Source organism: Neltuma alba, unplaced genomic scaffold (assembly GCF_004799145.2).
Source record: "Neltuma alba isolate B1F8T4 unplaced genomic scaffold, ASM479914v2 tig00010227_pilon, whole genome shotgun sequence".
In the NCBI taxonomy this organism is placed as follows: domain Eukaryota; kingdom Viridiplantae; phylum Streptophyta; class Magnoliopsida; order Fabales; family Fabaceae; genus Neltuma; species Neltuma alba.
This window is the reverse complement of record NW_021635159.1, coordinates 1-68,435: the sequence shown is the minus strand read 5'-3', so window position 1 is coordinate 68,435 and position 68,435 is coordinate 1. Positions and strand designations below refer to the sequence as shown.

General features: G+C 35.7%; 9 protein-coding genes, 1 non-coding gene and 1 pseudogene across 14 annotated transcripts; 2 read left to right on the top strand and 9 right to left on the bottom strand.

Moving 5' to 3' along the window:
- Positions 1-2,243: 2,243 nt before the first annotated feature.
- Positions 2,244-4,553, bottom strand: LOC114754932 (L-ascorbate oxidase-like; annotated as a pseudogene).
- Positions 4,554-6,750: 2,197 nt separating this feature from the next.
- Positions 6,751-9,498, bottom strand: LOC114754933 (phosphoglycerate kinase, cytosolic). Its single transcript, XM_028943787.1, has 7 exons — positions 9,401-9,498; positions 9,085-9,287; positions 8,668-8,745; positions 8,305-8,565; positions 7,897-8,214; positions 7,463-7,621; positions 6,751-7,184 (listed from the first exon to the last, which is right to left on the bottom strand). The coding sequence occupies exons 2-7, from the start codon at positions 9,277-9,279 to the stop codon at positions 6,990-6,992; spliced, it is 1,206 nt and encodes a 401-aa protein (XP_028799620.1). The 5' UTR covers positions 9,280-9,287; positions 9,401-9,498; the 3' UTR covers positions 6,751-6,989.
- Positions 9,499-10,488: 990 nt separating this feature from the next.
- Positions 10,489-14,756, bottom strand: LOC114754934 (peroxisomal 2,4-dienoyl-CoA reductase-like). Of its 2 annotated transcripts, XM_028943788.1 has the most exons (5): positions 14,499-14,756; positions 13,341-13,500; positions 12,055-12,224; positions 11,043-11,265; positions 10,489-10,715 (listed from the first exon to the last, which is right to left on the bottom strand). In XM_028943788.1, exons 1-5 carry the CDS (start codon positions 14,688-14,690, stop codon positions 10,561-10,563), a joined length of 900 nt encoding a protein of 299 aa, XP_028799621.1. In that variant the 5' UTR covers positions 14,691-14,756; the 3' UTR covers positions 10,489-10,560. The 2 variants fall into 2 exon arrangements, with proteins under 2 accessions (XP_028799621.1, XP_028799622.1); XM_028943789.1 differs by lacking the exons at positions 13,341-13,500; positions 14,499-14,756 and adding an exon at positions 13,218-13,334.
- Positions 14,757-15,970: 1,214 nt separating this feature from the next.
- Positions 15,971-18,810, bottom strand: LOC114754928 (nuclear transcription factor Y subunit C-2-like). Of its 2 annotated transcripts, XM_028943781.1 has the most exons (3): positions 18,702-18,810; positions 17,307-17,431; positions 15,971-17,212 (listed from the first exon to the last, which is right to left on the bottom strand). In XM_028943781.1, the coding sequence occupies exon 3, from the start codon at positions 17,157-17,159 to the stop codon at positions 16,356-16,358; it is 804 nt and encodes a 267-aa protein (XP_028799614.1). In that variant the 5' UTR covers positions 17,160-17,212; positions 17,307-17,431; positions 18,702-18,810; the 3' UTR covers positions 15,971-16,355. The 2 variants fall into 2 exon arrangements, with proteins under 2 accessions (XP_028799614.1, XP_028799613.1); XM_028943780.1 differs by lacking the exon at positions 17,307-17,431.
- Positions 18,811-22,427: 3,617 nt separating this feature from the next.
- LOC114754930 (DELLA protein RGL1-like) lies at positions 22,428-24,794 on the top strand. Its single transcript, XM_028943785.1, has 2 exons — positions 22,428-22,558; positions 22,846-24,794. Exon 2 carries the CDS (start codon positions 22,871-22,873, stop codon positions 24,491-24,493), a length of 1,623 nt encoding a protein of 540 aa, XP_028799618.1. The 5' UTR covers positions 22,428-22,558; positions 22,846-22,870; the 3' UTR covers positions 24,494-24,794.
- A 543-nt stretch (positions 24,795-25,337) lies between these two features.
- Positions 25,338-32,632, bottom strand: LOC114754929 (uncharacterized). Of its 3 annotated transcripts, XM_028943784.1 has the most exons (10): positions 32,399-32,632; positions 31,522-31,600; positions 28,644-31,361; positions 28,480-28,557; positions 28,092-28,247; positions 27,759-27,922; positions 27,335-27,482; positions 27,135-27,257; positions 26,772-26,859; positions 25,338-25,854 (listed from the first exon to the last, which is right to left on the bottom strand). In XM_028943784.1, exons 3-10 carry the CDS (start codon positions 31,338-31,340, stop codon positions 25,661-25,663), a joined length of 3,648 nt encoding a protein of 1,215 aa, XP_028799617.1. In that variant the 5' UTR covers positions 31,341-31,361; positions 31,522-31,600; positions 32,399-32,632; the 3' UTR covers positions 25,338-25,660. The 3 variants fall into 3 exon arrangements, with proteins under 3 accessions (XP_028799617.1, XP_028799615.1, XP_028799616.1); XM_028943782.1 differs by having other exon boundaries at positions 28,644-31,600; XM_028943783.1 differs by having other exon boundaries at positions 28,092-28,244; positions 28,644-31,600.
- Positions 32,633-34,522: 1,890 nt separating this feature from the next.
- LOC114754936 (uncharacterized) lies at positions 34,523-43,750 on the bottom strand. Its single transcript, XM_028943790.1, has 9 exons — positions 43,471-43,750; positions 38,792-41,755; positions 38,633-38,713; positions 37,262-37,414; positions 36,981-37,144; positions 36,471-36,618; positions 36,271-36,393; positions 35,747-35,834; positions 34,523-35,028 (listed from the first exon to the last, which is right to left on the bottom strand). The coding sequence occupies exons 2-9, from the start codon at positions 41,537-41,539 to the stop codon at positions 34,835-34,837; spliced, it is 3,699 nt and encodes a 1,232-aa protein (XP_028799623.1). The 5' UTR covers positions 41,540-41,755; positions 43,471-43,750; the 3' UTR covers positions 34,523-34,834.
- A 1,964-nt stretch (positions 43,751-45,714) lies between these two features.
- Positions 45,715-48,226, bottom strand: LOC114754931 (aspartic proteinase CDR1-like). The gene is made up of 2 exons (XM_028943786.1): positions 47,727-48,226; positions 45,715-46,685 (listed from the first exon to the last, which is right to left on the bottom strand). Exons 1-2 carry the CDS (start codon positions 48,224-48,226, stop codon positions 45,902-45,904), a joined length of 1,284 nt encoding a protein of 427 aa, XP_028799619.1. The 3' UTR covers positions 45,715-45,901.
- Positions 48,227-49,453: 1,227 nt separating this feature from the next.
- On the top strand, positions 49,454-52,712 carry LOC114754937 (putative rRNA methylase YtqB). The gene is made up of 6 exons (XM_028943791.1): positions 49,454-49,722; positions 49,819-49,882; positions 50,540-50,732; positions 51,018-51,091; positions 51,405-51,560; positions 52,398-52,712. The coding sequence occupies exons 1-6, from the start codon at positions 49,524-49,526 to the stop codon at positions 52,519-52,521; spliced, it is 810 nt and encodes a 269-aa protein (XP_028799624.1). The 5' UTR covers positions 49,454-49,523; the 3' UTR covers positions 52,522-52,712.
- A 328-nt stretch (positions 52,713-53,040) lies between these two features.
- Positions 53,041-53,113, bottom strand: TRNAR-CCG (transfer RNA arginine (anticodon CCG)). The gene has a single exon. It is a non-coding gene; the product is annotated as a tRNA-Arg (tRNA).
- A 6,296-nt stretch (positions 53,114-59,409) lies between these two features.
- On the bottom strand, positions 59,410-66,102 carry LOC114754938 (thiosulfate/3-mercaptopyruvate sulfurtransferase 1, mitochondrial). Its single transcript, XM_028943792.1, has 12 exons — positions 65,895-66,102; positions 64,691-64,885; positions 63,968-64,027; positions 63,731-63,793; positions 62,616-62,740; positions 62,340-62,502; positions 62,088-62,147; positions 61,679-61,737; positions 61,069-61,150; positions 60,882-60,945; positions 60,691-60,758; positions 59,410-59,792 (listed from the first exon to the last, which is right to left on the bottom strand). The coding sequence occupies exons 1-12, from the start codon at positions 65,979-65,981 to the stop codon at positions 59,697-59,699; spliced, it is 1,122 nt and encodes a 373-aa protein (XP_028799625.1). The 5' UTR covers positions 65,982-66,102; the 3' UTR covers positions 59,410-59,696.
- Positions 66,103-68,435: the final 2,333 nt, after the last annotated feature.

The window sequence follows — 68,435 nt, the reverse complement described above, 5'->3', positions numbered from 1 at the left end:
CGTTGGTAGCCGCATAGTTTTTGAATCATGAATCATTTGACTGATATCAATTTTTTTTTTGTAATTGTTGTTAAATGTATTAAACTTTCAGACAACTTCCTCAAAAAGTTTCAATAAAATTTTTTTCGTAGTATTCATATAAATTTCTTTCTGAAAACATATCCTTGTTTTTATATATATATATATATATGAAATATTTATATTAAGTTTTTTATATTTACTATGTTGAGTTTTCTAATCTATCTGATCATGTGTCCTATATGTTAATATTTTAAAAATAAAACATGTGATTGGAAAACATAACATAATAAATATAAAATTTTGATGTAAGTATTATTTTTATATATATAGGTTTTTTGCCGACCTATATGTATATACATATTATATTCGGAAAATTTGGTCAAAGAGAAGGTATACAAAAAAACTGGTCAAAGAGTATATTAGGCACTTAATGCATTAATAGATACATGGCAACGAGAATTTAATGCATTAATGTCACCAAAAAAAAGATTTAATGCATTAATAATTTTTGGATGAGATTTAATGCATTAATAGTTTATGAAATGCAATGCATTAATTCCCCAGCTCCCAATGAGCCGTTTTCCATCATGCTTTTTAAAACTATACCAATCAGATATTTTAAAATTGAATTAATTTTTATCTTTAAGCAAATGGGTCTTTTCACTAAGAAAAGATAAAATATTTTTATTTGTGGATTATTAAGTAAATTGATTAAGCTTTCTTTCTGAAGGGAAAAAAAAGATTAACCTTTCTTTCTCTAACTATCTGCTTATTTGTATTATTAAATAAACACAACAAAAAGAGTAAAGTCTTGGAATATCGGCCAAAAGAAAAACAGAGAGTAAAGTCTTAGAATATATTTCTTTCTATGAACATATATGCGCATGCAATTATTATTAGAAGATCCAGAATAAATAAAATTATATCTTTTTATTTTTACAATGTCGATTCTAATACTAAGCACAAAAATAATTAGATTTCAAAATGGTTTTGAATCATTTCCATATTCAATTTTTTATTTGTTTCCTCCGAGTAGCATAACTATTAAGCATCAGTGATGATTAAAAAATAGAGACAAGAAATAAAGTTCAGATGACACCATAAATAAATGTTGAACGATTTAGATTGTTTCTAATTTCAAGTCAGACTCATTTAGACGTTTGTTGGATAAAAGATATAAATTGGATAATCACCTGTTACTAGATTGTATATTTAACATGAAATCTAAAGTAGTTAGTATTATTAATGTTCCATTAATAAGAAATTTTTTGGTAAATTTTATCTGATATATTGATGTTAGGTTTTTTTTTTGGGGACTGGATATTGATGTTTGGATTTGAAAGATATATAATTACATATATTCCCTCCGGTCGGGAAGGAAAAAAAAGGAGAAACTCACAAAAAAACCATTAAAATAAAAAATTGTATATAGAGATATTATAATATTAGTATAAGTTTTAATAGTATAGGTTTTAATAATAATTTTTGTGAATGAGTCTTTGTATACAATTTTTTAATTTTGGAGGTTTTTTTAATGATTTTTCTTTTTAAAAAAATAGGGGCAAGAAAAATAGGAAATTACACTCAGGTCTCACATAAGATAATTAATTTCAAAAAAGTCTCTAAAAATCCTCGAAACGATTCCTAAATCCTCAGGGACCTATGTGTAATTAATTATAATTATGAAATTACGTATTTACCCCATTAATTTTATTGCAACAATTTATTTACAACCTCAACAGTGGCTGTTGATAACCTGAGAAGAAGTGGTTAACAACCTCAGCAGTTCATGACAACTCACTCTGTGAGATGCCAAGGGCATTGCCGAGGTTGTTAACTACCTCTCCTCGGGTTGTCAATAGTCACTGTTGAAGTTGGAAATAAATTACAATGGGTTCAAATTAATGGGATAAATAAGTAATTTCACAATTATAATTAATTACACATAAGTACCTGAGGACTTAGGAATCATTTCGAGATTTCTAGGGACTTTTTAAAATTAATTATCTTCTGTGAGACCTAAGTATATTTTCCCAAGAAAAATTTATCATATATGTGGTGGGAGGCAGGCGGGAACATCAAAATCTACCGAAGATCACTAAGCAAATCTTCAATAGATTTGGTAATGTGGAACTGGAAAATGAAAGGCACAGTGTTTATTCAATGGTGAACAAAGGCTAAACTGATGTGAAAACTTGTTGTGAAATTTCATGTGATCTGGCACTGCAACTTCAGTCTGATTGGTAAAATTGAGATTCTAAGCCTAATGTTTAACAACACTTGAAGATCCCATAATTGTTTGATTCAGGAGCATGGAACTCAAGGCCTGTGGAATTCTTTGGTAGCCCCACAGCCCAAAATGGAAGAAGGCAAATTGCCCACCATATCCACACCTTCCTGGAACACTACCGCCATGCCCATATAGAAGTGAGATTCAATGTGACAATGGAAAATCCACACTCCAGGATTATCGGCCTGGAATCGCAGAGCCGTCCATCCATAAGGATGAAGGGGCACAGTGTTCTTCAATATTGGGTTCACCAAATTCAGCTTCTTACCATCACTTTCACTGTCAAACTTCCCCTCCCCAAACCCTAGAACCCAGAAGTTGTGCCCATGGAGATGCCATGGATGCGTCTCGCTGTTCATTGGGGTCAACGTGTTAGCATTCTGCAGAATCACATCCACGGTGGAATTGAAATCCAGCTTGTAAATTCCGTTCCCTGAAGTGGCATTCACATTCCGAGGTACGCTATAGATATCATAATTTGCAGAATCGTAGTTTTCTGGAGGTGATGTTTGATCATCAAAAGCATGGGTTAATTTATATTTTAGGGCAATTAGGTAGGGGGTGATAGGAAGAGTCAAAGAAACATTGTTTAAGGACCATTTTTTGTAGCCATCTATAGTGTTTTGGGTATTGAGAAGCACTATGACTCTATCTGCCTTGGGAGGTGGTGTTTGGATGAACCCATGCCTGGCTTTGATGGCAAGGCTTTGAGATAAGCGAGATGAAGTGTGATTCCAAACAGGGCCTGGTGGTGGAACTGTTATGGGCAGTCTTTTGGGATGGTTGGCGAAGTAGTTGAGGATTGCTAACCCTAACGGGGTTGAGGGTTTTCTGCTGACAACATTAGTGGTGATCCAATAGTTTCTTGATGGATTTTGATTGGCTTTCAGAAGCACTGAGTATGTCTCACCAGAGTATATGTATAGGTTCTCTACCTCAAAGGGTTCCACGTAGTGCCCATCAGCCTCCACAACAATCATTTTATGACCCTGCAAAACAAATCATACAATTTCTCAAACACCAACACAGTTAAAACACTACAATTGTGTAGGCATACCGAGTCTGGACACTTCAAATTTAGACACTCATGTTAAACAACATATGACATTTTGGGTCACTGATACCCAAGTTATAGTTATAGACTTGTATATGCAAGTTGGCTAAAGTACCTCAATTTGGAAACTGAGAGACGAGAGGGAAGTCAAGCTGCCAATCCGGAGTCTGTATGTTTTACTGGGGTTAACTGTTAGTACATATGGTGAGCATTCAGAATTTGTTGTACTGCACACTTTGTTTACTGAGCTAGAAGGACCCAGGAGAGAGCAATTGAACCTTCCTCTTCCATTTATCAACAATGACTGAAAGAACATAAAACAAAACACTTTGTAAAAACACACAATATATCTCACTTTGTTTTTGTACTATGGACATGCTCTGTTAGCATGTGATGCGGCTTGATTACCTGAGGCTCTCCAACAAAACAAAGGGTATAGAGGATAAGCCTATAGCCTCATCAGAAAGTGCTTTTGTGGTACCAGTCAGTGAGAAGGATGTTATAGTCGTGGTCATAGGTGAAGGGCTCTGATTCCCCTTCAGGGAGTGTTACAATAATGGTTCCAACTAGCCCAGCTTCCCTTTGCATGCCATAATGTGCATGGTATAAAAATGTCCCAGCCTGAATGTTTCACCACAAATAATTAGATGAAACTGCTTTTTAGCTACATTCTTATGGCTACTGGCCTTATAGCATCACAGAAGCCCACCTTGTCAACAACAAACTTGTAAATGAAGGTATCCCCAGGTAGAATGGGACATTGAGTAACCCCTTCTGTTCCATCGCTCCAAGGTGTTCCTCTCTGCCATCAAATATCAATAATGCAAAAATACAACATTACAATTTATGCCTCAGCAGTTAAGATTTGTCTGTGTGTATATTCAAAATAAAAGGGAGCGATGTGTATTTAACGCATTTAATGTGAAAAGATTATAATATAAACGGGAATGCTTTCATTAAACTTCCCAGTTTTAATATTCTCTTCCTGGAAATTATAGTCTATGGCATTACCTGTCGCATACCATGCCAATGAATTGCAGTATTCTCTGTTGGCAGGCTGTTCTTGACTTCAACCACGATTGTATCACCTTGCCGTGCCAAGATTGTTGGTCCAGGACTCCTTCCATTGATGGTTATACTCAGCTTCTTGAAGCAATCTGGAGATTTGTATTCATGCTTATCTCCCATTTGTAATGCCGAATTCTAGCATCCACTCTGGTCAAAAACATTAACAACATCAGTAGCAACAAACTTAGTGAGTTTCCTCTTTGCTTTGAAGACTCAGCCATTTTTGTTTGGCTGAGAAGTTGCTGGGTAAAGACTATAGATTGAAATGGCATTCTAACTCGAGTGTGTCTATATATATAGGAAGTTAGTCCAAGTGGAGTCAAAGTTAAGATTCTAGATGACAGAATGATACATTTGCACTGATTTGTACATAGACCATTTTTTTATTCAATGTATGGAGACCATTATTTATTGTGTTATGATACAGCAATCTTCACTTATTTGTTCTATGGATGCAAATTTGAAGCAGCTTATTTGTTAAGTAGATAGTAATATTAATTAAAACCAAAATACGAGTTTCATCTGTCACACATGAATATAATATAGGAAACCAGATTTGATTGTTGTGAGTCTCACATTGGGAGCCTCACAAGTGGAGTATGGTTTATAAGTTCAAAATGTTCTTTCGGTTGAGGCTAGTTTTTTAGAATGGTTTTTTTTTAGACTTGTGCTTGTAATATTGATCTTCTGTGGTCACTGGTTAATTACATAATGTATGACATATTATTGAAGAAAGAATAATACGAAAAATTAGAAAAATATATGTTCATTCTACATATGACTTATTTCCTTTCGGCTACATATTTTAAAAGGTCCGCATCATGGGTAACCTCACGGCAAGAAAAGGATGGCATTTTTGTTTTCTGGGAAAGTTATGGAAAGAAAATTAAAGCTGATGACTTTGTCCTTCAAAAGAGATGCCATGTCTGAAAACTTTGGTTGATCATTGAATTGATTGCTTTCGCCCTCACTTTCTACTCAGCTTACATGGGAACGCGAAAATGGTGTTACTTACAGAATCAAGGGATGACTGATCATTGATTTATGCTAAAGCAGAGAATCTGGAGAACGAATACTTTGCGGTTGCTGAATAAAAGAACAAATGTCCCTTCCTTGTGACATGGTGTAGATTCTATTTCACCAGCAACACTAAACACCCTTCATATTCAATTATGCCTTCTGCCGGGGAAGAATAAGCTACACAACTCCCCTTCCACGTCCCTTTTTTGTAGGGCCTATTTGAAATAGTTTGTAAGCAATTTTTTAACTGTGATTTATAGAATATAAGATCAGTAGTTGTAAGAAAAATTATTTTGATTTGCATCATTCTAAACGAGGCCTTAATCATTTACATTTGGTTAAAGTACATATTGATCCTGTAATTTGTACGGAGTTTCAATTTGGTTCCTTAACTTTACAAAACAAACATTTGGTCCTTGAGCTCTAAAATCATTAGGTTTTAATGATGACTTTTTGTAACAATCATAAATGTTTTGAAAATTAAACTTAATATGTTAGCATTTGAGAATATTTTATCAACATCTAAGATCCTAATGTATATTTTTTAAAAACATTTAGAGTTAAGAGACTAAAAGTATACTTTTTAAAGTTAAGGGCCAAATTGAAACGTCGTACAAAATTTAAAAACCAAATATATACTTTACCTTTTACTTTTCTAGGCTTTGGACCTTTTCTTTTGTCATTGGTCCATAATTTCTCTTTTTTTATAAAATTGAATGTAAAAATAAATTAAAAATATAAAAAATTATAATAATTTGATTTGATGTTCAACTGAGCATATTCCTCTATTGAGTTATATGTTCATAGTTAACGGCCGTAAGATTTTTTATCCTATTTTTTTAATACCTTTTAAATTTTGAGGTGCTTTATTATGGTAAATAGTCTAAATTCAGAATTTTGGGATCCAATTTTGTCATAGTTTAAGGAAGAAGAAAAGGATTGAAAGATGCGCCCAAAACGGTTGACCCGGACCAACTCAGTAGCAGTCCATGAAGAAGAGGATGGGTCAAAACTCGCATGCAAATGCGGGCCCAGCCCAGCCTCGTCTCAAAAGGATCCCGTGTCAATTTCGAGTAAAAGACTCCTAGTATTATCTGCGGATCACATCATATTGCTTACATTACTTGAGCGAATGCTTTAGTACAAGATTTTGTTGGTAACAAGTAGCATTTTTCACCAAACAATTTCCGATGTAAACTAGCAGGCCTGTACTGCCCTTAATTTCACCACAGCCGTCAGCCCAATTAACAACAGCAAAAAAATAAAATAAAATAAAAAAGGAAGGGGAGAATAGATATAGATAAACTAATGCAAAATTCATGCTTTGGACATAAGCATTTTTCAGCCTTCAGAAAGACCAAAAGCTTCAACATAAAGCCACAAAAACCTCTTTATTTTCAGGCCTACGCTGTATTAGCCGCCGCTTCAAGAGCATCATCTCTGTTATGACTAAATGGCAGTACTGGTTGAAACTCACCAATAAAAACAGCACAAAAATACACAAATCGCTGGCTCTTCCTCATTTTGACTTTATATTCAAGCATCATCAAGTGCAAGGACTCCAGGGAGTTGCTTCCCCTCAAGAAGCTCTAAGCTGGCACCACCACCAGTAGAGATGTGGCTCATCTTGTCGGCAAGCCCAACCTTCTCCACAGCAGCGACCGAGTCTCCTCCTCCAATGATGGTGGTCACCCCCTTCCCACTCAGCTCTGCCAGTTTCTTGGCTATAGCCTGCACAGAAAAGAGAACAGCCCACTATGATAATGCCCAGAGCAAAGAAAATTAATCCACATCATGGACTCCGTGATCAATACTTGTCCAGGGTGATTTAAGGGCTTCATGTAGCAAGTTAATATGTTTTTAATGGAGTCATATACACAAGGAAATAAGTTGGTTAAAAATTTAAGGGCTTCCTTTATTATAAATGTCGCAAACTTGCTCCTTCGATGTCATATGCCCGAGGAAATAAGTTGGTAAGAAAATGAAAGTGGAGTGTAACAGGTTAATACCTCTGTTCCTGCTGCAAACTTGTCAAACTCGAAAACACCCATTGGACCATTCCAAATGATGGTCTGAGTCGTATCCAAAGCATCACTGAATGTTTTAATGGCATCAGGCCCAATATCTAACCCCATCCATCCATCAGGGATGCTTGATGCTGGCACAACCTAGAAGCATTACCAAAACTTTTAGAATTTTTAAGCCACGCTACTTAGATCATAAAACTACTACAAATAGTCATTATAAAATTTCCTTCATTCACATGATGCCGCTTTCAAAAGAGTGCTAATAACATAAATCAGTCAATTATCCCATAGAAATGAAGTGTTCTGCAAGTTTGTACAAGCACACTAGTTATGTCCCCATACCTCAGTAATCAAATAAGCGCGTAAAGTAACAACAAAGATAATATCATCAAATATTTTCCATGAAAAGCTAGTACCTTGCTGTTAGCATCAGCAGCAAACTTGTCAGCTATGACCACATCAGTTGGAAGCAAAAGAGAGACCCCCTTTGCATTCGCCTTCTCAATAAGTGAAGTAGCAAGATCGAGCTTGTCTTCTTCCACTAGAGATGACCCAATTGAATGACCCTGGGCCTTGTAGAAGGTATAAATCATCCCGCCCCCAAGCAAGAGAACATTGACCTTCTCCAACAAAGATTCTATAACTCCAATCTTGGTCGATACCTTTGAGCCACCCACTATAGCTGCAAATGGTCTCTTGGGGTTTGCCACAGCTCCAACTAGATAATCAAGCTCCTGAAATAATAGAACAAGTTACAGATAAATCAAACTGTATAAGTCAGATAAATGATACAGCTAATAATTACCAGTTTACCACCTAGATACCTTCTGCATAAGGAATCCAGCTACAGACGGCTTCAAATATTTGGCAACTCCCTCTGTAGAAGCATGAGCTCTGTGGGCTGTGCCAAATGCATCATTGACATAGAGATCAGCAAGAGAAGCCAGCTTCCTTGCGAATTCAGGATCGTTCTTCTCTTCCTCCTTGTAAAACCTCACATTCTCAAGAAGCAAAACACCACCTTCCGAGGTTTGTGCAACAAATTTCTCAACTTCCTCCCCAATACAATCATTTGCCATCTTAACCTGTCATAAGGAGAAAATAACAGGGTGATTAAAAACGATAGCAGTCAAGAAAAATAAGTTCTTATGAATAATTTACTAAGCAGGAAAGTGAAGAAGGCATACCTCAACTCCCAGAAGTTCAGATAGCCTTGGCACGAGGGGCTTCAAACTGTATTTCGGCGTTACACCCTTCGGACGTCCCTGGAAATGGCATTTTTCAAGGTGAATAACATTGCAAGTTAACCAACACTAGTCATTCATAAAATAAGGATATCGATTGTAGACATTCAAAATTTATAAGGACAGCTCAACAGAAAATCTAAAGTTCGAATTTCTAAGGACAGACTCAGCAGAAGATCTAAGACCCTCGGATATAGATAGTTTCAGAAATGAAATAGCCGTGTGAATCGCCCCCAATGCTCCATAATACAAAACCAAACTAATACAAACAGGCGATATATAATGTAAAATACAAAAACCAAATTCAAATCAATCAAAAAAAAAAAATGCAATGCGTTTGAATGGGAAAGCATAGCATACCAGATGGCTGGAAAGAATGACCTTTGCACCATGATCCCTCAAGTACTTGATAGTGGGAACAGCAGCGCGGATTCTGGTGTCATCAGTAATGTTGGAGTTATCATCCAAAGGAACGTTCAGATCAACCCTGATAAACACCCTCTTCCCCTTCAAATCAGCCTCCTTCAAGGTACTCACACTTCTCTTAGTCGCCATAACAATACCTTCAAATCCAAATCCCCAGAAACCAAAATGATCAGAACAAAAAAGAATACAAAGGAAAAAACCAAACCAACTACCACGTAAAAGTTGAAAGATATTTGAGAGCGAAACTCACAATGGTGAACGAGAAGATGATATGATCAGAGATGCCAAAAATGCTGGTGGAATGAGATTTGCAGCGGACAGAAACGAAGCAATAACGGATGCGAAGATTCTGGAAGACTTACAGTGGGAAGAGCGAGAGTCTCTGGGTTTAGTGGGAAAGGTACGCGTCGCTATTGCAGAGTGCTGGCCACCCAATTGGCCGAGGAACTGCCTGTGGGCGCAGCAAATCTATGGACCGAAGTTGCTTCGCAATTCGCAAACCAACCTCGCAGCCCAATGTTCATTGGTCCAACTTTTGATTGTAGTCTACTTTTGGTACTTTAGATGCGCCCTTCCATTATATTTTATGGAAATAAAGAGAACTTTTAAGAAATTTTATCGAACAGTTTATAAAATATTAAATCTCAACAATTAATCTTTTATTTAATGATAGCCATAGAGAAGGAATGGAGAGAGGAAAAAAAATGAGAGGACGTGGGGGCAAAAATCAAAATTCTTCCGTTATGATAAGTTAATAGTGTATTTGGTAAATTTAATACTACCTCCGGTCTTTAATATAAAATCTCATTTGATTTTTATTTTAGTCCTAAATGCAAAACCCCAATTTACTTTGTCTCTCATATTTATTTATTTTTTTCAACATAATTCTTCTAATAATAGTAGTTCTTCTAGCCAATAAATTTGATTAGTAAGGATATTATAGGAAAGACAACATTCATTTATTACAAATAACTAACTCAATTATTTTTTTAATTTACTCAAATTAGTAAATTAGTTCTTATATTTAGGACAGTAGCTAGTAGTATATACATACATTTTCTTTTTAAAAGCAGGAAATCAAATACAGTTTCGCTTCTTTCATAGGGTATATTTTAATTTTAATTTTCTCCTTTTGAATCATAATTTCTATTTTATATTTTTCAAAATTGCATTTTACATTTTAGATTGGGGTGAGACCAAAGAGCCTCGTGCTCGTGTAGAGAGAGAGATTGATTTAGTTTATTAATTTATCAATTACTGTAAATTAAATCCATTTAAGGCTTTTTTTTTAATTGTATGTTTCTACTAACTTCGACATAGAAGATGGAAGCACCGAAGAGCAGATGATATGTCTGTTCTCCATAAAAATCTGTGGGAAAGTGACGAGGCTGACATTCTTCCAATAAAGCCTCACATCTTGCTCCTTGGAACACCAACTGGTGCATCTCTGGACCTTTTTTCAACTACTCGTGAAACCTGCTTCACTGCATCTTTCGGCAAATGACGAGGCCGGCTCAGCCACAGTCCTCCATCTACTATCACAATGTTGCCATTGACGAATTTTCCTTCAAGAATTTGCAGAACATGTTACAAAGAAAACAAATAGGGAAATGGAAAAAATGAGGAGTCATTGAACACATGTACCAAGAGGAGCAAATGAAACCAGACGAAGCTTAGCATTCCCCGCAAGATTTTTCAAAGATGTATTAATTATTTGGTTCCTATACTTTTGACTTGTTCTTAATTCAATTTCTAAACTTTGGACCAATACATCTCAATTCCTGAATTTTAACTCGCTACATATCAATCCATATAGTTTCTAACAATTTGTGTTGGGTTACTTAAGATGTTTACGAGTCAGAGTATTTGCATGAATAAATGAAGTTACCAACCTGCATCTGATACAAGGTAGAGAGCAGCCATGGCAATATCCCATTTCTCCCCAAGTCTATACAAAGGCATGTATTCTCTGGCTTTGCTATTTATTTCTTGAGGAACCAGTTTACTCATGCCAGGAGTATCACCAATTGGACCAGGTGCAATCCCATTAACTCTAATATCATAATCAGTTCCCCACTCTAGTGCCAAGTTTCTCGTAGTGGCATCAACAGCCGCCTGTCAGAGAAGAATACGTTAACTAAGTATATGTCACATGTATATCGCTGAGATAATAGAGTGAGAAAGAGTGATGAAACAAAAAGAAAGAACAGAAAACAAAACATATTGTTGACAGATTGATTGGGCACTCGAGTAGGATGGAGAATTCTTTCTAAAAACTAGCTAATGGAACAGAAGAATCAACTTGTTTGAAAGTCATGCATCATACGAAGTAGCCCATACCAAATACAAGACTAAGCATCTCATACTATATTGGTCTCCATCAATTGGCCTCCTTGGACAATTGACATCTCAACAGCCGCAATAGATGACACTTTACTACATCTCCCCACCATTTATAATCCTTTACCTAGAGCCCTATCTAGAGCCATCAAACATAAGCTCTGATGACAATTAATGGCCACTTAACTGGGGTGAGAAATCCTCCTTCAACGTAACTTTAATGTAAGAGACCCCACCAATTTAAGTTCCCGATAAAGTAGTTCATGCCACTCAATGCGGTGTCGGTCATCTCATATTATCTTATTTTCATCAAAGAATCAATTATAAGGCATGTAAGAATGAACCCTGGTCATCTCATATTATCTTATTTTCATCAAAGAATCAATTATAAGGCATGCAAGAATGAACCCTTAAGATTCAATTTATACTAATACAGTAACATTGCAATCATAATAGTACTAACTTTGAATACACACAGCAAGCAATTATTTCCTTCATTTACAATACTTCTCTAAATTTTGAATATCGCCTAAAATATATAATACATTAAAAGTAAATACAAACCTTAGCTGCAGACACATGAATTTGATACCAAGAAGCCGTATAATGTAGGGTAGCACTAATGTTTAGTATTGACCCCCCACCAGAAGAGCTCCTTCCTAGTCCTCCTTTCTTGAGATACTTTAGTGCCTCATGGCACATTGTAAATGTTCCAACAGAATCAATATCCATAACTGGAAACAAAATTTAGAATGGATCAATATTGCCTTTCTTGTACCCGATAAGAATAATTAACAGACTGCGGTAAGGTCCATGAAAAAAAAAAAAGGAAGGAAAAACAGAGTGTCCTATGTTCTAAAATCAACTTGTTATGTAAAAACAGGTCTTAGACTGACTCATAGCCTAAAACACAATGACGCATTTTACCTTACCAAACTTCTTGATGAATGCCTTCTGTAGACAATCGGGGATTTTGTAGCATGAGAATCAGATTATGATTGAACTGGTTTAACACGAATAACGTCCTAAGTGTCTTTAGTTTTAGCCTTTAGGGGTTCTCATGCACAGTGGCACAAATATAATTATATCTAGTCACAAAACTATTCAACTATTTACAGATTTTTAAGTGCATTAGCAGTGGTCTCTAGGGAAAATTCTGTCTGGATTTATTCTTGCCAGTTCTACATTACCATGGCCACTGTTGGCAGCAGCATAGTTGTTGTCCCGTCAATGGCATCATAACTACTACCTCTAAAATTTGGCACACCACTGTACCAGTGCTTCTAGAAGACAGGAAGTTGAATAAAAATATTTCTTCATCCCTCACCACATCACTACTTAAGCAACAGTTTAATTGCAAGTTGAGCAGCATTTCACCATTCATATTTGATCATAGATTGTGGTCAGGCCTTTTAAGAGTGCGAAAACATGAATGTTTCATACATATAATAACCATGAAGTCCAACAGGAGCATATAACATAAAAAATTGATAGAAGGTGAGTGTCAGTAAATTCTTTTGTTAAAAAACAAATTTTTCACTCATCTTTATTCGCTGAAGGCCAGAAGTTCTACAATTCAGATTCCCCAAAAAACATCTTGTTTTTTCTAACCATCCTTCTTTATTTGATAAAACAGAAAATTTTTGAGACATCGTTAACAAGCAAATGCATCTCCATATCACTTTAGAATTGCTTGACATAAAGTATGCTAAACATTAATCATTAACCTGTTTCTTCTCTTTCCATGCTGCTTTTCCTCTATCATGGGAGAGGATTAGGACTCATGTTATGCTAGGATCCCCACCTTAAGGGGAAAAAAATTCAAGCCAATATTCTTAAAGTAAAACAACCTGTTCGAAATCCATTAGGAGATAGATCCTCTGCTGACACCAGAAAGTTTCCTGCTGCAGCATTCACAAGAATGTCAATCCTTCCAAAATGCTCATAGGCCGATTCCACTACTCTTGCTGCATCTTCTTGCTTGCGAACATCCCCCTCAAATCCAATAGCCTAAGTGAAATGCTCAAATGATTTAGATTGCCCAAAAATAGTCATCAATGACCATTTCCACAACATATATTACAAAAATGTCATCTCTATTGACATTTCAACAAACTACATAAGAAAAGTGATCATCAATGTCAGCTTTTAGCCCTTTTCTATAAGGCTATAAGCAATCAAGAGAGAACATGCACAATCCGTCACTCAAGAGGTGAATGAATAGACAACAATAAAAAACATAATAAATAGATATTCTCGTGGCTCACTTAATAATAGACATCGAATAACCAGTAAGGAATCTGGTGTAGTTAGTGGAAGGGGATACATATAGCATAAGCACTTCCGAACATTACTTTTGATGGTTGCGTCATTAACCTGTAACTAGGCAAATAAGAAGCATAATAAGAGGTCACTACAGTGAGCTTCTTTTAACAAGGTTACTGCTTACTACGTACGATTCAGATAGCCTTCTTTTCTGTAAGCCCAATGAATCGACCTTTCATTTCAACTCAATTACTAACTTCAGCATGAGGACATGTTAACCATAACTATTTGGACGAAAGGCCCCGGTTAGAAGGAAAGGTCCCATTTTCAGTACGAGATAACAATTATGCAAGTTGTGAGCTCAACTATTATTGATAATGTGTTATTTAATACCAAGTAACATCTAAACTCATTGTTTCATCTAGAGATCCCTATAGGGTAGTGTTCCTATGTCTGGCGTTTGCTTCTTTAAATACAAAATAAATACCAATGATCATCTGACTGAATGGGTCGACAGTTGAAGTTTTTCTTCTCGGCCGGATTATTTCCAGAGAATCAAAGAAATCCCAAAACTGGGTCGAAGTTGCGGAGCACAGAAATAGGAAGGAATTTGATTAACCCGAACGAAACGATGAGAAAGTAAAAGTTCAACATTCAAGATGGTGGATTGCAAAGGAAAAAAAAAAAGAAAATTTCAAGACCGTGGACAGAATCTTAAAATCAATTTCCAAAGGAGAAATTACCGGTATTCCGAGGGATTGGAGAGCAGAGACAGCAGAGTCGAGAACTTGCTTGCGTCGACCCATGATGGCAACGGAAGCACCATGTTTGCCGAATTGCGTGGATATTTCGAATCCAATTCCTGAGCCTCCTCCTGTGATAAGAGCAACCTTGCCCTTCAATACATCTGGCTTGAATGGTGAATCCATGGCCATAGTCTTCGTTTCTTCCCTCACCGAGAACTCTGGAGCTGAAGGCAAACGAGGATTCGAATAAAACAGCTTAGCTGGAACATGAATTCGTATAAATTATAGTAATTGTAGCTTTCCTTCTCCGTCCATGTTCGATTAAATTAATTATTACATTTCGGTCAAGGTCAAAAAAAGTGATTATTGCATTTAGAGAGAGAGAGACACCAGGTCAAAAAAAGTTTTTTTCCCGCCGGAATTATAATAGTATTCATAGTATTTTTTTGGCCAAATAATTAGAGTATTTTTTGAGCAAAAACATTATAGCATTTAGAAAAGAAAAAATCTAAGCTGGTTAATCTTGATAATCTTTTGAAACATTTCATTGATCTATTTTATTTTTTCAATTTGTTCCCCATGTCAAATAATTCCATAAATTTAATTCGAACAAGGGCTAAGATTACTTGCATGTGAAGAGTAATTATAAATTTTGGCCGGGTATTTTACTTTTAAAATATAATAAATAAATTACCATTTCCTACTGTTAAATTTTATTAAAATCATACATGTGCATAATGTTCAGTGTTGGAACTAGGAGTGTTCAGTTTGTCTTGTCCCGGTTGTCTCATCCTGGTCTCGGTGAGTTCGAGACGGGACAGGACAGACAAAAAAAATTTCTGGACAGAACAGGTACGGGACGGGAATAGTGACTGGAACGGGATGGCCCGAAATATTTTTTTAAAAAATTATTTATTAATAATTATTATTAAATTATTAAATTTACTTATTAATAATAATAATAATTATTTTTATAGTGATTTTTAGTTCTTAATATAGTATTATCTTAACAAAATCTCATTCCTCAATAAAATAATTCATAAAGATATTATAAAGTGTTTTTTTTCCTGTATTTTTTTTCACAGTATTATTTTTACATCTTTTTTATACTATATAATTGCGCATTCTACATAATATTTTTTAATGATGTTTTTATCTTTAGAAACTCAATAAAAATAAACATTATAACATAAAAAAATTCATCTAAAAAATTATATATATATTTAATAAAAAAGGGAAACAGGATGTCCCTATCCATCCCGATTCTGTTAAGACTGAGACAGAACCAGAACGGATCAGGACACGGGACAAAATCCCTATCCTATCCCTATTCACCAGGAACGGGACTGGGACGTCCCATGAACACCCTTGGAAGCCATACAATCTTCAAACTTGGTGAGGACTAACGAATTATCATTATTCAAAAACCTTGACAAACCTACGAACTTGCTAAGTTGCCAGAGACGAGGAACTGAGAGGACCTGAATCACGAGATCGAAAATTATCCATCATAATAAAATGTAATGTAGAAATCAACCAGCCTCCATAAAAATTACAGCGCAAAATAGACCCTTTTTCCCATCAACCTCCGACTTCCTAAACTCTACATGAGAACTACCCCAAACTAGTGTAACTACCAAACCAATTACTGAAACCAAACTCAGCCATATAAAATGCTCAAAGATCAGAGCTCATACAAGCACCATTTTAATGCAATGCAAGCACTGCATATATGGCAAGGACTTCGCAGTTGCCAATGAAGAAGACTAAACTACTGCTGCATAAAAGCCTTAGAAGTTAACCATTAGCAATCAGAAGACGCATTCTGTTTTCTAATTTGATTGGCCATAGTTGTCAAGTGTCTGTTTGTTGCTGATCAGGTGGCGGTGGCTGTTGTGATGGTTGTGTTTGAGGCCACGGCATAAAAGACATATGAGGTCGAGGCTGCTGTGAAGCATATAGTGCTGCCTGGTCAACTAGTTTTCCCATGATCATCCCAGTATGTCCTACAGGATGCTGTGGTGGGACATAATAATATGGCATATCAGTTGGGGAACCTACAACCGGAATTGTAGCTTTTGTTACTCCAAGCCCCTCTTCTTTCAACTCATCTCTTGGGATAATGTCAACCAAGAAATCGAATACGTCAGTCCTTGAAATTGCAGCAGCTATATCATTCTTCTGCAGTGTTCTCCTCTTGTTTTCTTCTGTGTGGATCCATGAGCGCAGAGTCAACTCCAGGATAAACATTTCACATGCTTTCGCAAATATGACTGGGGCCTCTGCTGAAATCATCCGGACATCCTCATCAGCTTTCATTATTTTCTTTATCCTAGCAAGTGGAAGACTGTGATTCTTGAAGTCAGTCGTTTGCTCAATTTCTCGCAGTTGGTCAGCCCAAAAAATCTGAAGCTGCTGTTGCTGCTGCTGCTGCTTTTGATGGTGGAAATGATGTGCTTGCTGGTAAGCAATTTGGTGAGGGGAATTTGAGAACGGGGCTGGAGGCTGTGCTGAGGAAGGTATAGTTACAGCAGGTGTTCCAGAAGCTACCATGGGAGCAGTCTGGTAGTGAGTAGAATAGGCCATCTGGCCAGGGCCGGCAGCAACTCCTGCTGCATGATTTTGCGGCTGCTGTTGTGCCTGCTCCGATTGATCCATGACCACCAATTAATGCTATAAGATTGTCTCCTCTAACTACTCTCCCTTTAGAACTGATAAGAGAAAAAAAGAAGGGGAAAAAAGAAAAGAATTGGTACAAAAGATTATGTGGAAACTAAAAAGCATACATAAATTTAGCAAATTAGCCTGACTCTCAGTTATTTTTATCAGCATACAGTGAGAGACTGAGAGGGATATTCAACAGTCCACATTGCTTAATCAAACATGCATCCCTTCTCTCTGAACTTTTTATCCTCCACAACATCATATTTCTGTATGGACAAAGATTTATATTGGTGAAGACCAAGATTACAGTAGCTTAGTAAGAAGTTGGTATTTCTTCACTCCAATATTGAATATTAATGGCTGATAAGAGCAAGTTTTTTCTTTTTTTCTTTTAATCACCTTAAAGATGCTTAGCGAGGAAAAAAAAAAAAAAAACCTGCCATATCCCGATTTGATATAAAAAAATGGAAATGAGAAGGGAATAAAGTGAATAAAGTGATTTAGAAGATAAAAAATAACGCTTACACTGATTCACAAAAAAATATATATATAAAATAAAATTATGCCCCTTCTTCTAAAAACTACTAAAAAGAGATTCCCCCGGGGGGGGGGGACTGGTGAGTGATTATTCCAATTTTACAATAGACATTGCAAAAAAAACAAAAAAAATTTGCTTCACCCTTTCCTTGTCAATTGTCAAACCAGACAGGGTCCAGGGCTTAACAGACCTAAAAAATTAGTCAGTTAGGGATGAAGCCTGAACAGAAAGGTCAAAACCTTAACGGCTATAAGGCAAAGAAGGCTTGGGAAAACGTAAAAGTTATGCAGGTGCTATTGTGAAAATTACTTATGGTTAGGGCATTTCAGTTTTTATTTCGTTTCACCAAACAGAAATGGAAATCATGATGGTCAAGAACTTTTCTACAGTTTCTAAAACCCAACCCAGCAAGTTTCTTTGCATTCATCTGGCCCCCTCTCAGTGGGTACGAGTCAAAGGACAAACTAATAAAAACAAATAAGCATCCTAGAGTCCAGAGTTGATATTACAGATAACCCACCCAACTCCCTCCCAACTATTAATTCATAAAACAATCACATGCAAGAAAAATCAACAATCCATGTTTACTCTCCTCTGTACTCATACTCACATGTCTTCCCCCCGTTAGATTCATGTAATTAGCACATGCATAGCCAAAATGTAGCCATGATCATTTCCAAGAACAGTTCATAAAGCTGACAGCTCATTTTACCATCCAACCTAATTAAATCATCCACATGCCAACCGATTAACGGTCCCAACCCACATAATAAAAATCAAATTAGAAGAAGCATAGGACCCATAAAGACCAAGTCGAAAGAAGAAAGAACAAGAAAGATAGGCTGAGGGTCAGCTAAATACAAAGAAGGATTGTAACTGAAAACTGAAAAATCTTGAGATTTTAATTTTACGACTGAGCAGAGGATAAAGAACACATGAAACCAAGATTAAATCCCTAAGAAAGTAAGGGAACTTTAAGGCGAAATCGGAACAATTACCCATCTAGTCCGAAGCTTGACTCGTGGCTCGTCAATGCGGAGAAACCCTAGGGGAGAGAGTGAGGGGGAAAAGAGAGGATAGCAGAGTGTGGTTGAGCTAGAGAGAGAAAGTTGAGCGCATAAAAGCGAGGGAGGGACCGGGGAGGGTTTGAAATATGGTGGCGTTTCTAGAGAGAGAAAGTTTCTGGGAGCATCGCGCCTCGACACGTGTCGGCATGTGAGAGTTCTGACTCTATGAGGGAATATTTCTGGCACCCACGTGGCATAAAGATACTGGATGTTGCTGTGCTCCCTGCAGAGACGACCGTGACTTACCCAGAAAATGACAGGGCATGCGGGGGCGCCTGTCTGAGTACAGCGGAGGGCGGGAAGGATAATTTGGGAATAAAAAACAAACATTGAGGGCATATTTGGAATTACGTAGCAATACAAATTGATCAAAATGAACCGTTCATTTCTATTTATGTTATAATTTATTTAACCATTCCGCATGTAAAAATAAGAGAGAATTATAAAGAGATTGTAAAAAAAATAATTACAAAAACAAGTATTATAGATTGTTATTTTCTGCTCTAAAATTTATTATTACAAATTATTTAGGTTATTATTAAAAGTTTTTAGTAATTATTTTTCTTATTTAAACCTTATTGGAATTCTTCCCCAAAAATAATTAGCTTGAGTTTCAAAAGTGTCGCCGAATCAAGCAACTATAGTACCCCCATGACCAGTTGGACTAAAATTATAAAAGTTGATAAAATTAACATGCTTTAATTCATTTTTGCTTTTATTATTATTTTGACAACTCTATTAAGTGGGGATTAGACTCGGACTTTAATACAATATTTTAGTTTGTATTTATTTCTTTGTAAGATTTCTTTAAATTACTAAGATATTTTCTGACATTTTTTGTTAGCCATTAAGGCAAATTAACTTAAATTACTGTTAAAAAAAGTCTAAATTTGTGTGTCAGCTACTATATTAAATTTAAAGCCTAGTCCATAAAGGGCAGGCCGAATTGTTTAAATTTGGGCCAGAAGTAGCTCTTAGTTTGAGCCCAACTTAACTTACAAAGCCCATTTAGACTTTGACGATCAACAATCTCTCAACTCTTAATGTGCTCATGGGCTCTCCATGGCCTCTCAAAATGTCCCCTGCGGAACGCTAGTTCAAACTTCATAATGCCATCCAAAAATTATCATAACAATATTTGCCAAAAAAAAAAAAAACCAATAGGGTTGGGTCTGACGGAAGGGGTTAGTCTCCCCCAACGTGTTGAACCAAGGTTGAATCCCCACTGAGAGAGGTGCCCACATTTAGTTTTCGACAGTGCCTCGAATATGATTGCCTTTAATAGGAAGATACCTATACTGTACAAAAAATAAATATTTGCCAAAAAATTTAATTAGATTTATACTAATTTTTAAAATTTAGAGAGGCCTTTTATAAAGAAAACAACCCCCCCCCCCAATACTCAAATGGTAATATGTTATCATAATTGATGGTGTCGGAGAAAGAAAATAAAATTTTGAAAAAGGAAAAGAAAGGACATAGAACAAGTAGGTAATAAAATAAATTTAAAAAAAAACAACAATAATAATATGGGGAGAGTGGAGGGTGGGTGTTAGATGAAGCCAGCTTGGAGCGTCATATTGTTTGGTAGCCGACCAAAGAGAGAAATGGAGCTTCAAGGGACAAACAAACACATGACTTGCACCCAACACAATCCAAGATTTGCGTCTTCCTCGTCCTTACTGCCAACCAACTTACCAACCGGCCCCCTCCCCTCTTGTGCTGCACGACGCCGGCTTTTCTGTTTCCCATACCGCACTCTCCTATTCATATGTTCATATATTTTTTCTTATTTCAAATATTCTTGTGATTCTATTTATAAATCACTTCATCAAATTTATTATCTAGAACTATCATTATTACAAGACTATCTTAGAAAAAAAAAGGATAAATATAAGAAACAAAGTATATTAGGATTTTATATTTAGGATCAAAATAAAAGTCAAACAAGATTTTATATTAAGGACCGGAGGTAGTATTTCATAAAAAAGGGAAGCTTTAAAAAAAAAAGAAAAAGAAACAACAAGTGCTTACTTAGGCTGGCAGGGGGTTGTATTAGTTTAACTAATGGTTTTGAGTTCCAGCCCTAAGTATAGTTGTGTCAAAAATACTTGTTGAGAAAGCTTTATCACCTTTGTGATCCTTCCCACTAAATCCAAATTCGTCAAATCCAATGTGTGTTTTGAATTACTTTGCTTGATACCAAAGGGCAAAAGAAATAAGTTGCTGATTAGACCTATATCCCAAATTTATACTTAGCATCCTATGTTTTTAAATATGCCAAAACCTAATTAATATGTTCATACATGAGAAAGTGATATAATAAATTTGGCTGAGGTAATATATGTTCCCTTTGTATAAGATACGGAAATTGTACAGTGAGAGTTTGAAGAAGCTCAGCTTCCTTTACGGCTTGATAAAAGGCACATGCATAACACTTAAAAAACCGCCAAAAGCCGTCCTCTTTATAATGGACTGATGTTAAATAAATGAACAGGGCCAAACATCAATTATTAAGCTTGACCTCTTCCTGGTTTTACCTATACCTACCTTGTGTGTGTGGCTCATTTGTTCTGCACACAACTTGACCTCACAGGGTGGGGCAAAGAGAGAGACAGAGAGAGAGATTGAGAAGAGAGATTTGAATTTTGCGTTAGATTCCCTAAACATACACATTCATAAAATGAATGTTTAGAGGCCTGATTTGTTTTGTCTTCATCTGTAACTTGACTTCTCGACCTTTTTTCCCACCTACCTACTTTTTTCTTCTCACTTGTCTATGTGTATATGCTCTTATATTTTTGATAAAAAAATGATGCTGTAGTGAAAATGAGTCATAGCCCTCATGCCCCCACAAGAAAAAAAGGAATCTAACTTATCGATCTGTCTCTCTTACTGCTTTCTTTTGTACCACAACTAGGTTTTTTGTTGTGTAGTCCTTTAAAAAGATTAAAAACAATCATGAAGGAGATTCTATCTCCAGGTTAAACATGGGTTATTTTCTGTTTAGCTTAACCTAAGGAGCAGACACCTCAGATTTCCCTTGTGTCATTCTGTTCTTATTATAGATCACTTGTATCTAAAAGTTTGTTTCAAAATATAAGTCACTTGTATATAATCAATGATCTTTTTTCCAATTTTACCTCTGTTAATTTAATAAAAAATTAATTAATCTCTCTTTGAACTTTTTATTTCCTATACAATCCATCCCCTCCCCCCTTCTCTCTCAACTTTTAATAAGGGTAAATATGAAAAAAAAACTGGTTAATTTAATATATTTTTTAGTTTGTGAGTTTGTGATACAAGTAACTTATAATAAGGAATAGAGTGTTATAGTTGAAGACATTTTAGTTTTAATCTTCATTGACTTAGTGTTCACAGCCACAGGCTCGTGGGAAAGTGACAATTCAACATATCATATTGAAAGCTGGAGCCATAAATGAAAGTAGTTGTGGGAGGTGGAACCTAATGGTGCTATAGCTGTTGAATATGTAATTATTAATGGGAACTGTCTTAGAATGTCCTAGAGCCTCACAACTCCCTCCTAATTAGAGAAGGCCTCCCGCATTTAAGACAAGTGTAATCAGCTTATGAAAAGAAATCAGAAATTCACGGACACATCCATTCTATTAGTTTCTTATGAATCCCACAAGTTTGTTTTTCTTAGCAAGGCACTGACCACAGCTCGCACCTGAAGTTCAAAACTTATTAAAGAATTGGACGTTGTGTTTGATGCAGAGGCAGTGCCTTCTGAGTATTTATTTCAGAGGATTAGCCTTGCTTAGCTGGTAATCTTTGTATTTGTTTCACATGTAGTATATAAAATATATAGTGAAGTTCAAGATCGTTTTCTGAGAATATTGGTATTATTCTTGAACTGTACTAATTTTATTGTTCTATTATCTCAGAATATACTTTTATTTTTCTGTATGAAGCTAATTGTCCGGCATTAAAAACAACAAGAATATTCTGACTCCTATAAGTTAAAAAGGGAAACTGACTTCTTAGTTCTTGTGAGCCAATGGTGACTAGAAGTCTCGAATCACCATAAACTTCTCCTTTTCCATTTTTGCAGGCGTCTTCAGGCACTTTAATCTGCAATGGAAGATGTGAACATCTGGCTATCCTTCTCCATGAATGAGAATCTCAACCATGATTTCGCCATTCGAAGGTTCTGTCCTGCGAGAATAGAGCAAGAACGAGGAGATCAGAGCCAAGATCATCAAGAAGCACCACCAACAGCACCTGATGAAACCGAGCTGTCTTCTTCTGATGCTGCCACCATAAGCACTCCATGTCTCGCTTCTTCAGATGTCGATGAATTTGTTGATAGCTTCATCAACACCGACCAGTATGACGATAATGAGTATGCCAATGAAGACGATCAAGAACCTCAAGAGAACGATCATCATAATCAAACTTATGATCACATCATGATGAATAATGAAGATGAGGTTGATCCATTCTATATGATGAATGAAGAAGCTTACGGGTATGTTCCAATCACAATGCAGGAAGAAGAAATGGAGAAGGAGGGGTCCTTTGGTGCAGAAGAGATGAGCCTTGGTATGGACAAGGGGCTAGATTTGGTTCATATGCTATTGGCTTGTGCTGAGGCTGTGAGTTGCAAAGACACTGAGCAGGCAAACTTGCTGCTCAGAAAAATTTGGACTTTGGCTAGTCCCTGGGGTGACTCATTACAGAGAGTCGCCTATTGTTTTGCAGAAGGATTGAAGTGTAGATTGTCATTTCTTCCTCACAATGTATCTGCAAATAATACAGTAAAAAACGGTACTACTATAAATGCCCCTTCGGTAACAAGGGAGATGAAGTTGGAAGCTTTTCATCTCCTTTACCAAACTACACCATGTATTGCCTTTGGCTACATGGCTGCAAATGAAGCTATATGCCAAGCATCACAAGGGAAAAACTCTTTACACATAATTGATCTTGGAATGGAACATGCCCTTCAATGGTCTTCCTTGATAAGGGCTCTTGCCTCAAGGCCTGAGGGCGCTCCAAGGCTCCGGATCACAGGGTTAATCAACTATGATGATGATGAACTGAAACTTCAATCAAGCATGAGTTTGCTTGTGGAGGAAGCAAGTTCCTTTGGAATAGCACTGGAGTTCCACATAATACCAGAGCCAGCAACCCCGTCTCTTCTAACTAAGGAGAAGCTGAACTTGAGAGAAGGAGAAGCCTTGTTTATTAATAGCATCCTGCGCTTGCACAAGTATGTTAAAGAAAGTAGGGGCTATCTCAAGGCAATTCTGCAATCAATCAAGAAGTTAAATCCTGCTGCACTTACTGTTGTAGAGCAAGATTCAAACCACAATGGGCCTTTCTTTCTAGGGAGGTTTCTAGAATCATTACACTACTACTCTGCCATTTTTGATTCACTTGAGGCAAGCATGCCGAGAAATAGCCAGCCGAGGTCAAAAATCGAAAGGTTGTATTTTGCAGAAGAGATTCGCAATATTGTAGCTTATGAAGGCCTTAATAGGATGGAAAGGCATGAAAGTGCAGATCGATGGCGAAGGCAATTGGGACGAGCAGGGTTTCAAGTCATGGCATTGAAGTGCACAAGTCAAGCTAGAATGATGCTCTCTGTTTATGATTGTGATGGATATACATTGTCCAGTGAGAAGGGTTGCCTTCTGCTTGGGTGGAGAGGAAGGTCAATAATGATGGCTTCTGCTTGGCGAGTAGCAGCCCTATAATCCATTCTTGAGAAATTCTTTGAAAATCGGAAGAGTAACGCAACCATTTCAGGCTTGTGATTTTCATGAGATCTATATGATATATTTACGTGTTATTAATTATTAGCTTGATCTATTTATCTTTTTATATGGAAATAGGAAAAGAAGGACACAGCAGAATGATCGTGTCCTTGTTTATAACCATTATTGTCTCTGCAATATAAGACTAGAATAAAGTCAAAATTATGTTCTACCTCGTCATGAATCTTTTCACACCTTAAAAAGGTTAAATTTTGTAAGAAATGTAAGAGCTAGTTATTTATGATTGTATTTGATGATCATGTGGGGAACAGAATTCTCAAACCATATATATACAACAACATTAAGAAGTCTTATTCCTCAAGATGATATTGGTTGCACGGATTGCATGACGTCATTTAACTGGTTTCTTCATATCATTTCTGAAATTGCCAAGATAGCTGAAATATTATATTTTGATTCCACTGTTCTACAAAGCATGAGAAGATTTAAGATAATGATCTCTTCTTTTCGGTTTACTATCCATGACACTATGCTAATTCTTCCAGCAATATCCTGATAATGTCCCTCTGGCAGTAAAATGTATACTTACTATTTGTACAAAAATTCTTTGAACAAATCAAAGTATCCCAAGAAACGGGTGTGCAAAATGAGTGAGAAAAACCACATTTTGTGTGACCTTTGGCAGCAACAATAGGAGATAATTATATGCAGCTGAATGTTGGAATTTGATCATGTAACAGAATCTGTTGCCAAAACAGAGTTAAATCTTCCCTTGGTATATCGCAGTTTCTCCGCTTTAAGTTCAGCACACACACACACACAATAAATGAAACCTTCAGTTTCGAGTTTCACTCTATCAATGTAAGATCACAGTGTTCCTTCAAAAGAAATCGTAGGAAAGAAAGGAACCAAATTCGTAGTCCAGGATTAACTATGCAAATACCATTACAAACAAAAATATTGACGACTATGATTTTAATGTGGTTTGGCACACAATATTATCCAGTAACCAGGAAACAAAAACCGAGGGAGAAAACAGAATTTTACAACGACAATCCTCTATGTACTACTGCGTGACTTCTGTATAAATATACCACATTTGCAGTGCAAATGAATGAAGTTAAAGGCATCAAATCTGCTGAACAATCATTTAGATGCCCTATAGCCTTGCCCTTTGGTCTGACCAGCAGCTGCAGACATCACCCTTAAGCGACGAGCAATTTCTGTGAATGATGGCCTGGCTGCGGGGTTAGGTGCCCAACACTGCTCCATTAGTTGCCGCCACTCAGGATCGCAATAACCGGGGATTGTTGGCCTTAATGTGTTATTTACAATGCCTCCTGCTTGTAGTTTGTGTGTCACAAAGGCAGTGAGAAACCAACCACAACATCAGAGGAAAACAAAGATAAATGTGAAATGAAAGGATGCAAGGACATCATCTGACAATTTACATTCAAAACTCAAATTTAGAATATCTTTAACTCCGTTCTCAATCATACATAATTTCTACGTAAGACAAGCACCAGATATCTCCCTGTGATCTGTTATGAAACTGATCCTACTCGGAAAAAAACTGAAAGTAAAGCCTAACCAAACTATAAAAACTTCCAGCAAAGCTCAGACGGAAGTTTTACAGTGAAAAAATAGAATTTTCTGGCGTAAGGAATATTTGAAGGGAATGAGTAGATTAAGGAAACCACCGAACACTACATGAATGACATACTTTAAGAAAGTGAAGGCGGAATAATTCTCAGACCAAAAAGATGACAGAAAGCTCAGAGTTCTCTCACTAAATATTAAACTGATCATCCAACTCTATGACCTTACAACAGCAACCTCTGCTCAGGGAACTGATTATATATCCAGTAATCAGCAGCATAATAAGATGGCTGAGCTTCCAGGAGAAATGTTTTCTCACCATGATTGCCTTTTCTTCTTATTGTGTCATCGGTGTAAAGGAAATTTATTGATTTGGTCCCAAAGTAGGTAATTTGGATCAGTATACGTGTGAGTGTCAATTTAAAGGCTATTGTTTCGTTTAATTGGTCTATATGGACCTTTTCTTTCAATTGTTACAGACACTTATTGACCTATGCCTTAAATATTCAACTATTTGATCTTACATTAAATCAGGCTCGTGCTAAAGTGTAACTCGATTATCATGAATTATCAGTGAAATATCCATTGGCTAACAATTGTGCCTTTGAGGTAAAGGAACTACAGACAGTTTCAAGAAGAAAGAGGAAGAAAAACATACCTATAATTGCGCCATAGTGCATATTAGCATATGGTTCTTCACCGGTAAGAATCTCCCATAATACAATGCCAAACGAGAATACATCAACCTAGAGAGTTGGCAAAACATGGGTATCAGTCAGTGGTTGGAAAGGAATATTTAAGTTGATATATACAATAAAGATAATGAGAGACCATTAAAACAGTCCCACAGAGCATGGGGCTACACGTGATTGATTTTCATTTCAATGCTGAATGAACTGGACAAAAAATCAGAAGGCCCAAAATAAATTATTGTGGGTGCAGTAGATTAGTGAACGAATGAATCGCCATTAAGTGTTCTGCTCTAGTGACTAAAACTTCAGATACGGATTTGAAGTTTTACCTTCTCTGAGACTTTGTTGCTGCTGCCATTCAAGAGCTCAGGTGCCATCCAAGGTAGAGTTCCACGCACGCCACCAGAAACCAGGGTATTTCGTTTAATTTTTGAAAGGCCAAAATCACCAACCTGGAGAAAGAGCACGTTACTAACTTCTTCAACAGTCAAGACAAGTTGCAGAAAGGAATACTTTGCAACATAAATACCTTGCATATTGGCCGCAAAGGATCCTTTAAGTTCACGAGCAAATTGTCACATTTCAAATCAAAATGCACAATATTTTTTGAGTGCAAATACTCCATTCCAAAAGCTGCATCCATGGCTATTATCAGCCTCTTGCGGCGATCTAGATACCTGGAACCAAGATCACATGAAAAATCCAAGAACATAATCTTTCAGGAAAAACATATTTATGCCCTTTAAGTGATAAAAATAGGTCAGGGTATCAAAGGTATATGTTATTAGCTGACTGATATCTCTGTGATATTGTCATTATCATATCAGTTTATTTCAAACAATGTAAAGGGTAGCAGCCTCGCAGGCATGGATCTTTTAATTTTATCGTACCATAGGTTGGTATAGGTATGACGAGGCTCAATAAAGATGCAGTAACTCAGGATAGACTATTACCTATCCTTACGAAGCAAAACATGCCTTAGAGAACCATCTACCATGAACTCAGTAACAGTAGCTAATGTTCCTCCAGGCCCGTCCTGTACTACACCATAAAATGCTACCACATTTGGGTGATGAAGCTTGGATAGTATGTCAGCTTCCCGCCAAAACTCTACAGTCTAAATTGAAGCAAAGATCATCAATATAAAACCTCTAAAGCTACTGTTATATACTCATTCTCATGAATGACTGGCATGAAAATAAAATCTAACTACAATTAAAAAAAAAAAAAGGAGCAAAAGAAAAATAATTACTTATTAGATTCAAAGGCATCGAAGAATAAATTACCAGTCTCTCTTGTTCTGAAGATCTACCAGTGAAGCAACTTTTCTTTATTCTTTTAATGGCAACATCCGTTCCCCTCCATTTTCCATGGTATACAGTCCCAAAGGTTCCTGAACCCAATTCTTTCAGCTCTTCAAGATCTTCATTATTTATGAGCTGCTATGAGCATAAAATCTTTCATAAATGCCTGTAATCTTGTATACATTTAATTTAATAATGTCACTTCAACCAGCAATATTTAAATATTCTTTTTTTTTCCAGAAGAAAATGCAGATATAACGTGTCATCATAAGGGCATGAGAAAAGTAATGCGAGTTTAGATCCTTAGATTTTCTCTACTTCACTCCTATAATAGAGGATTCTTTTTAGTAAACAAACCCATGAATTATACCTGCAAAGTACTGATGTCAATATCCTCCAAAGAACGATCATGCAGATGACCAAGATTCCCTGCTTCATTCTTGCGATCCTAAATTCAATCCATTACAAATTTTATCAGTGGAAAGGTATACTTGCGTAGATTTGTCCCCATAAGAAAAGCCATTGATAGCATACCTCATATTCAGAGTCTTTTACTCTTGTGTTTCCCTTTACTGGATCCAAATTCTTGCTTTCAGTCTCACTAACTTGGGTTTGATCATAGTTTGGATGCAGAACAGTGGCCTCTGTTCTAGTTGTTACAGGCAAATTTTTCTGATTTTCTTTACCAAAATCACCGCCTCCTGAAACTCCATCAGCTGGCAGGGGTGCAACTTGCCGAGATCTACTATCTTCTTCTTGCATTTTTCTCAATGCAGATGAAAAACCTGGATGATCTTGATCAATTAAAGACACATTATCAAACCCTTCATTTGCCAACTTCTGAAAATATGACCAACTTTTTGGGTCATGATTTTCCACATATAAGCTTAAACCTGTTCCATCTGTTGGGAATGGGCTAATACGTGAGGAATCTTCAGAGAGTACTGCCTTGGAGAACATATCATAAAGGAAATCGCGAGGAAACCTGTCATCAATATCAATCATAATATCACCCTGAGCAGGCACGGAAACAGCATCTGAGGGTAAACCTTGAGAAACATCTTGGCTCATGTTCCCAGCTAAAGCAAAGGGCTGTGGTTGAATCTTAGCATCATTGCTGGATTCTTTGTTAGAAGCATCACCCAAATTACGGTCAGATGGAACCTTGTGAAATGGAGGATGGTCAGTGCTGTTGGTTTCATCAACTATGTAATTGCTATGATTGTCTCTGGATAAATTGGTTTCATTTTCAGATCTAAGGACCCGATCTTCATTTGCAGCAACTTTATAATCTGTGTTGTTTGCATCTGACAATTGTTTTTGATTTTGTAGCTGGGCAAGCCCATTGCCAAGGGCATGGCCATTTGGATTCAATGGTTTTGCTGTCATGCTTGACACTGCCGTCAGATTTGACAGATTTCCAGCCTGTAACTTATCACTTGATTCTGTAGTTGAATTCTGTTGGTTGAAGTCAGAGAGTAGATCAGACACGAGAGCCTGAGAACCATGTAAATCATCTGACTTTGTGGATCGGTTCAGCAAATCTGCCTGCTCTCTAGGGATTCTCTCTGAATAATAGACTCTGTTGGGAAGTGCAGGAGGCTCAAGGCAGCTCAAATCAACAACATTGGAGCCAGAATCAACATAAGAAGGATTGAAAGCATTAGTAGAGGTAGAACAGAGGTCATCTTCACCAGACTTTGGAATCTGTGGGGAATTTGCTGTATTCACCAATGAGAAGGCCTCTTCATAATGCTGGTGCTTGCCCTTGCTTTTTGAAGGCAATTTATGTTGGTGCACCCCTGGTACAGCGTTTGTAACTGGTACTTCAGAAAAATTACCCGGTAAATTTCCATCAAATGGTTGTGAAGGAACAGGATATGGTGTTTCTGAGGATAAGCCTTTTCCAGAGTCACTTTCATGCTTAATGGAACCATCAACCCTTTTCTTTACCTGCATTGGTGGCATTTCTGGATTTGTTACTTGCAACACATCAGGTGGATGCCCTTCATTGATAATTCCTTGATTGTTAGGAACATGTGTAGGCGCAGAAGCTGGAATATGTCTAAAAGCTGAGTTGTTAGAAGAATCAACACCATAGTGCACTGGATATTGACTCGTTTCCTCATGATGGCTACTATGAAACAACAGATTGCTTTCATAAGCACTTGAGGCAGTTGGAATCATTGGTTGCGAAAACTGAATTCCCAATGACGAGTTAACATTGGCAGCCAAGGAAGAACTAGTAGCTCCAGTTGATTCCATCTGAGTTCTACTGGCCTCCCTCTCAATATTATGTCCATCTAGTTCTTGTAAATTATCAGCAAAAGCGCTTGCAACATGAAGGGCTGAATGGTTCCTTGATCCCAAGTCCATGCCATTAACAGCCACCACATACTGGATTTCCGTATCACCATCAACACTAGGATCATCCATATCAATCATGGAAAACAGAAACATCCTAAGTTTTTGTGATCCTTCTCTATTTTCTAGATCACGGCATTCTTCCATCATATTTCGCAGATCCTCCTCACTAGATACAGAAACCAAGGCATCAAGATCTTCCCCAGGGAGCTGATACTTTATAGCATGAGTTTCATGATAGAGTGATAAGGCTTTCTGCATAAGCTCCTGCCAACTTATGTCCTTTCTGATACATATAATACGTGTTTCACCTCCAACATATCTAAGCTTTCCATCACTGGGGCGTGGCAATATTCTACCACCAAAACTACAAAGAACCTTCATCTTCATTGATGAGCCAGTAGAAGCTCCAGACGAAGCAAGACCATGAAGGACTCGGTTATTTTCTTGATTAGATGAAGTTCTAGGGATTGATCGAACTGACACATAATTGCTTCTGTCCCGCTGCATAGAAGAGCTTCTTCTGTCAAATTCTTTGGGACCTTTTTCAACTTTTGGGAGCATAGAAATATCTGAGCCACTTTCAGATCCTGAATGACTAATGCCTAAAATACCCTTCAATTCCATATAACCTGTTGCATAATTGGGATCACCCACGATATTTGGAAAGACAGGCTGCCTGAGATTCACTCTATCTCGCATAAATTCAAGAGCAAATTCCTCACCAGTCTGAATGGAGTAATTAAGTACAGGTTTCTTATCTGACATATTACGGTCAGCAGGCCTCATATTGACACGCATGCCTTCCAGACGGTCCTGCACAGTAGACTGTGGTGCAGAATGGAGTTCCTCATTTCTAGGTTCCATGCTATTGTACTGTTGCTGTTTCTGCATTCCAGGTTGTTCCATCATAGCATGATGTATTTTTAAATGCCAGGATTTACCGTGATGCCACGATTGGGACAGAAAATAACAAGCATGTAGAAAGAAGGAATCTGATGCTGTAAATTTAGTTTATGAATCTCATAAACAGCAAAAGAAGCTTTACCGACTCTAATTTAAGTCACCATGATTAAATATGTTGAAGTTTCAGCAATCTCCAGAACTTTCTAGGCTTACTACCACCCCTGTAGGAATAAGAAATAGAAGGTTTAACTGATTAACATAGAGGTGACAAAAGACAAATACAAATACGTATTTGTTTGAACAGATGCACAACTATAAAGCACGAGAAGAATTATGTTGAATAACATCATTTAACTATACCACCAAAAGTCTAGCCTCTATCATGTCACTAGTAAACTTGTGGGGCAACCAGAAGCACTATATACCATCAGGGCTTTGTTCAATCTAAAAGTTCCACCTTTTGGGATGACTGGTTCTTGACAGGGAGTTTCAAATACATAGTTGGTAACATTTTCTCTAAGGCTTCTGTAGCATTATAATTCATTGTGTTGTATTAGTTGAAATTTTTTGCATCGTGTTGGGCATCATATAGCTATTTTTACGGTACTTGAGATCTTCACAGTCAAACCACGAGGATTATTTAATCTCAAAGATCATATACTTAAACATTCGAACGCTAATAGTATAGCGTCCTAGAAGCATAGCAAAATCAGCAAGAACAAGACGAAGAAAAGATGACACGTCATTTTTTATAGCAAAGCCCATGCAAATACCAAACGGAAAGAAAGAGAACAGAATTATCAGTTTGGATCATCTATTTAAGTGATCAATTCAGTTCCACCCGATTTCGATCTTAGAATCTAGAAGTAATCAAACTGAATTTCCACCATCAAAGCACAGTACACACCAATCATAAATGGAAAACATCAGTTGACTGAAATGATCAGCCAGAAAATTGAACATAATCAGAAACACGACTAAATCAGTGAAAATCCCTTGAAACCAAATCTACTGAGTACCTGATTGATGACTATTCTTCAAGCTCAGTTGTAGCTCAAGAAGGATAGAGAGAGGAAGGTGAAAGGAGGGTTATGAGTGAGTTCCAAAAAATAAAGAATCCAACTTCGTTTAATCCCCACTTCCTATTCTAATTTTTTATTTGTATTTCCCTTTCTCAACCTAAGCCTACCTTGTTTCAATGATCCTTCCCACAGAAGATGATGACTCTCTCTCTCTCTCTCTTCCCGTTTCTGTTTCTTCCTTCTGGATAAAATATCGCATTCTTTCAGCAAATGGTCATATTGAGTAAGCATGCTGCAAGAAACAGTCAATTGGTTAAGTCCCAAAATTTGTCCCAGAAAAAAAAAAAAAGAAGGTAAAATTAGTCCCCTTTCAAGAAAACAAAAAATCTAACCAATATTCAATTCGTTGGCGATAATATTGAACATCTCGAAAACAGAGAGATCCTCTTATATACTACCTCGGGTTTTAAACTTGATTTTTATTTTGATTCTAAACATAAAATCTTAATTTTTTTTTTCATATTTATATTTTTTTTAAAATAATCCTTCTAGGCAGGTCTAGCCATACACTTGATTAGTAGGATATTTTGAGAAAGACAACATCTATTTAGAACAAATAATTAATTTAATTTACTTTTTTAATCTCTTCAAATTAATCAACTGGTTCTTATAATTAAGACCGAAAATATTACATACACATATATATATATATATATTGTGTGTGGGGGCTCCGCGTTCGATATACGGTAAATTTATGACAAAGTATCCCTGGGACTAAACCATTTAAAAAAATTATCTCTTTCAGACATAATTATTTTGTGTGTGTAATTTTTTTTTTTTCCTGAGAAAAGTTAGCTTTAACTGTGTTCTGGTTTGAGGGCGAGCGAAAGAAATAAATTTCGGGATCGACAATGATATTTTACAAATTAAAAATGTCTTCTTTACAAAAGTTTTGTCACGTTAAAAAGTCAATGTATCGTCTACCCTTCCCCCACCACCACACAAAAAAAAAAAAGGAAAAAAAAGAAAAGTCAATGTGGTGGGATGTTTTTTGATTTGGTGGTCTTTTCCTTAAAACCTTAATTTTTTTAAAATTTTTTTTTAACATTTAGCTTCAATTACTCACAGTATTGGACACTTTCTCTAGTTAACAACATTATATCTTGGTAACTGTGGGTCAAAATCATTTTTGAAAAATCTTTTTGTAGTCTGACATTAAGAGAGAGTTATACTTTTCATCGATATGGTATATCAGATTAAAATTTTATTTGCTTATCAAATTACTTTTTTTTAAATTTTTATCGGTCTTTTTTAGCCGAATTTCTATCGATTTAAATTAATGCATAGATATAACATGTCATATTAAATGGTTAAATCTAAAAGATTTAAAGTTTATGCAGGATTAAGAGAGCATTAAATGTGAAATATGTTTTATAAATGATAAATAATCCTTTTATCATATTTAAAATATACTCAGAATTTATCAATACTTTTAAGTAGTCCTTGTCAATCAGATTTTATTCATTAGAACCACAAGAAATATTCCACATGGCTTTGCAGACAACTTAATAAATGCAAGATAACAAGAATTCTGCTTTTTAAAAGATTGAATTTCTTACATCACAAGCTAAAAGTTGAAAGAGAAAATTAGAACGTGCACCTAATGGCGACAACAACATATTCTTATCATGTAAGCAGAGAAAAGGGGGGAAAACTTTAGGTTAAAAATAAAAAAAAAGACTCAACTTTTTCTAACAAAAAAGCAATGCCCTGCCCGAGCAAACCCTTTATTAGTATAGCAAGTTCTTTCTTAAAATAAGTCACAAACTATCTTCTATTTTAAATAATCTAATTTAAAATTACTACGTAATTTCCAAGTAATGAATCTTGTTTTACATATAAAAGTAGCATTTAAAAATTTTCTTTATTTTACTTGTGTTTAGTAAAATAACAGACACCGTATTTCTTAGTAATAAAGTAAGATTAAATCTCAACCATTTAGCATGCCCAACTTTTTCCCCAAATAAATTATAGCCATTCTATATTCATATTTCAATATGAGGATAAAATCCATGTAGGGCTTGCAAGTTGCAACAGCTAAGCTTCGGTAAGAATTTCAAATTGATACTTTGTGATTTTGCTGGGTAATTAAAATCAGCGAAAATACATAGGAATTTATTAAGGTTAATAAAACTAATACCACCAAAGTGGCAAAGGAGAGTAAGGACATTCCCTCAGGCTTCTGAACGGAAAATTATGAAGCAGTCAAGAAGCAAAACTTTTGAGCTTCTTTGCAGTTGATATACATGAAAAATTTGGATCAGCGTATAGTACTTGGATAGCCACCACCTCTAACATACATCCTTGGAGTACCACCAAAAATTTGAGAATAAAGAAAATCTCATACAGTATCAGTGCAATCCAACGACTATCTCATTTGGTTGGCTTGTGAGGCTGTGATTTGGTTTGGGAAGCAGAAGCAGACATGACCCTTAAGCGACTGGCTATTTCTGTGAAGGAAGGCCTGGCTGCAGGGTTCGGTGCCCAACATTCCTCCATTAGTGCCCTCCACTCAGCATCACAAGAACTTGGTATTGTTGGCCTTAATGTGTTATTTACAATCCCACCTGCTTATTTAACAGAGCCAGATATCAAGACGTAGAAAGATAAATATTACTAGTATGATTAACAGAGAGAGAGCATTCAGATGTATGATGAGAATATTACAATTCATCCCTTAATATTTCCACTTGTGCTATGTAACCTAACTTTCTATATGTTACAGGAATGTTTCCATCTAAAACTAATGCCAAAGTTGCAGCATTGTTGTAAGAAAATCAAGTAGTAACTATAGAAAGCATGACTGATAGTTTTAAGAAGCATCATGGCAATTTATTCATATGGTCATTGAGGGGAGGAATTTAAAACATCTAACATCAAGAAAAGCTGCAACTTTAGGGAAGATTCGGCCCAAGAAAAGAAAGAAAGAAAGAAACTTCAGGCAACAAGAACAAAAATTTTGAAAACATCACGAATCCCTTATTTCCATGGTCCTTGAAAATATTTTCCTATTTGAGGTCTTCAATTGTCATTAATGAGTCCGCAACGGTCATTTTTCCTTTATCTATATATACATATGAAGTTTTTAATTTTTAGTTCAGGAGAAAACAACATAATTTCTCCCTGTATTGTTCGGGTGTTGTTAGTGGCGAATTGCAGCCCCAGAATCAAAATGGCTCAATGGCTGATAATTGATGCACGAGACAGTATTTAAGATAATTTAAAATTTATAAGATCCTTAAATCTACTAAAAGGTTTAACAAAGAAAAGCATTAAAGATCGCACCTATAATTGCACCATAGTGCATATTGGCATATGGCTCCTCACCGGTCAGAATCTCCCATAATACTATGCCAAATGAGAACACATCAACCTACAAATCAAAGGCATTCTCAGCAACCAATAACTGCAAGCACCATAAAAGTGAAGGCGGCCAAAGACAAAAGAATAGAAATAGGATGATAAACTTAAGGCACTGTCTTTTAGTCTGGAACATAAATAGACAAAAATTTACAGCATATCAGCAAAGTTATCGTATTTCCAACAAGCTTCACAGTAGTTATCTGAAGCAAAGGATGCTGATTTAAGTTAAAATACTCAGATAGATAATTAGAGAGGAATTTCACCTCAAGACAGGAGGAAGGATGACTAATCCTAAGAACTGGACTATAGAAGAATGAATCTGGAATAGTTGAGACTTCAGCTATTTTATAACTTAAGACGGATAGAATTCCAGCATCTAGAGGCAGAACCATGAACAGCTAACTAGTGCTATTACAGAATTCATGAGAGAAAATTTCATATTTTACCTTTTCTGAGACTTTGTTGCTGCTGCCATTCAGCAGCTCAGGAGCCATCCAAGGTAGGGTTCCACGCACACCACCAGAAACCAATGTATTTCGTTTGATTTTTGACAAGCCAAAATCACCAACCTGAGAAAGCATTTCTCAGTTTTCTCAAAAGGATAGAGATCAGGCAAATTGCAAAACAATATTATCAGCATAAATACCTTGCATATTGGCCTCACAGGGTCTTTCAAGTTTACAAGCAAATTGTCACATTTTAAGTCAAAATGCACAATATTTTTTGAGTGCAAATACTCCATTCCAAAAGCTGCATCCTTGGCAATTATCAGCCTCTTGCGACGATCAAGATACCTGTAATCGAAATCGTGGCAAATCCTTGGAGATAAGTCTATCTAGAAAATGAGATCATCATATGAACACATTCATTAACATGATAATTTTAGTTCTTATGGCTAAGGCAGCTACATGATTGTGAAAGCTATTGTAACAAGCAGAAAAGTGGTATGACTTGCATCTGAGACGATGTTGCATTGTCTTATGGCATTCGCTTTATTAAATGTAAGGAGGAATTCAGGTAGTACATCACAATCAGGTAGTATCACTGTAATATGGCTTGAACATAACAATCTAAGCAAAACCAAAATTATATTTCTAGCGTACAGGTTGGACAAACTAGGTGAGAGAAATGGGTTAACTCCATCTGGAGACATTACCTATCCTTGCGAAGTAATACATGCCTGAGAGAACCATCCACCATGTACTCTGTAACAGTAGCCATTGTCCCCCCTGGTCCATCCTGGACTACACCATAGAATGCCAGAACATTTGGATGATGAAGCTTGGAAAGGATGTCAGCTTCCCGCCAGAATTCTACAGTCTGAGAAAAGAAGCAGTTATCATCAGCTCGCACGCCTCAAATACATGTCATTCTCATTTAAGCAGCTTCCATTAAGATATCATTAAGAGAAGATAAAGCATGCTGTCCAATAGTTACCAGTCTCTCTTGCTCAGATGATCTTCCAGTGAAACAGATTTTCTTTATTCTCTTAATGGCAACATCTGTTCCCCGCCATTTTCCATGATACACAGTTCCAAAGGTCCCAGAACCCAATTCCTTCAGCTCTTCAAGATCTTCATTCTTTATGACCTAGCAATAGCATATGAACGGAACTCTATGACAAAACATACAGATCTTGCGACCAATGTTTAAGATAGCAAATGCATATACAGAGAGCCTGTAAATGTTTCTACAGAACAAAATCCTTTACTTCTAGCGCCTTATTTTCCAAAAAAAGGTGAAAAACAGCTGGTTTTGCTTGGTGAGCCGACTTATCAATTTTATTTCCCTAAAGATGTCCTTGAAGGCAAGTCCGTTGCACATTATAACATCTTTCTATAAGAATGCCCTTACTTCATCTTAAAACTTATTATTCCTAGACTTGTGCTTGACCATTTAAACTTCTAGATGAAATCTACCAGAAACTTCTATAAGTAAATTTCAGCACAAGTTACTATTGAGTTACAACATACGGCAACGGTGAGCCTGTACATTTGTTGATCTTGTGAGCCTATTGGGTCTCATGTTGAGAATTAGGCAAACATTTGTAGATAGGCAAAATCCCTCAGATCAAAGCTAAAACAACATAAGCTTAAGCTGGTCAAGTGGTTCTTTGACAATGTATGTCATCATGTGCGCTTCTTATTCATAAGAGTGTTACAGCACAAGCCTTTTCCGAGCTTCATATATATTAACATACATACTTTGAAATTTTGTTCACTCTATGAGGACACAATATTTGCCAGTTTGGAAGGAAAAAAAAAAGATTCAAAATTCATTTATTTATATTATCAACATTCCGATCTAGCAAAAAGATAGTATGACTCAGTATTTGACTCTGAAAATACCAAAGAAAATCTGCCAATTCCTTTAAGTTTCTCACATCATAAAGCAGCAGAACTCATAAGATAGAGAACTTGGGGGGAAAAATCAAACCCCTTTCCAAACTAAGGGCAAGAAATCTAAGCAATTAAAATCTGGCCTTTCACAAAAATTGCATGTTCCCAGTTGCACTATAGTATCCTAAGCTAACACATAATGGCATGCCTATATAAACTCTCACCTTAGAGAGAGATCCTAGGTCTGAATGCTTATAGTTCAAGAGGAAAGTGGATCGGATGGCTCGCATCATGGCTTAATAAAAAATCAAGATAACCACAACTGATCCAGCATCAGGATAATGACGCCCCTATTATTACCATCATCATTATTGATTAAACTCATCCTCAAGGCAACTGGTATTAATTTCTATCAGAAGTAAATGGATCATAATATAGAAGCATTGCTGCATATATACAAGCATCATACCTGTAAGGTACTGATATCAAAACCTCCCAGAGAAGGATCAAGTGGAGGTAGACCACTATTTCTTGTTTCAAACTTCCCATCCTAAAATAAAACCATCAAAAGTTTGTCAGAATAAAACCAGATCACACAGATCCTGAAACCTAACCACAGAAAACACACCTCAAATTCTGACTCTTGACCTCTTGAATTCTCCACTGTGGCATCAAACTGCATACTTTCAGTCTCCTTCACTTGGGAATGATCATAGTTAGACTGCACATAAGAGGTTTCTGTTCCAATCATTCCATGAAAACCCTTCTGACTTTCCCCATCAAAATTGAGATGCAAATCTGCTTGGTCTACAGATATTCCATCAGGTGTTAGCAGCGTGACAAGGTGAGTTTTATCATCTACATTTCCAGGTTCAGGTGAAAAACCAAGAGGATCCCGGTCAATAAGAGAGATGTTATCTAGCCCTTCTCGTGCCAATTTCCCAAAATACGACCATGACTTAGGTTCATGGTTTTCCAGGTTTATGCTTACACCCACTCCAATATTATTTAGTGGATGCAGACTAGATGCGTCTTCCGCAAGTATCGCTTTAGTATACATATCAGAAAGCAATTCGCGAGGAAATCGATCATCGATATCAATAAGAATGTCAGCCTGTGCTTGTTTGGGAAGATCATTTGATGTAAAATCTTGAGAAATGTCTTCCGTTGTGTTTCCAGTCAATGAAACAGGTACTTCTTGCACCATAGAATCATCATTCGATTCTTTCCCTGACCCATGACCCCGATTAGTCTCTGGAAGATGAGATGTTGGACCATCATTGTGCTTAAAAGGAAGGGCCTGATCCAAAGCAGGAAAATCTGATTTTAAGTTCTTGTTTTCATCAACCAGGGGTTTATTGTGGTTATCTTCAAAATAAATATCAGTCTCAGGTCCGATGGCCTTATCCTCATTGACCACCATTTTACTTCCTTCATCGTTTGATAATACCTGCTCCAACTCCACATCCACTTGTTCTGAGGGTTTTGACCTTATCTGACCGCTCATCTCAGGTGACAGTTTGTGCATCTGCACTTCGTTAAGCCCATTAACAATGATGTTGCCATCTACATACAGTGGTTTTGATGTGGCACTTAAATCCTCTGTTAAATTAGACTGACCTCTATTGTGCAAGTTGTCACTAGATTCAGTGACTGAATACAGGGGATTGATGTCAGAAAGTAAATCTGATACAGGAAACTGAGAATCATACGTGTCATCCGACTTTGCAGACCGATTTAGCAATTCTACTTGCTCCCTAGGCATTCTTTCAGAATAAGAATAATAAACTCTTTTAGGCATTGGAGGAGGGTGAAGGCAACTTAAATCAATCCCATTGGATTGAGAATCAACATTACCAGGACCAAATGCACTGCTTGATGTGGAAGGGGCCTCTTTATACTCCTGTTGCTGCTCCTTTTTCATTGATGGCAGTGTGGGCAGTTTCCCCTCAGGTATGTTAACTGCAACCGTAGCTTTATTAACATTATTGTTCAAGAAATCATCTTTTGGTTGTGTGGGAACAGGGGATGGTGTTTCTGAGGATAGAACTTTTGCGGGGTTACTATCTTGTGGAACTGAACTATCACCCATTTTTTTCACCAGCATTGCAGGTATTTCCGAATTCTGTGCTTTTAATCCATTAGGAGAACCTTCATTCAAAATCCCCTGTTGATATATCATCCCATGAGGAGGCATGGCGTTAGAAGTCTCTATGAAAGTAAAGGTTTGAGAAGGATCAAGACCATGGTGCATAGGATATTGACTAAAAGCCTCCCCAAGGTGCATCATCTGGTCTTTGTAGAGTGAATAGGGTTCATGAGCATTTGACGACGTTGGAAGCATAGGTTTTGAAGACTGAATGGCTGGTGATGAGTCATAATTCCCAGTCAATGGAGTGTTGCCAACACCTATAGATTCTACAGGAACCCTCCCAACTTCCATCTCAGTATTTTGCCTGTCCAATTCACGTATATCATTTGCTGAAGAGCTCGCACCAAGAAGCACTGAGTTGTTTCTTGAACCAAAGTCCATGCCATTAACAGCAACAACATACTGGACCTCGGAATCATCACCCACACTACTGAGACCAAATTGAGCATCATCCAAATCACTCATTGAGAATAAAAAAATTCTAAGCTTTTGCGATCCTTCTCTATCTTGCGGTTGATTACATTCCTCCATCATATTCTGCAAATCTTCATCAGATGACACAGAGACCAAGGCATCAAGATCTTCCCCGGGAAGCTGATACTTAATCACATGAGCTTGGCTATATATTGATAATGATTTCTGCAGAAGCTCCTGCCAAGATATGTCCTTTCTTATTCGGATAATGCGTGTTTCACCCCCAACATATCTAAGTTTTCCATCACCAGGTCGTGGTAATATCCTACCACCAAAGCTGCAAAGGACTTTCATTGTCATTGATGAGCTATCAGAACTTCCATAAGAGGTACACCCATGCAAAAATCGACCATTTTCCTGATTATATGAAGTTCTTGGCATTGATTGAATAGATCCATAATTGCATCTGCCTCCATGTAATAATGTATCCTTACCATCATACTCTTTTGGATCCCTGCCACCCATTTCACGCATAGAAATATCTGATCCACTTTCACATCCTGCACGACTACTATGAACTGTTGCAGAATTGGGATCACCAGCACTGGAAATTACAGGCTTCCTGAGATTCACCCTGTCACGCATAAATTCGAGTGCAAACTCCTCACCAGTCTGTATGGAATAATTAAGTACAGGTTTAACTTCAGATGTATTAGGGGCATACGCTCCCCTACCAGCATGCACCCCATCCAGGTGGTCCTGCATTACAGTTCGTGAAACAGGCTGGAAGCCATCATATCTAGGGTCCATCTTATAGCATTGAAGCTGTTGGGAGATGACTGATAATCCTTTCAAAGAGAAATTTTAACTCTTAATTAGAGATAAAATCATAAATAAGCTCTATATTTTAGCAACTGATCATATTCAGTCACTGGATAGAAATGTCAAGAAGCATCTATAATCTTGAAAATTCTCAGGTCCCACTTTCATCTTTCCAAAAAACAACCTTAACGTAAAGCAATTGACCTGCAAACATAATGGAATTAAGTTAGAGCATCAATTTCACATGAAAAAAGAAGTCACTGTACGTTGTTTCAACTTTAAATGGTAAACAACAAAAAAGAACAAAGACCAATAGACTTGTTAGAGAGATACTAAATTGCTAAAAGTGATACTACATATTTCTATCCTCGACTGTTTGCTAATTACCTTTAAAGTTAAAATTTTGTTATAAATATGAATCAAAGTAAAGTAATGGTACCAACTTCAACTAAACTGAATAATGAATCTGGCTGCAGAACAATCAATGATCCACTTGGTGATTAATTTTAGCTCCCTTCAATGACTTCAAGGAAAGTTATGTCACAGGAGAACAGATATGAACTGGGTATAAGTTTATATTTTGGTGATAAGTTATCATTTATGTCCAATACTTATCCGGAAAATGCAAATTGATGGTCTGACTAGAATTTCATCTGTTTTTATTTATGAGTATACTATACTTTATGACTACTTTTTATAAAAACTACCAGTTTTTTTCGCTAAGTCATTTGCAACATGTTAAAAACAAAACCATAAGGGAAAATTTTAATAAACCTTGGAACAAAATAATTTCAAGAAAATGAAAGCCAGCAAATTACTTTATTTTTAAAATTTTTCTTTAACGAAGCATTCAGGTAAGTATTAGCTCTTAGCCTTTGCAATGAAAATCATTGAAGGAGAAAATATATGGATTCCAAGAGAATTACTGATGCTGTGTTATACTGCCATATATCACATGCAACAGAAAGATGTCATGTCATTTTATTTATAAGTTCTCAATCTAAGCCTAAATAACATTTCATTAATCTCTTCTACCACTTATATAATGTAGAAAAAAAGTCTTTATCCTTGTCTATCCTATTATATTGATATATCCGATGTCTTGTCATTTCCAAGGCCTTGAGAATTCCCAAGTTCCTCTAGGCACAGGCTACCAACTGAAGCTGCATAAATCTAGGTTAAATGATAATAGCGGGGACGGAACGGACCTTCTGAAATTGACAGTGCCATATAAGTTCACAGACCAAAGGAAAACATGCATGTACATTGATAAAAATATCCATGCTTAACATAAATTACAGACATCCAGCCCTGAAAATATGATCCTGGCCTTTTGTAATCTGTGCCCTCAATTACAGCCCGATGTTCAAGTGAACTATCTTTAGTTATAAGTGCAAATCTGGCTGCTTCTAGGGATAAACCATTTAGTCACAGAACAATTGCAGGTAGCACATAAGTCAAGAACCGAGATCACCACTAACCAAAAACGTGGACGCGTAATATCCATTATCATCATAGAAGAGATATATAAAACACCAGAATTAGCAAAGTTGACTCGAAAAAAAACTCAGAAACAAAGTCAGCTTCCTTTCAACTCCACCCCGAACCTAAATCCAAAATTATCAATCAAGGAATCTAACACTATCCCGGCAACCCTCAAAATACGGCGTCGCCATCGATAAAATAGCAGAGCACTTCACGATCAATAAAGCACCAATACTTGATCTGTCGTACACCCCTATCAGACACACCGCACCCCTTTAGATCATACGTTTAACAATAAATACTTTGTCGCGTCGTCCGTGCCGCGTTATCCGTACAGTATCCGTGATTATTAGGTAAGACAAAAAACAAAGGGCATCACTAAGACATCCAATACACCGCAATACCAGATAGAATACGAAACAGAATCAAAATACCTGATAAAGGAGCAATTTTTCTCTTCTTCATTGCTCGAGCTCATGATCATCCGCTGAGGTTCAAGATATGAGGAAGGAAGAGCAATTTCCGCATCCGAAACAAAGCGTTTATGTGAAAAGGAAAAGAACTCATCTTTAATCTATATCGCTTCCCCGCATTACGCTTCTTCTAGTCTCAGTCTACTTCTTCTTCTTGGTATGAAAAAAATGGAAATCAAATTTAGTTCTTTTTCTGGTTCAGTGCCTTCAGAAACAGAATGACGACTCTTCCACCCGCTTTGCCAGTGGCATCTCACTTTTCGTCTTGCGCCGAAAATATTATTTCAGCGATTTGTCAAAATGAGAAATTGGATTCCTAAATTACCCCTGGTGATTCATCGTTCTTCCCAAAATGCCACGTAGGAACGCCGTGCGGTAGGACACCACACCGCACCGACATTTGCCAGAAATACGCTGGTGAAAATTAATATTTAATTGATTAAAATATTAAATTAATACTCTTTTCTCTCCCCATGTATAAGATCCAAGTCTGAAATTCGGGATAAAATAGTCAGAGTCTGTTGATATTTTATTTTAAAAGTTTACTTTTAATTAAATGCAATGATTTTCATAATTTTAAAATTTTCATTATGGCCTAATCATTTATTAGAGCTACATTTGTGAACATCTTCTAATTTTTAGTGAGGAGGGTTCTTGAGAGTAAAAGGAACCTTTTTTTTTGGTCAAAATTTTAGAAAAAAGATTAGATTCACCCAGGATCTAAAGACAAGACTCTTAACTTGTGATCTCACGGCTCTTATGAGAGTAAAAAGAGCTTTATGCTACTGGATCTTATTAAAAAGAGTATTAAACCTATATTAAAGATCTCAACTGTCATTAACGATTTTCATGAGATCTCCAATTGCCATTTTCCCATAGAAGTTTGGGTGAGATATGATAACATAACAAATTTTAAATTCATACAAGTATTTATTGATTTTTTTTTTTGTTTAGCTTAAGGTATTCACCTGGTTGTAGGGATTAATTCCCTCGCACCATATATTTTTGTTTGAAGTTTTAATAATAATGATGAACTATTCATACACATTATTAGGACCATCGACTAAATGTTTAAGAATATTGATTGATTATTTGTTAACAAAGTCTTTTACTTTGGAGAAAATCGCAAAAAAAAGACTATGAAATTAGAAAAATTACAAATTGGAACTTATGACAATATTAGTATGGGTTTTGATAATAATTTTTATGAACCGGTCCTTGTTGTAATTTTTCTAATTCCATGATTATTTTTTTTTGTGATTTTTCCTTTATTTTTTTTGGTCGGTAAGATTGAAACACAGAGTTACAAAGTATGCAAATTCTTATCAATCCGATTAACCTGCATTAGCACATATATCTTATTTTTTATTATATAATAAAAAATAGCCTTTTTCATTAGATTGAATTGGACACAAAAGCAGGCCCAGATCTCCAAACATGACCCATTGCTTGCGTCTTCAAGATTTGTGCAAGTTTGATGTAGAGGGCTAGAGGCTGACTCGTAGCACAAAGACAGAACTGTATCATGTGTGTATTTGTTTGCACTCAATCAGATCATGTGCATTTTGTATTGAAAACAGGACAGCTAAAAATTTATCGGGAAACTGTTGTGGAGTCTAAAGAAATATAATTATCAAAAAGCAATAATGTTTAAAATCGTGTCAAACACTAAAGGTGATTGTAATCTTATTCTATACCAGATAGGAATTAGTTTCAGAGCTCATCGTTGCTAAGAAATCTACACAATTTATATACAGTTTCAATAATTTAGATTTAAAATTTTTAACTAATAATTTTTAAATAAAAATAATTTTTTGAAAAAAATTATAGCTAAAAGATTAAATCTGCATTATCTACACTTATTAAATGAAAATATATTTAAAAAATAAAAAAATAAAAAAATAAATCTTTCTATATTAAATTTAAACTGTTGAAATTTGATAAATATCATGGTGCTTGATTATCATTACTGACATATCCCCCAATAAAAATTCAAACTTTGTTTCATCAGGTTAGAAACTATCTCCTATACTAGATTTAACCGACATGTTAATATTGCTCATTTATTATTGAAATTCTTTCATGAATACCTCCCTTCTTTGGGGCTCATAATAATTTTTCATGATCTGTACATTCGCTTTTTTTCCCCCCCTAAATTGCTGCATCCTTAATTATTTCTGGATAAAAGCATTCCTGCTAGTTATCTTCTAAAAGTGTTGCTTGCTTACTTTCATTTGAAAGAGAGAACCCAGCAACTGTGCTTTTCTTCCAGCAGAGTGAAAGAGAAAAGCATCTTTCTGAGACAAGACATGACATGAGTGGATATCCACAAACTCATGTTCATCTCAGACTTTCAAAGATCTGAGTCTTGCATATAAGAATTCCCATATTTCTAGATAGCTGTACAATCAGCAGGAGCAAAAGAAACTTTCTGTTCTGCAAGATCAAATGCCACCTGAAAATTGATCTGAGCAATATTTCCCAGAATCGAAATACTGTCACTGGGGATAACAAGCAAGCAAAGCAAATCATCCTCAATGCTGAACATGTTCCCACTGTGCAATCTCATATCAGCATTCGTGAAATGCAACACAAACTCAAGACCTTCTCCCATCTCAGACTCATATCGGAAACACAAGTCCAACGGATCAGGTGGGTTCGTCACCGGTTCAACCCCAACGGCTTCTCTCACTGCGTCTCTAAGCTCACTGTAAAAACCAGATTCAAGCACCGTCAACGTCGTGCCCGAATCAATCACTATGTTTCCTCCAGTTTGACCTGTCTGAACAGTCTTGTGCCCAACGGTGACACCTTCGAGATTGACATAGTAAAAGGTTGTCGGGGTTTTGGTGAACAGAGGAGTGGAGACGATGGCGTCATCGTTGTTTGGGGATGAAGAGGTCGTTGCTTCGTCGCCGAACTTGAGTTTGCTGTTGGTGTTGGAGGAGAAAGGGAGGAGACAGTAGGAGAATTTATGGCGGATTTGATCGCCGAGTTGGGAAATAAGAGAGAGAGGACCGCCACCTAGACCTGCGATTCCTGTGTTGTCTTCGAACTGATTGTCGTGTCCACATCCAATCACAGTTGAAGGAGACGAAACAGCGTTGCCGAAGTTGATTGTGTCTGTGGCTAAGTCTCCTGTAGAGAATGATTGGTCTCCATATTTATAGAAGTACCTATCGATCGAGAATACTGGTTAGTTTGCATAAAAAGGTTAAAACTTGTATTTAAATTCCCTAGTTATGATTGTGTACGTCAGTGGCTAACCGTTATTTTCATGCAAGATTTAACCTGTCCCTATTTATCAGGTTACTTATCGGATTCTGCAGAAAGTTCTGCATTTCATAAATTACAGAAAAAAGAAAAATAACTTATGTGGATTTTGATATTTGCTTGTCATCATCAACAGGAGAATTAGTCTGACTCGTGGGGAAGTTTTTTCCCTTGAAAGTCCGATAATGAACATTTAAAACATTTAAGCATCTTTCTGCATGAAATTTTTTTAATAATATTACTTCTTTCAGAATATAATACTCCTCCGGTCCTTAATATAGGAACCAATTCTTGAGTTGGTTTTGATCCTAAATATAAGACCCATTTCTCATATTTATCAATTTTATCTAAATTACCCCTATAGATATTCTCTCAACCATAATTAAGTAGAAAAGGGAGATCAGGTATTAATAAAGATGTTTATGGTGTTTTAGGAAAAATGTGTTACTTTTCTTATAATTAACTAATTTACCTAACTTCCTTAATGTAATCAAATTAGTTAAATTGGTCTTATATTAAGGACCGGAGGAGTACTATATTTTTAAAGCGCGTCGACTTCTTTAAACTATTCTTCGGCTCCCTTGACAGATAATTAATATGGATACTTTGCAGAAAGAATTTCAAATTTAAAAAACAACAGAAATTAATATCTTATATTTAGAAATAAATCTAACCTAATTAGGTTTTTAAATTAAAAATCAAAGGCAATATTTTTTTTTTGTTTTAATTTTCAAGTCATTTCACAACACAAAATCACCATGTGATATCCAAAAATCACAAATCATATCTTCTGTTTCATCATATATCATTCAAGTCATTTGCAACTTAATTACTTCTCCAATATATACAGAACTCACTTCCTTTTTTATCATGTCATCTTCATCGTGTATGTGTTAAATTTATCGTATGATCACAAAGCAGATGATCTATTATATTATTAGTACCTGCACTGATTTGAATTTCCGCAGGAATGTCTGGGTAAGGAGGCACAGGGCTGGGAATCACAAGTCAGCACCATGAAAGTGGAAGATTTTGCAGGATCAAACGCGTTCTGGGGATCACAACCTCCACAAGGCAAGCACGGAACCCAAACGAGGTCGCTTCCTGTGTCTGCTGCTGCATGAAGCTCCACCAATGGCGTCCCCATGAACATCTTCATCAGATAATCTCCTCTGTTCGGAGTTATCACAGCTCCATTACCACCACCACCAGTCCGATCGCGAAAGTGTTTGATTCGAGAAACCGATCGCCTCGCTGCTTTCATTATGATCTGTGAACGTGACAGAGAAGAGTTGTAAAATGGTGAGAAAACTGAGTCTCGATGAATAAGGTCGACGCTGAAGCTGCTTCTGATTAGGGTTTTATCATTATGACAAGCATCGGAAGAAGATGATAGACTTGAGAGAGAAAATAACAGTGCAAGAATCTGTGCGATAAAATTCATGCTTTGAAGAATTACGAGTGATTGGAGAAATTAGGAATTTAGATCAGATGAGCATTCATGAACGTGCTTGAATTTATAGAAGATGATTTTCCATTGTTTCAAGTTGTTTTAATTCATATAAAATAGGTAATATAGATAGCTTGTGCAGTTGAATTAGATATACGGCACAAGCGTTAAAGGAATATTTCTCAATCTGGTTCTTCTAAAGTTTCTTATTGAAACAAGCGTGTGTCCCTTCAATGTGCATGAACTCTCTGATTCAATAAGGTATTGCTTACGACAGTGAAATACCTACAATGAGGACCAATTAACCATGTCAAGATTCTATTGTGAACTTAATTGGGAAAAAAGACAAAAAGAAAAAGATTCTATCGTGGGATGCGAAAGGCAAGAAATGGACAATCAAACACTAATATATATATATATATATTTTACTTCCTTACTTTTAGTTGAGAAGGAACTAGTTGAATAATTATAATTAAGTATGTGAAATAATCAATTTGGTAGCTTTCATGAGAATATCTAGCCTTTTCTTGTAGTTAGTTAAGAAATTTATTTTAATTCTAAATATAAAATTCTAAATTTAGACTTATTTTCTCAAATCATATGTATTGATTATGCATATTAATTGCGGAATCGGAAGATTCACACACACATATATTTATTCTTCTAATTTTATATATAAGTCACTTCTAATATATTTCACACAAATCAAAGGAAATCTTAAATTTTATTAACGTTCATTTAAAATTCAATAAACTTTTTAATTTTATCCTTATTTAATATATAATATACCTAAACAAAGTAAATACAATAATAAATGGTAGATAAAATTACCCAAAAAAAATATCTTTTCTCTCCCCTTGGAGGAGTAATATACTCCTCCGGTCCTTAATATAAGATCCATTTAACTAATTTGATTAGATTAAGGAAATTAGGTAAGTTAGTTAATTATAAGAAATATGACATGTTTTTCCTAAAATACCATAATCATATTTCTTAATATGATTTTTCTCTTCTACTTTATTATGGTTGAAAGAGTATCCATAGGGGTAATTTAGAGATAATTGATAAATATGAGAAATTGGTCTTATATTTAGGACCAAAACCAACTCACTAATTGGGTCCTATATTAAGGACCGGAAGAGTAGTATGCAAGCGCGTTTTATTGTGTTTTTTCATCTTATTGTGATTATTGGAATTTTGTCGGTTGAGGCAAAAAATTTTGTTAATCCGGTTAACGAGATTTGCGGCGCAGACAATAGTAGCACTGTAGTGGCTTGTTCAACTACAATTGATGTCGTTACTGAGATTCTGGTCAGGTTCAATCGCAATTCAGAGACCCAAAACAAGATCTTCGTGTGGATTCTTTGATCTTTCTCGAAGACACACTTCGCGCAGGAGCTCCAGGAAATTCTGTTCTTGTGTGAAGTCGAATCAACAAAATGGAGCACATTTCCAATCTTCTTCGCTCCCCAGACATTCTACCCTTTCTGGTACGCAATATCCGTCAATCGAGGGTTCAGCGTGATTTCTCTTATAGGATTGACCCTAATCGGTGTGTGTAATTTTCTGCAAATGCCCATTTTCAGGAATGGAGGATGCTTTGGCGGGCTATCTCTTTGGCAAGAAGAGGGCCACGGACGTTGCTCACATGTACGCACTTAGTGATTTCTTTCTTTTCTCCTATTGCTATCTTGAAGAGTTTTCCAAATTCCTGCCTATATTGCTTTGAAGTGTTTTGTCTAGGTGCAGTTTGAAGTATGGTTTTGCGTTTGATTAGAGAGTCAAACACGGTATGGCTAGATTTTGGAGTATCGCTTTTGACTAACTGGTTAGTAGTCAGGGGATTAATTATGGGACTCACACGGTCACACCTGAATGAGTAATGACCAATTGCTTCGTTAGAATGATTCTCTACCTAATTTCAATTCTGTTGCCTGAATGACTCTCTTACTTTTGGTTATGGAAAAACCATGACATGGTAGAAGGGAGAAGGGTAAGATATTGAAGCTACAATGCTTCGAGTTCACCCATATCTTATGCATTTATGGCAAAGTTCTGTTTAATGCATCATGAAGGGCTTGTGCTTTATACATCAGTTGATTACCTTGCGCTTTGGTTGGGTTAAATGTAATTATATACCAACTCAACGAAGCTTTCCAGTTTTTACCTCTATTGATGGTAACCGTTCAACGTATATTTTTTAATCTTTTACTGGCTATTTTATGCATGCTTTATTACTCATTCCATATTTTCAACATGCCTTGTGATGGATTGGTTTGGCTTTGATGTAAGTATTGTTACCACCAGGGTATGGAGGCATGTTGTCCAGAAAGGGGATACAGTTGTTGATGCCACCTGTGGTAATGGTTATGACACCTTAGCAATGCTCAAATTGGTTGCTGATAATTCACATAAGGGTTTGGTTTATGCATTGGACATTCAGAAAGGTGCTTTGGATATGACTTCCTCCTTGCTGGACGAGTCCCTTAATCCAACCGAGGTGAGGACTAAAGTTGAATGTAGAACTTCATCACTAAATTAGTATAGATTGGAAACTATTATTTATTGATATTCACGGACCTAATTTTTTTTAATCCTGAAATAACCTAACTTCTTTATCCTTGAATTATTGCCTTATTAATTATTTGTTTATCTGGCTGTTCATATACTTTTGGTTTGTAAGAGGCCTTGAGCAGAGCCTTATAATTTCGGCATTTTAATTATAAAAACAAACTATGAACTTTGGTGTCACCCTTTCCCACCAATAACTGAAAAATATATGCAGAAACAACTTATCAAGCTCTTCAACGTCTGCCATAGTAAAATGGAGGAAGTTATTCCAAGCCATGCCTCCGTTAGGTACTCTCTTCTCTTGAGTTTCTGCATGCCCTTATCTCTCTTTCCTATCAATTGGTTTTTGATATTGACAATTCAGCAAAAAACTCTGGACAACTTATTTGGTTTATTCGTAACTCTGATTTTTATTATCTTATTTGTTGCTTGGTTGATCCTGGAATAACCTAAACAATGGACTATGATCTTGATTATTGTTTCCACATTTGTTTATATTAAGTTGTAGATGCTCATATAATTATCATGATGAGATAGCATTTATTCATGTTTTTGTACATATTCAAGGTTTAAGCACTATCTTATGTGCTGGATATTTTAGGCTTGTTGCTTTCAACTTAGGTTATCTTCCTGGTGGTGACAAAGAAATAGTAACAAGATCGGAGACAACATTACAGGCACTAGAAGCTGCTAAAAGAATTTTAATGCCCGGAGGGCTTATCAGCTTAGTGGTTTATGTGGGGCACCCCGGAGGATGGTGATATTCCATACTTGCTAGCCTCTATTAATAAATGTTTTTTTTGGCCGAATATTTTAAATTGCTTTCATTATCGTTATATATGAATGTTCACATCATCGGGGCCTCAGTGAAGTCTCCTGACTTCATCAATCGGTTTGATGAAGACATATTTAATAGTTTCTAGCGTGTTCATTCTCATATTTTCTTGAAAAAAATTCTCCTTTTTGTTTTTTTTTTTTTCCATGAACAATTTATTTTCAATGATTGACTAAAATAAAGGGTAATACTCACCGAATAACAGTGCACTGATTATGGTTTGACCAGTTTCTTACCTTACTTCGTGTTGCCTTTGGTAAATAAAAAGGCAAAATAAGCCTGAACACGTGACTTCCAACGCCTCCTATCACCATCTAGCGGTAACCTTTCTGTTTGATACTCAAAACGAAATGGAATGAGAAGAAAAAATGTTTTGTGTGCTCCTAAACAAAGAGGACTGTTACTTAAATGATGATGATGGAGATAGGTATTGCATATTTCCTCTTTTGTGCGACAAAAGGAGATTCCCTCCCCAGTAGCATAACCAAACGTACCAAATTAAGTATGTTTTGCATCCCCGCTCGTCTAGTCAGATAAATAGTGATGAGTTAGGTGGAGATGAAGATGACACAAGAGTCGGTTCTGATGTAATATTGATGTTGAAAAGTGAACAATCTCTCAAATTCAGGATATAATAATCTATTATTTTGCGATATTCTCTTAGAATAATTGAATACTAACTTGGGACTTTCACTGCTGGTTGAACTGATAATAGTCGCGGGTTTTTGAAGTCTCATATTTTATGTTCTCCTTGTACAGGGAAGAATTGGAAAGTATTGAAGCTTTTGCTGCTAGACTGTCTCCTGAGGATTGGATCTGCTGTAAGCTCCAGATGTTAAACCGACCATCTGCTCCAATACCCATTTTCTTATTCAAAAGATAATGCAAAAATGACTTTCTGGTATCTCTTCCTTTGATTTTTATATTTAATGTTCACCTTTGCTTGGCCGTTAGATGTGTCCTGTTCTGATTTCTTGCTCGAAAGAGTATTAATTTTTCTTCTGAACCCCTCTACCAGAGAATTGAATTACATGTACAAGTGGAAATTAGTTTAATGAAGCCTTCATTTGATTATCTCGACACTCAATTCAATGAAGTCATCCTTTCTCTTGAATCTATGCTGACCCCGCTATGATTCTTATCTGATCATCATGAAACGAACACTTTCGAATGTATTCATCCCACTAAATTCTACAAACTACTAGCCAAATGATGAGTGTTCACAACCGCACAAATGGATTTGTGCCGAAAGTGTGTCTCATTAAAACTTACAAGCTCTTTGGCAGTTTTAAATGTAACCTTACCATAATCACAAGTTCTTGAAAGTGCTTTTCAACAGGAATGGCTTGCTCTTCACTTTTTAACGAGTTCCATGTTGAAAAAAAAGGACCGCAGCCATTTACGATCGCGATGGGACTCGAACCCACAATCTCCCGCTCCGGAGGCGAGCGCCTTATCCATTAGGCCACGCGATCGGGGTTTGCTTTGTTGATTAAAAATTACACGATACTTCAAATCTTACAAGATGCAGCGCCCTGAATAGAGCCGGGAAAACGGGCCGAGCCCATCGGGCCGGCCCGTTTTAGGCTCTGAAATTACGAGGGCCGGGCTTGATATTTTTCTCTTAAAATGAGAAACAAGCCCTAGAGGGCTGGCCCTGGAGGGCCGAGGGCTTAAAGGGCCGGCCCTGGAGGGCCGCGGGCCGGCCCTTTTAAGCCCTTTTATAATTTTTTTATTTTTTAAATTTTTTTATATAATATTAATGTTATTATTTTTTACATTGTTAATATATTTCAAATATTTAGTATATTATCATTTTAAAATTAAATTTAGTTTTAGACAATAATTTATCCAATTAAATTTTTAAAAAATCGGTTAATTTAAACTTTAATAATGATTTGATTTATATTATATGCGTTGATATTTTTAAAATATATAATATTTGATAATAGAATATTTTTATACTTATATAACTTGTGATTCTATAATTTGAATTAGAAATTCATGAGTTTCAACAACAATGTTTCTCACATTAAAGTAAAATAATAGTTAGATTGCAAAATTCAAAATAAAATTCTTATAAAGAAGAAAAACTTGATATTTTTGTTACGAAAGAAAAGCATACTTATGAAGAAAAGTAATTAATTATAGTGATGATGAAAGTTTCAAAAGATTAATGATAGTGTTTATTTATTGTACAATTGCATTATAGATAAAACTTTTAGATATTGTTATCTTGTTAATGAATGTTTTAGATGTTCTTAGATGCTGATGAATATTTTATATGATGATATTTTATATTTGTGACTTAATTTTATTCATATTATGTCTTTTATTAATAATTTCATTGGTTTATTTTTATATTTTTATAAAAAAATTTGATAAATATAAAAAATAATATTTTTTTCTCTTAAACGGGCCAAAAGCCCGCGGCCGGCCCTGGCCCTGTAGCTTAAGGGCCGGGCTTAGCAAATTGGAGTATTTTTAAAATTTCAGCCCTGAAGGGCCGGCCCTTTTAAGCCCGCCAGCCCTGAAGGGCCGGCCCTGGAGGGTCGGGCCGGCCCTGATTCCCGGCTCTAGCCCTGAAAACGATCCCAAAAATATTAAATTAATATAAGCAGAAGCGAATCGAAGGACTAGAAATGTCTTTAACTTTGGTGACCAACAAAATATTATCAAATGTTGGCACATTAAATTTAACTTTTGAAAAATGATGATGATTAGTAGTAAAAATATTATTTAAAAATAATGGCATCAAGTTTAAACATTGAAAAAATATTGACTAAAGTATACATTTGGTCATTTAACTTTATATAAGGTTTCAATTTAATTTCTTAATTTTAAAAAGCATATATTTGGTCCTTTAGCTCTAAAATCATTATCATTAAACTTCAATGATAATTTTTTTGTAACAATCATGAATATTTTGAAAATTAAACTTAATATGTTAGTATTTGAGAATATTTTATCAATATTTAAGATCTTAGTGTTATCATTTTGTTAACAATTTTTGGAGTTAAAGGACTAAAAATATATTTTTTAAAGTTAAGGGACCAAATTAAAACCTTGTACAAAACTAAAGGATTAAATGTACACTTTAGCCAAAAATATTTAATAAGATCAAGAGACTAGAATAACATTTTGTATAAAGTTAAAAAAAAAAAATCAAATACACATTTTAATTGAGTGGTTAGGGTTAATCCTTTGATATCAAGAGTTAGAGTGCGGTGACTATATTTTTAACAAACTGAATTATGAAATTTATTAATAATACTCCTTGATCCTTAATATAAGACCTATTTAACTAATTTGATTAGATTAAGAAAGTTAGATAAGTTAGTTAATCATAAGAAATGTGACATATTTTTCCTAAAATACCATAATCATCTTTCTTAATACCTCTCTTCCTCTTCTATTTGATTATGGTTGAGAGAGTATCTATAGGGGTAATTTAGAAAAAACTGATAAATATGATAAATGGGTCTTATATTTAGAATCAAAACCAACTCAACAATTAGGTCCTATATTAAGAACCAGAAGAGTAATGGATTAGATTGACAAATAGAGACAAAGTTTACTTCTTTAGGGAAAGGATACACAAATGTAAAAATAATATGAAATGTTAAGTTTGAATTATAATTGTAACCAGCAACTAACAACAATTTTTCCTTTTACAAGACCAACAACGGAACAACTGAATTAAGACAAGTTGAAGCATTATAAGGAGATTTATTTTGCTGAAATTTATCTTCACTCTAAAAATGGTATAGCATAATTGTATTACTTACGATATATGAGAAACTGACAGCAAATATTGTTGGTTTCTTTTTATAAAGTAATGAAATTTAATCCTATAAGACAATTCTTACCGATAAAAACATTTATTTGTTACTATCATTCCATAAATGGAGCAATTTATGAAGTAGAAAAAAAAATCTACGATAGATTTTTCTTAAACTTCTTAATACCTGAGCTGAGAATTCTGTATTTATATTAGTTAAAATTTTAGATGTTGTACAGTTTTTTTTCATTTGATCTTGTCAATGTATATATTCCTCCTGTTCCATAGGTCTTATATTTAAGACAGGAGGAATATATTTTGGTGTTTAATTTGGTACTAGTCCCAGCATGAGCAAGCATCTTTTTATTTTTTATTAATCAATTTTTTTTATGTTGTCTTGAAAATGAACAAAAATCTCAATATATTTATTATATTCTTCATAGATACATATAGTAAAATTTATGTTGTTGTTATTTTTAACTTATATGTATTTTAATTATTTCATGTGAAAAATATATATAATAAGTGCATAAGACATTACCCTAAGAAAACCACTCAAACATTAGATTCCTCGAATTGATAATTTTTTTCCTTAAACAAATATATTTTGTAAGCTGAGAGAGATCGAGGGGCAGGTTTTATGGTTTTGCTTGGTGAGAAAGTTAATGAGATCTGGATCCTCTCCTATCGAAACTTTGTGTCATCTTATTTTATCTGAAATTTCATTCGTTGACTTTGTCTAACGGTCAGGGAAAAAAATTGATTCAATCTGAGTCCTTAGATTCGATTAACTTGTTATGTTGCTGAAAGAAGCCAACGAACCAGATTTCGAATGTAAGAGTACAATACAGTTTGTAATGAGAGAGAATCTATTTCCCAAGCCTCTGATTCAGTTATATTTAAGAGAACAACTAAAATTAAAAGTGAGCTTGCAAATTATACTATAATTAACCTAAAAATGATTTTAAAAAAGCACATGTATTCCGTAACCGCCTCCAACTTCCCCTGAAATATCTGAACCCACAAAGCAGCAACAAGGCAGTGACGATAATGTCAGTTATTCTCGTTTTCCTTTCTTTCTCTTCTTATTTACTATTTAACTCTCACTCCCTCACTCACTCACTTAGTACTCCCACAACTCATAACATCCTCAGCTTCTTCTTGCATTCTCCAAGGTATCTTCTTCTTCTCTCCTCTCCTCCTCCTCTCTCAGACATGTTCTACGTACATAATAGTATACATTTCCTGTTACTGCATTCTTTTGTATCTTGTCTTCTATATATGCTTAACCAGCTTCTGCTTCTTTATTAGTTTTTTATCACTGAACAAGCACAAGTATCGTGTGCACACACATATATAACCACAACGTTCGTGATAAAACAGTCTTTAAACTGTGTTTGAAGTATCATGTCCCATATCAGAGCCACACTTCAATAGCATTCTCGTCATCCTAGTGTCATCGTATTTTGTCTGCTAACCTTAACAAAGGCTTTGTTCTTTTTGTGCACTGTGTTGTACCAGGTTTATTAAGTTTGGTCATATCCATTGATCGAGTCATAATGGCGATGCCTCTAAGCACCTATTTCAACTGGGAGGCCTCTGTGCAGCAAACCATGAACAATGATGTCCCAGAAATAATGAGCAGTTACTTTAATTCCTTCTTCCAGCAAGAAACACCACCGCCACCACTACCATTAGTACCAGATTATTCAGATCATGAAAGCTTCTTCTTCCTTAATGATAATAATCCAAACAGTTTATTGTTTGATTATTATTACTCTTTCCCAGAGTTAACCTATTCTCCTCCTCAATATCAAACACCATCATTACCACTCTGTGATTATAACATGAACATCTTCCCGAGTGATGATCAGATTCAGACCTTTCAATATCCCTACCCTAAACGCCAGAAGTTAAGCTTTGAAGACAATCATTATCAGTTACCGTATCATAGGGATAATTATTTCTATGACGGTTTTGAAGATAATAATTACCCTTACTGTTGTTCGTTAATGCCGGAGTTTAATGATATTGGAGTCCCACCACTGCAGCTTCCGGCGCCGGCGAGTGATTAAGTGAGAAGAAATGGTGTGGGGCTGGGGAGGCGACGGCGAGGACGGTGTCGGCGCAGAGCGTGGCGGCGAGAGAAAGAGGAAGAAGATAGCAGAGAAGACACAGGAGCTGGGGAAGATGGTTCCAGGTGGGTGCAAGATGAACACAGCTGAGATGCTTCTTGCAGCTTCCAAGTATGTTAAGTACCTACCTGCAAGCCCAAGTTTCGATGCTTCAGATTATGAACACACATATGGTATGTAACATAATCTCTACTTCCTGTATGTTAAACTGTTAATTTGGTTATGTTCCTTTAAGATTCTGATTCTTCTACATTTTAGTTCTAGTTATAAAGTTTTAATTCTTCTATAGGGGGCAAAAAAAAAAAGTTTTTAACTATAGGGGATCTTTACACTTGTATTACACATAATGATAATTGTTGTAAGGAAGCTTGCTGTTATCAGTTAAGTTCTTGTTTATTATATGACATATAATAATTAATAATTGGAGTATTATTTACTTTTAGAATCTGATTTGTGGGCATTTGGATAGTTGTCGAGAATCTGCATATGATTATGTGTTAATGTCTGGTATTAAGGTTGATAGGCCAACTTTGATTCCTAAGAGTGTGTGTGAGACCAACGGTGTCACCATTCTTCTGTTTTTCAATGTTTATCTGCCTCACATGTTGCTGATGTTTTGCCTACTTTCTTTCTTTCTTTCTTTCTTTATGCTTTTTTAGGAATTAAATAGGAGGTGTTTAGAAACATTAGAATACGGCCATAGTGTGTGTGTGTGTATACACACATATATAATAATAGATGATAATAAGAATAATAATAATTATTGCTATCTTTATTATTATTATTTAGGGGATGAGGGGAGAAAAATACGGAGGCAGTTAAGTGGATGTGAAGACATGGTCAACATAAGCCAGTCTTTAGGAACAAGAATTCTTTTTTTTTTTCTTTTCTTTTGTTTTTTCCCCCCTAAATGCTCGTTAAGCAAATACTTTCGCGAGGATGAAATAAATCAGTATGTAATCAGACCAAATGAATTATTTTTTAGTTTTTACCAACCAATTCTACATGATTATTTAGAAAAAAACTGCTTCGTTTGTTACTGATTTATCTATATATTTGATTAAAAAAAGTTTACAAGATAATGGCAGAAATAAAATCCTGAAAAATGGATTAATTTCAAAATTTCCTCAAGATTTGTCGCCCTTTACCCACTTCAATTACCATATCTATGATAGATTTCTTTAGGGGCCAAAAAGACCCAAAAACATTATTATATACTAATTTTTAATTTTAGTTGACAATCATTAGAATCACAACAAGCTCATCCCATCCTTTAAACGTTCTTTGAAAACCAAAAAGGTTGGAACTTTATGCCCCCAGTGATTAAAAACCAATGCTTTGAATTGGATTCTGTGTGTTACTTTGTTTCATCACATTCTTAATCATTTTGCAGGAAGATAAAGAATCAACTTGGAGTGATAATCAAGATCAGCAATTACAAGCAATGCTTGGCAGTCCCAGTGTTGCAGAGAAGCTCTACTTGCAGGAAAAGTGCCTGGTCCCACAAAACTTGGTCACCACATTGACAAATCACACTGATATCCAAACAAGACCTTCCATTCTCAAAGAACTTCATCAGTTGATCATTGTCACAGACACTGAGAAGGAACAGCTCCAATAATCAATCTTGTTTTGTTTTCCTTCGATGTAATTAATGCTCTCTTGTTAGCTGCTGTTGTTGTCATCATCATTTAGATCCTTTTTTAGTGTAATCTGAGGATATTTGCCTTCTTTTTGGCCCTGACTTAGATTTGAAACAGAAATAAATAGAAAAAGGAAACTATCATCTTCCTCCCCCGCGGGACCTGGGAGTTCTAATGATCATCACTTTTCTGTCTCACTGACGAGATTGAACTTCCCAAGGAATGCAAAACATGATAATACTTGGCGTTTCACAATTTCTATCAGTATCTCATGAACAACACATTCAGATTATTTTTATAAACCACAAAACTAGCTTCGGTAACAATTTTTAACAAGGATCAATGACATTTGTTATTTAATCATTGAGGAGGAGAAAAAAGGGAAGAAGCAAAGAAACAAAAATTGCAGGGCTCAAATAAGTTGACTATGGTGGTAAAGCCCCTTCCCTAACAAGACACATTAATGCATGCTGCTCATGAGGTTGTGGCTATATCGCATTTAAGAAGTTTCAACTGGTGTATCAGATTGTGCTCCCCATTCAGTCCAAGATCCATCATAGACCGCAACATCAGACTTTCCAAGACGATGCAGACCCTGAAAAGGTGGGAATAACCAAAACAAGGCATGAGAGGCTTTACCCTTTACCAAGTTCCTTATATGGATGGATCCATAAGATTTATATATTTAACACTTCATAATCAAGCTTGTCTTTGTTAGACGACAAGCGTATTTTCCTGCTCAGCTGAAAACCGGATCCCGACCATTTTATGACTAGAATGACCATGTACCTATGTGTTCACCCTCAAGAACTATAGGTAAAGGCTCTAGGGTGTGTATGGGGTAGCATTTTGACAAATGCAACAAGCTTCTGGCTTTGTGGCCGTGGTGCAATGCCATCACAAACATGTTAGCAGTAGTTTAATCTATTAATATATATGATCTGTTTTTTGACATCCAATTTAAGATTTTCAAAGAGTTACTTTTAGTGGATGGGTGGGGTCTGCATGCGTGCGGAATGCAATAGGGGTCTGGATTCGCCAAAGCTAGACCCAGCCTTGGTACAAGTCAGGTCTCAAAATAGGGGCCCAAACTGCTGGCTGATAAGCCTGCTCAACATCAAAAGTTCAGCCAGGTTGTCGGATGGGCCTGAGTGATGCCAACATTTTTTCACACCTAGTGCGCCAGTAGACCAAACTAGGGAGGACAGAATCAAATATGGTACACAAGCATTTTAGCAATATGCTAACAAATATGGTAACCGACCCATTGAACCAATGGAACGAAGTGGAAGCAATACAATAGCAACAACATTGCCAAATAATTCCCCCCCCCCCCCTACCCGGTCAGGAAGATAGGTCCAATTACTTGACCTATCAAGAAGTAGCTTCGGACACTTTGCTTTGCCCTTCATCTCCAGGAGCCCAAAAAAAAAAAAAAAACCAATTTTGTGTGCATGCACGTGTGAGCGTGAGAGAGAGAGAGAGAGAGGTACCAATGCAAGAATGCAAGCAGTTACTCCAGTGCCGCAAGAAGCTGTTATTGGGCTTTCCAAAGAGATTCCTGCATATGAATAAGGATGTCAGGTAACTGAAGAACCATATCAAACATCTCAGCAGGTATCTAAAGTTTTTAAGAACAAATTTAATTTCAGCATAGGGATCTCTGTCACAACGGGCTCCAGACCTTCTTCATCAAATCGCTTCTTAAGCTGATCCGGTGGTAACAATGTTTGGGAAGCATCCAGCACCTGCAGAGGAGACAAGCACCATTGATAATATAGCATGACAAATATTTTCTTCATTGCTATGACAAGAAAGGTTCGTGTTTTTCTGGGTTATAATGATAGTACTGAATTGACCGTATGCGGTACCTGTTTAAAAGGAATGCACTTGCTGCCAGGTACGTGACCACCTCTAATTCCCTTACGGGGTTCTGGCACAGCTCCATCAAACCTGTCAGAGGATAAAATATCCATAAAGTCCAACAGAGGCACACCAGAAATAGAAATCCCAAACAGTGAACTATAGTGAATATAAGAAATTGATCCAAGAGAAAATAAGAAATTCTCCAAAATTAAAATGAATAAAAAGAAAAATAGACTGAATAGAGACATAATCAATAAAAACCTCCTAATCTCCAATATATTCCTTATTGAGCTCTCAATTGGTGGGTTTTAAATTTATGAAAATAAAGACTGGTATGGAAACAATATTGAAATTTATGGAAATACAGCCTATACAGCATTTCATAAAAATTCTGCTTGAAACATGAAACAAGTTCTATCCATAATGATGAACAATGGATGCCGCTTAAGTTATTAAGCCAATACCAACAAAGAAAAGAGATGAAATTACACGTTTGCAGCCAACTGCTCGCATGCTAAGCGTCAATATATACAAAACAGGAACGTGAATGCTCACAACAGTGCAGAGAACTCACGTGAAAGTATATGAGAAGTCAAAAGGAATGTAATAATATACCTGGGCTTCGATCGAGCATCTATATGTTGGTGACTTTTTTCCTCAATATTTTTCTTCACCTATAACAAGGGGATATAACATAACCAAGGATGCAATTTATTGATGGGAGACCCTATTAAATTCAAGACCAGACATTTCAAGAGACTACTTACTAGTAGATTAAGCTTCAGATATATTAAATTCCAATAAAGTTTTCTAGTAGACTCACATTCATTTGTAATACCAACTTTTCAAACCTCCATATTTATTACTATTCTTGACAACTTAATACTTGTAGGCTTTTATCGTTAACATCACCATATACTTACAATTGCAAATTGCAGTTATGATTCACCTGCTATTTTGCGCAATCAAGACAAGCATTTAGAGAATTCATATATGAAGAAGTCTTAATTATAAAGCAACTCACCTGCTCCATCGTCCTAACAAGATGTGGCTGAAATTTAGTCTTATATGTGATTGGCCCAGCCTGAAAAACGAAATGGCCATGCGAGGAGGATACATTAAAGGATTGCATATTGTTAAATCCATCGTCCGGAAAGGAATCTCATGTTAGAGCCACAGAACAATATATATTTTTACATCAGAAAAGATTTTTTTTTTTTTTTAAATAAGACAAGCAGGAGCAAAAGCTTACAAATTGGACAGATTGCAAACTTACTCCGTGTCCCTTGTATACTTTCTCTATGGCCTCACTTGCAGCACTAGCCTTCAATATAGCATCACCAGAAGCACTTGATTCAACATCATATCCTGACGCACGCCATCTTGGCAGGCCACCATCTAATACCCAAACTCTGTCATGCCCAAAAACTCGGAACATCCTTTTGACCAGTAAACCATGAAGAAAAGTATTAGTTAGAACTGCGTAGCAGAAATCAAAGATTACACATTCCAGTGACAGATTAATATGCTTTTTCAAGATAGCAAGGCTTACCACCATACACGAGCTGCACTAAATATTCCTTTTCCATCATAAACAACCAATCCATCTTTATTCTCTATGCCAAGAGCAGAAGCAGCAGCAGCAAAAGCTTCTTCTGATGGCAACATGTGCGGTAGCTGATACCAGTCATAGTTATAGATTAGATATACTGGAGAAACAAATTGCATCAAAATACAGGGAAGTTCAAAACATTAAGTGCAAAATCATTCCCTAAGAATAAAACTATTTAAAATGAGCACATCTCTAGAGAATAGCAAGCAATTAGGAACGCATAAAATGGGCAGAGGCAAATTAAAAACGCCCATATCAACCTATAGAATCAAAATTTACTTAAAAAATCCATGTATAATTGCTGAAAGCTTTCATTTATTACTGCTTGACACTATAATGCATTGAGAATATGTGAAGTTATCAATATTTTCACATGAAAAAAATTTATAAGATCCACATAGTGAACTATTAATGGTTAAAAAAAAAAAAAGTTAGCGACCACTGCATCTAAAGAATCCACTACAATTGAAATCAGTTATCATGTAATTAACAGCATTAATGGCTCTAATAGATCATGCAATTATTGGCTGGCTTTTATCATATTTCCCGATCAATCTTCTTATCTATCTATTTTTTATTTACTCTTGCAATTTATTTTAGGTGTCTACTGCCAGTTAATATCGCATGATGTTTAATTTCTTTGGGTTAGTTAACAAATTTTTCATAAGAATCATGTAAAACTATAGGTGTTAATGGGGTGAAGTCAAATTGTTTTATTTCTTCATTTGTTTCTAGTATTATGAGTCTTTATTTTGCGTTCATGTTCCTATCCTTTCCTTTGGGAGACGTTGGTTAGCTGCTTCTCTTGAGGCCTACCTCCTCCTATATGTAGCAAATGTTGCTTTGAAACAGATACCAAACTTTTAGAGACAATATTTTCTGAAAAACTTCACACAAAAATCTCAACGATATCATCTTGCACAGCAAGACCTACAAAGATTTCATTTTTATAAGGTAGCAAAAGTCAATAACAGCCTTTACATAAATTATATACAAATTCTAAAATGTCTTTTAAATAAAGACTCTTATAAATAACATGAAGAGAGACCACTCACATTTGAAGTTCGATCCGATATTCCATCTACATCAAAGAAAAGGGCCCCAGGAATGTGAGCAACCTGTTGCAATTGTGTTAAACAAAATACGCTAATAGCCAAATGATAAACAGAAGTGAATTGCAAGACAATAAACAAACACAAACAGAAGCATATCCCTTCTATGTCATGTCTCATAAGCTGCTTAGAATTTTTTAACTAAAGAGAATGGGATTGATAACAAAATTATGTTCAGACCTGATATTCTTGAAATGGGTTCCTCTGCTCATCTGGCATGTACCAGGAGGCATCCAATACCTGAATAGACTAGACACGCTTAGGAATTTTCATGGCTGATGTAATGTAACATATTCAGGCAGTACAAAGATGGAAAATTCAGATCATGCATATACATCTAGTAGAATTAAAGAATTTAGCATAAAAAATGTATGATACTGATTACAGGTTTGTCATATGGCCCAGAATGATTAAAAATATGTAAACAACAGATTGAAAATCACCCAATTACCAGTTAGTAATCAAAGCAAAGACAAAAAGGGTTCCTCCTACTTTCCAATAACAAGCTGACACCACATAACATGCGAAAAAAGGACACAAGATTCTCGGGCTTAATGCTTGAGAGGAAATTCCACATTTCTGTTGATCAAAGTCTGTCTCGCAAGCATATCAAAAAAGTATTCATATGAAACCCCTAGAAATCTTGATTAATCCCCATCAATCTTTTCTTTTTTTAAGAAAAAGGAAAGTGCTGAAAATGAGAAAGTCTTTAAAAATAAAAAATCATGGAAACTAGAAAAGTTGTTGAAATAAATAATCGTACGATATTAGAAGTTAAGCCACCACCCATTTGGATTAAAGGAAAAGGCAATTAGCATTAAATAATCAAGTAAGTTCCTTACAACGCCTCTGGTATAGATTGCACACAAGAGGGCAACTCAGAATAGCAGAAAATGCAAGTACCTTCAAATCAGGCTTCTTAAGATTAGCATAGAGCCAATCCACGGAAACAACAGGATCATCCGTAGATACAGACACTGTTGAATAAGAAGCTCGTGTTCCAATGGGGGAGGAAGCCATGACAAAATGAGACCACCCAGTTATCCTTGTTTTTTGAGAAGTATAGGCTGGAACAGCTTGTGATTGAAATGAGCTCTTCTGCAGGTACATATGCAAAATGAGAAACCAAGGTCAAAGAACAGCTATAGCACATAAATACAGAAAGAAATAATATGTTTTGAAAAATGGGCCAACAAATTGAAAAGTTAACATTTTTCCATAAAGGTAGAGCTCCTAAATGGCTGACTAGTTAAAATGCTTCTCTTTAACGGCGTTAATTGAAATTTCGTTCATCAAAATATCATAAGAACCACGGCTGGAACATAACTGATATAGATAACTCTAAATGTGTTAATCTTTGAGCCTAACTACAATAATTTATGCCAACAATTCCCACATAAAAAAAAAAAACAATAGATAATTCTAATGCACATTTAATGACTAATTCATGTGAGAATCAGCAAAAGAAACTATTTTGCATGCTGATTAAACCCTCTAGTTTGCATCACCACCCATCACAAAATGACGTCACCAATTTCACAATCACTAATTTGCACCATCAAATATATATAATCCCAACGTCACGTTTAAGTACTGCATCATGTAAGAACCAGCGCAAGAAACCATTTTGCATGATGATCGAAACTTCCGGCTCGTATCGCAATTGATGACAAACAGACATCACCAATTTCACAGTCACAAAAGCGAAAAGTCAGATTAAAACTGCCGAATATTATTAGGCTTTCAGCAGGATGCATAAACAATATATTCGTATGGGAAGGGGCATGCAAAACGCGCATAACCAGCAGTTATAAATTTGCTAATTGCTGTCTGGTTCATACTCAATCATACTTCGAGAACTTAAACAAGGAAAACGAGTCACGCAGCCTAACAGACCAAGGACTCCAAAACCAACAAAAACAAAAACTATGGAAAACCAATTCACAGAACTAAACACTGTAGGACAAATGAGCACAGGAGCAAAGTTCCTAATTCACAGGCACAGAATCAAGGCTGATGAAAGAGACACGCATATACACACAATCCATACTGAAATTGGAGAACAAAAGAAAACCCAGATGAGATTTCATGAAAAGATGGGACTTGCATTTAAGAAAGAAGTGAGTATTTGGGGCCTCGAAGAATGAATGAGGCGAGGACCCAACAACATCCTTCTGAGAAGAGAAGATGCCATATCCCTCAACGATCATATAAGCAAGTCGCCTTAGATAGCTGGAAGAGTGAGGTGCGTCAAAGAATGAAAGCAGCCAAAGGGAGAGACTGCTGAGTGTGACGGAGAAGCTCCTCAGTTATCGTTTTCTGAAGCTGAAGACTGAAGAGGTGGAAATTGATGAAACGCATCAATAGAAAACAAGACTAGCGTTTTGATTCAATTTACGACTTGAAGAAAATTGGTAAATTTTAATTTTAAAAACAAAAATTTTAAGAAAATCAGTTTGAATCATCATTCTGCAAAAAAAAAATAAAATAAAATGATGAAGTAAACAATTAAAAAATTGTTTTATTAGTATAGTTGTCATTAAGAAAATATAATATTTTTTTAACCTCTTCTCTCTGATTTTATAGAACAAAAAGTAATATATCAAAAGTAATAATATTTTTCATTTATCAGTCAAGTCATAAATATAAAATATTATGATAATTTCGAACATAATAATTATTCATGGTTTATTAGTTAATTTTACTATATGCTTTGATTTCTTGGCCGCCTGGCCGGATACTTTTTGATTGATTTCTTATAACTTTACTAGATTTTAATTTAATTTTAGGTATGAATTTTCAAAATAAAATTTTCATTTAAAAACCAAAATTAATTTCTATAATCAATATTTATTCACAGTGAACTAGATTTTTTAGATACACAGAGTAATTAATTGTATAAAATCTTGATTTATAGCTTCTTTTGTTTTTGAGTGAAAAGGGAGTATATATATACTCTTCCAATCCTAAATATAAAACTTATTTAACTAATTTGATTAGATTAAGAAAGTTAAGTAAATTAGTTAACTATAAGAAATATGACATGTTTTTCCTAAAATACCATAATCATCTTCTTTAATATCATCTCTCCTTATTTTACTTGATTATGATTGAGGAAGTGTCTATAGAGGTAATTAAGAAAAAACTGATAAATATGATAAATATATTTTATATTTAGAACCAAAATCAACTCAACAAGTAAATTCTATATTAAGAACAGAGGAGTGTATATATATACACATATATATATATATAAATTAAAAAACTGTGCAAAGTCTACAAAAGCACCATCATCTAAGCTTCAGGATTGACAGTACTAAGGAGATCCAGTGCTGATCCATAGCTTATTTGAATTAAGCGAACGAAAGCATAATGTACTGTAATCAATTGGTAACTCTTTGTGAGTGGGCATCGCCTCCAATAGAAATATATCTATATCTAACAGGGGAAAAAAAGGGTTCGTGTTAAAATGTCAATTATGAATATTATAAAACAAAGGCAACTGATTGTCATGGTTATATGCTTAAAATTGAACACCTCCTTTCGCAAGGAACCCAGCTATAAATCTTCAAATACTAACAACGTCTATGTCCCATGATTATTTTATAATTGAAAAAGCTCTTTCTTTTATTGTTTTCCAAGTAAAAATTAATAAGAACTTCACCCATTATCTGGCATGTCCGGTTAGTAATACTAAAGATCCAACTACCAAGTGGTAAATTGTACATTGCAGCATTTTGATTTTTACCCCTAGACGTCACATGACCCTCAATTTTTTCTTCACACTCAGTTAAGTAATTTACATATCATCACTAATCATCATCATGCAATCCAACATACAACATAAAATCAGATTAAGATACAACAACAACAACAACAACAAGCCTTATCCCACTAGGTGGGGTCGGCTACATTAATCACACGATGCCATCGTGCTCTGTCAACAACCCAATCCTTAGATATGTTGTTGACTAGGAGGTCTCGTTAGATTAAGATACAACAAGCAAAAAAAAAAAAAAAGCCGGCAGATAGATGAATTCCATTAAGAGCGTATACACAGAAAATGGCCCTTAGATCTAGCTCCATATCCAACATAACAAAAATACAGGCACAGCACAAAACAGCCGGCAAAATGAAGTAAACTGTTTTCTATCAACCCACTGAAGAAACAAAGGGTGTGATAGTATAAAACTTAGTTCTAAACATATTAAAACTAGCGCTTGTCCACCAATAGTATCAATTCACTTACAATTTACTTGCAAAATATTAACAGAGAGCTGAATAAGGAATCAATGTAAGCCTATGTCGCTCCAATTTGCTAAAGAAGCAGGATTCTTTCTCTGAGATCAAGTATATATACAGGCTATACTAACAGCTTGATTTAAAATTCACAGTATAATATCATAAATAAATCCCAAGTAAGGCGCAAGGCCTATACAGGAGGAAAAGATCCTTGTCAGAAGTTAAAAAAATTTACAAAATGAGAAAGAATGAGATTGGCGAGGGGACTAATAAGAACAATTAGATTTCACAAACTTCATCAGAGTATTCCATGGATATCACTATGCATGGGAATGACATGCGGTTGCCTATTGCTTAGCCTTACAAGGCACGTTTGACCAAAATAGTTGGCACTGATATCTGATAA

Bases quoted from the DNA above. Each gene is read 5' to 3' on its own strand.
- LOC114754930 (XM_028943785.1), top strand. From the start codon at position 22,871: ATGGAAGATGTGAACATCTGGCTATCCTTCTCCATGAATGAGAATCTC.
- LOC114754936 (XM_028943790.1), bottom strand. From the start codon at position 41,539: ATGGACCCTAGATATGATGGCTTCCAGCCTGTTTCACGAACTGTAATG. The intron at 37,145-37,261 runs GTAACTATTGGA...TTCTTTTCTCAG, and splicing joins CATCTGAGCAAGAGAGACTG to ACTGTAGAATTCTGGCGGGA. The intron at 35,029-35,746 runs GTGCGATCTTTA...TTAAATAAGCAG, and splicing joins GCACTATGGTGCAATTATAG to GTGGGATTGTAAATAACACA.
- LOC114754938 (XM_028943792.1), bottom strand. From the start codon at position 65,981: ATGGCATCTTCTCTTCTCAGAAGGATGTTGTTGGGTCCTCGCCTCATT. The intron at 63,794-63,967 runs GTCTGAACATAA...CAATTGCAACAG, and splicing joins ACCCATTTCAAGAATATCAG to GTTGCTCACATTCCTGGGGC. The intron at 62,741-63,730 runs GTGAGTGGTCTC...GACTGGTATCAG, and splicing joins TATCGGATCGAACTTCAAAT to CTACCGCACATGTTGCCATC.
- LOC114754934 (XM_028943788.1), bottom strand. From the start codon at position 14,690: ATGGCCATGGATTCACCATTCAAGCCAGATGTATTGAAGGGCAAGGTT. The intron at 11,266-12,054 runs GTTTGTATTTAC...CTTCTCTGACAG, and splicing joins TTCATGTGTCTGCAGCTAAG to GCGGCTGTTGATGCCACTAC. The intron at 10,716-11,042 runs GTTGGTAACTTC...AAATTCTTGAAG, and splicing joins CTACCTTGTATCAGATGCAG to GAAAATTCGTCAATGGCAAC.
- LOC114754933 (XM_028943787.1), bottom strand. From the start codon at position 9,279: ATGGCGACTAAGAGAAGTGTGAGTACCTTGAAGGAGGCTGATTTGAAG. The intron at 8,566-8,667 runs GTATGCCTTCTT...TCCTTATGACAG, and splicing joins CTGAACTTCTGGGAGTTGAG to GTTAAGATGGCAAATGATTG. The intron at 8,215-8,304 runs GTATCTAGGTGG...CTATTATTTCAG, and splicing joins CTGGATTCCTTATGCAGAAG to GAGCTTGATTATCTAGTTGG.
- LOC114754929 (XM_028943782.1), bottom strand. From the start codon at position 31,385: ATGATGGAACAACCTGGAATGCAGAAACAGCAACAGTACAATAGCATG. The intron at 27,258-27,334 runs GTATTTATGTTG...CTCTTTCTCCAG, and splicing joins CTTTGCGGCCAATATGCAAG to GTTGGTGATTTTGGCCTTTC. The intron at 26,860-27,134 runs GTAAAACTTCAA...CCAACTCTCTAG, and splicing joins GCAACAAAGTCTCAGAGAAG to GTTGATGTATTCTCGTTTGG.
- LOC114754928 (XM_028943781.1), bottom strand. From the start codon at position 17,159: ATGGATCAATCGGAGCAGGCACAACAGCAGCCGCAAAATCATGCAGCA.
- LOC114754937 (XM_028943791.1), top strand. From the start codon at position 49,524: ATGTCGTTACTGAGATTCTGGTCAGGTTCAATCGCAATTCAGAGACCC. The intron at 49,723-49,818 runs GTACGCAATATC...GCCCATTTTCAG, and splicing joins CAGACATTCTACCCTTTCTG to GAATGGAGGATGCTTTGGCG. The intron at 50,733-51,017 runs GTGAGGACTAAA...AAATATATGCAG, and splicing joins AGTCCCTTAATCCAACCGAG to AAACAACTTATCAAGCTCTT.
- LOC114754931 (XM_028943786.1), bottom strand. From the start codon at position 48,226: ATGAATTTTATCGCACAGATTCTTGCACTGTTATTTTCTCTCTCAAGT. The intron at 46,686-47,726 runs GTACTAATAATA...CTCGATCGATAG, and splicing joins GGAAATTCAAATCAGTGCAG to GTACTTCTATAAATATGGAG.